We start from the raw sequence: 67,803 nt of genomic DNA on the forward strand, positions 1-67,803 counted from the left end.
TAGAACTTTCTCGGCTCACCCATCAGTCACAAGTGACATTGTTGGTATTTATACTCGAACTGCGCATGCATTAAGAAAACATTCTGTGCTTTCAATTCCGCCTTCTGGCAGTTATTTGGAATTCATATAACCATAATTACATTTGTAACTTTTGTTTGATGTTATATTTTGTTCTTTATGATTGTCATCTTGCTGACGCAACAATGGAAATATCCCAATTGTCAGACAAATAAATGATGATCAATTTAATCTAAGGAATGGCATAAATGAGGATGGGCTGGAATTCTTAGAACAAAACCATTGTATTGCAGATTAAAATGTTCCACCTGTGCTACTGCACCCCAGTATTGGGGTCAACATTTTCGTTGAGTGTCAATTTACATAACAACGGTGCTCGGAGTTTATGAAAAACCAACTTTTTAAAACAGTTTCTGCACATGCTCAGTAGATGTCATAACTCCCAGTCCAGATTCTCCTGGACCTTGTAGTTTCAGAGTTTGACGGTGACAGTAATAAAAATCCAACTTGGTCATCTGTCTATTTCATTGGCTTCATTACAAAAACAAACAACAGCACACACTTGCGGCCCAACTTGAAAACTACATTCTTTTCAGTGTTTCTGCCATTTCTGTGTGAATGGATGTCATTTCAACAACATTGCTGTGCAATTGCTAAACTTTTCTGATAGCAAAACTTAAAAAAAGTGTGAAGCGTGGCGTGCAATGTGTTTTAACTTGAAAGGTTGTGGTGCAGACGGCGTCAGATTGACAGCACTACTCCACCTCAGATTAAGTTCTCTTTGTCACACTATAATAAATAAATCTTTCATTCCAGGGGAATATGAATGTCTGATGAGAAATGAAAACGGTTCATTTTTTCGTCAGAAAAAAGTGATTTTGGAAGTTCTCGATAAGCCTGTGATTCACGTAACGCCACTCACACAAACAGTCAGTTGCGACGCTGAGACTGTAGAACTGAGGTGCTCTGTCGAAGGCAACTTCACAGTTTTGTTCACAGGATTGGAAAATCAAGGTAAGCTGTATATTTTTAAATTCAGTTGTAAAATACGAAATGTTCAAACAACTTCCACGTTATGTGTATAATACAATGACATGTGTGAATTGAAATTTGTTATTCATACTTTTCTTTGTGTAGAAGCTGCTCAGAGCATCACGAGTGAAATTGATGTCCCTGAGGATTGTACAGCAGGAAGCCAAACATTTACCTGTTCATTAGCTCCCCATCGACAATTCAGTCAAACCGTAACATTAAGATTTACCAGAAGTGGTGAGTACTGATCAACTCCAAGAAAATTCTATTAAATGACAGATAATTTTTTTTTTTTTTGATAGATTTAAGATTAAAGCGACTGTGTTTTCCTTCTAGAGATTGTCTGTGACGACAGAGATGATGACAACGAGTTTGGAACGGCAGCTTTAAACGATATGGTCGCAGCAAGCTGCAACAACGGCAGCGTGGGAGAAATAACAGCAGTGTGTCGACAGAATGGTAATTTTGAAGACCGACAAGATAACTGTGTCCTGGCACCCATTCAGAGACTGCTCGATTGGTCAGAGGTGAGTTGACCAAACACTGACGAAATGAAATGAAATGAAATGAAATGATTGACGTGGAATACTGATCCCTCCTCCCTTCCTCCCGTCCTCATTGCAGTTGCTGACTAACCTGACACTGCCAGTGTTCTTGGAAGAACTCAGCAATGTCACCGTTGGACTTCAGATTTTTGTGGCTCAATCCCCTGCAACCATCATTGCCATTGTTAAAATCCTCAACAATGTTGCCGCTGTAGCACGAACGACTGTCTTAAATGAAACATTAATGGAGGTATGTCAGTTGAAAAATTTTGGACAGAAAGAATATTTAGGTAGAAGAAGATTGCTGTTTTTCCTTTTTGGATTATAAACCTTGGATTGGTATATTCTTTTATGGCAGAAGTTTCCCTGTATTTGGCTTCAATCATAATTGACCATGCTTCAACACTTGGACAAAAGAAAAAAAGGAAGATTTGAGGGACATCTATTATCAAGTCAAAACACTCCTTTTCATATATCCATGCTGTGTCGAGCTCAAACGCATGTCAGAGATTGGTTTCTCCCAATGTACTGCCACTGAATACACAATAAGCCAACCATGTTGTGTTTCCCCTCAATTACAGACAGAGCATCTGAGAAACGTTCTACTCCGGGAGCTTTTTTCAAAAAGTAGTTTTTTTCAGTGATTCCCAGCACCGTTCTCATGTTGACAGAAATGCAACGAGGTCTAAGAGAGTTCCTTCAACGTTTCACTATGTCCACACAATTATTCTTCTGAATTTTGCATATTCTAAATGAATATATTCTTTTTACTGATGTTCATTGTTTCTGTTATTTCAGGATGTCCTTTTAACCGCTGGCGTTCTCACCATAGACGAAGCGAGGGAATCATGGAGATCGTTGTCTGAAGTCACCGTCAACTCCACAGAAACTAATTTCCCTGGAAGAAGCTCCTTTGAAAGAAGATTGTCAAAGACCATCAGCTTCATTCAAAAGTTCTTTGCAACAAGGATGTCAGAAATCGTCAGCGTTAGCTCTTTGCTTCTGCAGTCTCTTGAGACGATAACAACCCGTGTAGTTAATGAGACTTTGAATTTTCCCACACCTCTGATTCTCTTCAACAAAACTGAGGAGAGCGGCTCTTTTAACCTTGAAACTAACCTCACAGAGATCGACATTCCAGAAGTAAATGGATTCGTCACTGCGATTACATTCATCTCCATGGATAATGTGCTTCCTGCGAGAGACGAGGCTAATTCATCATCAAAGTTTATCAACGGCAGGGTCGTGCTCATACAGTCCACTGACACCGTCGACAATATTTCGTTCGCCTATGAACGTCTGAATCAGTCACTGGAGAACCCTGAGTGTGTCTTCTGGAACTTCAGCCTGTTTGATGGTCTGGGCGGATGGGACGACGAAGGCTGCCAGTTCGTAATGAGAGAGAACAACACTTTCACCTGTGTCTGCGACCATCTCACCTCCTTCTCCATGCTGATGTCAATCGGGACTATAGATGATGAAAGTCTGGCATTCATAACCTACATTGGACTTGGTATTTCCCTGGCATCTTTGATCATATGTCTCATTATTGAAGCTGTTGTTTGGAGAAAGATCAGGACCAGCCGCCTTTCCTACTTGCGCCATGTTGGCATTGTTAACATCGCTGTGTCTCTGCTCATAGCAGACATTTGGTTGATCGTTGCGTTGACCATTCCAGATCGGATTAACATTCCTGTCTGCATTGCAGCAACATTTTTTGTCCATCTTTTCTACCTCGCCCTGTTTTTCTGGATGCTTGTCTCGGCTCTGCTGCTGCTTTATGGGACAGTTTATGTTTTTGGAGACATATCCAAATCGTCCTGGTTGGCTGTTGGATTCTGTCTTGGCTACGGAGCTCCCATCATCATTGCAACAATAACGATAGCAGTGACTGCACCTGAAGACGAATACATCCGACGAACGGGGGGCTGCTGGCTGAACTTTGATGAGTCCAGGGCTCTGCTGGCGTTTGTGATTCCGGCGCTGCTCATTGTGCTGATAAACCTCATCATTTTGGTCATTGTCATCTACAAAATATTGAGGAGCAGAACATCAGGGCAGAGTGCAGCACAGCCCAACGAAAAGCATGTTATATGGGTCATCATCAGGAGCCTGGCCGTCCTCACACCACTTTTTGGAATAACTTGGGCTCTGGGAGTTGGGACCTTGGTCGATCCAAACAACCGAGGAATTCATATCACGTTTTCACTCTTCAATTCCCTTCAGGTACAAATTCAATCATTTTGCCAATCTTTATAGCATATTTTCACACTTTATTGCCTCTTTTGAACACTTTACAGTGACCCGATAAAGCCAACTGTTACATTTTTAGAGTTTACAACAGTCCACTCACTGATACAGTCGTATTGTTTTTACACCTCAATGGTTACAACTCACATCTTGCCGCATAACAGAATCAAAAGAGTAACTCACTGCTAAAACATTTTTGGGCCAGACCAGTGGATAAACTTAATTAATATTATCGATAAAGGACTGTCTTTGTGTTAGTCTGACTCGGCCATTGGTTGGGAGAGGCTTTAGCTCCATTTAACTCCAAGTATGAGAAAGTGGATAGAGGTAGTCCAATTGGTTAGTCATTTACATGAAAATGGTGGTCAGAGCCATTAAAAACACAAGCTTTGAAACAGGCGTTAAAGGCAGCTGGCACAAGTGGTTGGATGCAGTGAAAGACTTTTATACTCCACGGTTCTTGGCTCCAAATGGGCGCAGAGACTCGGACTAGAGATGTGACATTCGCAAATGAGTTGGTCCAGTTCGTATGGGCCAGTTGCCCACGCTTTCCTCACCTGTATGCCCGATGTGGCCGAAATGTCAACTGCCTTCACATGAATGGCTGCCGGTGTCTCTGTGTCTCAGTTGTCCACAGGACGCTCCACTCATGTGAAAGCTTAGAGGACGAATGACTGGAGACTGGAGTGGAGAGGGTGTTTTGGATTCACTGATTTCCCTGTTGACTGTTCGTGGGGGCAAGACTGGGTTCAGGGGGGCTCGGGCCTAGTTGGCGGTATGACTGAGGTGTGAGTGTGTATGTGTGTGTGGTTTGGAGGGGGGGGGGGATTGGATAGGTATGTATGTGGGGATAGAGTGTGATGCCCTGTGGTGGAAGGGGGGCTTCTCAGTGGGTCTGGGGGTGATGAGTCTGGGTTCTTCTGCTGCCCCCTGCTTGTCCTTGCCTTCACTCCTCCTGGTGCATGATGGGTGGTGGTTCTTGTGTCAGTTCCTCTCTGGCTATGGCCGCCGTCCGGCCTGGTACTGGGGGGAGTTGAGGTTGAAGACTGGCTGTTTGATTTGGGGGAGGAGGTGGGTTGGATGGGAGGGTAGAGATTGGTGTTGGGAGAGGAGGAGGGAGCCCGGCGGGTTCAGGGATGAGGGGGGGGGGGGGGTTGGGGGAGTAGAGCGGGGGGGTGTCAGCGCTTGGATCCTTGGGGCCCTGGGTTCTCAGCTCTTACCACCCTGGGCATCCGGTGCCAGGTAAATGGTAAATGGACTACACTTATATAGCGCTTTTACACTGCATTGACAGAGCCCAAAGCGCTTTACACTGCATTATCACATTCACCCATTCGCACACACATTCACACACCAGTGGAGGCAGCTGCCATGCAAGGCGCTCAGTCCATCCACTGGGGGGAATTTGGGGTTCAGTGTCTTGCCCAAGGACTCTTTGACATGCCGACAGGGATCGAACTAACAACCTCCTGATTGCAAGACGACTGCTCTCCCCACTGAACCACAGCCGCCCGGTGGGGCCCTTGCCTGCCAGTCTTGGTCCCCGTGGGGCCCGGGTCCCGTGGCCGGGGGTCCCGGCTGGGACTTCCCTCTTCCCCCTTCTGGACCAGTGTTTAGACATCTGCCTGGGGGGGGGTGGTGGCTGGTATCTGGGCTCCAGGATGGCCACCGGTTGTCTGGGCCCTGACGGCCTCTCTGGTCCGCTACTGGTCCTCTAAGGGGTCAGAGGTCACATATGCATGATCACTGTCACATTTACATGATCACGCTGATCTTTAATCACGCTCACATTTTTTTTTCTGAAATGAAGATACTTTACTTTGAAATAAGTTCATCTGATTATAATCTGAAAATTTGAATCTAATCTGATAATAGAAGAAATGAAAATAGTTTTGATTTATATAGAACCTCTTTACAATCAAGGGTTTTTATCTTGATTAAATATGATTTTCCAGTGAACTTATCTTAAATTAAGTAAAATGAGACCTTTTACACCCAAAACAAGTTTAAAAAACTTGCTCAGATTCTGACTTTTTGCAGTGAAAGAGTTTAAAAAAAAGTCAAAATGATGGATTGATAGCAGTTTGCATGATCTTTCCTCCTACAGGGTTTCTTCGTATTGGTGTTTGGAACGTTGCTGGATAAAAAGGTATGTATCTTTCAAATGATTTCACATCCTTCAAGTTCATTTTTACATAGAGGTCAATACCAAGCAATGCATCAACAAGTTTAACAATTTTATTCCATATTAGTGTTCTGTCAAACAGATGAGGTGCTCTGAGCAGCAAAATTCCTACTGGAGTTAGACTTGAAGTTAAATCCGTGGGCTACAGCCTTACCCCAGTCACAACCCGTGGGTTTGTCTGTGTTAGGTGGAAGGACTGCTTTGGAATCGAAATTGACTCCTTAAACTAACAAAACTGAAAAATATCATTTAGAAGCCATTTAAGAAAATCTTTCAGGGATTTAAAATGTCTGTCCATGCCCACTCTGCTGCCCTTTTCATCCTTTACTGGCCTATTTTGGCCCACGAGCCTTATGTTTGACACCACTGCTGTAAACCCCAGCACAACTCTGTTTGGTCCAGAGGCTTCATTTTCATTGCAATTTGTTAATTTCAGGTGCGATCAGAAATGACCTTGATATCCACCAGCGGAACTGGAACGCGGGTAAGAACTGTTTAATGCTCCTGCTGTTTCCTTTCTCAGCACTTCATTTGTTTTGTTTTGTTTTTTCTTACAATGTTTTTGCTTTCCATGTTCAGACCACCAGTGGCGGCATCTCAAGTGGAATACTAGGGAGATTTAGACGAAACAGAGGTATGTCACAATGTCAGTTCAGCCTTGAGACCTGAAAATAAAAATGTATTGAATCTGGTGTCATCGTGTTATACCGACCACTAATAACTCCATGACTTGACAAATCTTTCAAAATATTCATCCATGTAGTGAACAAAAACATGAACGTGAATAGTGCATGGATTTATTGATCCACCTCTGCTGTTCAGCGACACAGCCCACTGGTTCTCATGGTTTGTTGTCTGACTGGTTGTTCTCCTGGTTTTCAGATGGCCAACACACCTCAGCTAGTTCACCTCTTAACTCTTCCAACACCTGATCTCTTCTGGGAACCACTCTTCGTATTGCGGCTACAGCAACTTAAATGCATGAAAGTTAAATTTATATTTGAAGGATTCAGATAAGAGGAGTCAGATTTCTCTGGACACAATTATTCTGTTCACAAAGTGCGTTTTAAGGCTATTTCAGTATTTATGTATTATGGGACAAGCTTTTTTGCCCAGTCTACTGTATTAAAGCGGTTTGTGGACAAAGTAGCACACTTATCTGAAAGACTTTGTAAAAAGTAAATATTTTATACCTGAAGAAAGACGTAAAGTTCACTTATGTAACAATTATAGACACATGAATGTATTTGACAAATAAGAATGGCTTGGTATGGATCAGTACTCATGACTGCATAAATATCACTTTTTATTTTTATGAGGCTTTCATCTTTGAAAGACCCAGAATGAATGAGACAGAAGGATCATGGGACGGAGACAGAGGCCAAAGAGAGAAGACAGCGCCACCTCCAGCAGGCAGAGAGAATACGGAGTGAGGGCTCCATTCAGGTTTCACTCGTCTCCTTTTGGATGGCACACACTCATGGCAATTTATTCACTGCATTCTGCACACAGCAAACTTCATGTCCTGCAAAAAAGGACTGTTAGATCCATGCAGTACAGAGCAGCTGGCTGTGAACCGATACGACTGTTAAAGTTAAAGAGTACAACGGTGCTTGAGTGAAACAAACGGCTGTCAGTGGAAAGACGCTCCATGTCTACAAAGTGCCGTCCAGGCAAACACGAAGTCATCAGATTATTTCAGCTCACAGCGTGAATGCAAAGTTTCCCGTCTTTTGGTTTATTTTGCAAAGCAAATCAAGCGGGCCGGGCCGGGCTGTCGTGAGCGGATCAGTGACCTTGTGTACTCCTCAAGAGGGAACGTCTCCTGTTATTCTCACACATGAAGCTTACGAGGAAAAACGGCAGCTTTCTGGTCTCATTCTGATGCCTCAGTGTCTGTAGAGCCGCTGATCTGATCGGAGTACTCACGATGTCTGACACGACACAAATCAGTGCTTTTTCGTGTTTGTATTTCAGGACAGTTTGTATTTCAAGCCTCGCAGGAACCTCAAGTCTCAGTCTGAATAGGACACAGGAAATATGTGTTTCTATGTTTTATGCACTTTTTAACCTCATCGCTTTGTTCTAATCATCACATCCCTGTGTTTTATTTCTGAATGTGTTGTAATTGTTCATAAAATATAGAGGACGTCGGCTGTTTCAGTGACTTTGTTATAAAAAGGGATGAACAGCTATGAATAAAGATTTTATGGATTTCTATCTACGCGTGAACATTTGTCATGAAATCTAAATCTGTGGCAGCCTGTGGTCTACATTATCATTGTTTTTCACACTAAATTGAAAATACAGAATAACAGAATGAAAGCTGGTTGAGCACATCCCACCTGAGCGTCGAACAGTCTCCATCCTGAATACATTTCTTTTAGAATATGAAACATCCAGCCGTCGGAAGAGTTTTATTAACTGTTCCCTCAAATTCAGAATATGGTCAAAATATAATTCTTTTCTTCAGATAATAAGTATTTAATTTGAGCTGGATAAATCTGATAAACCAAATGTCATAATGGCTGACATGAAGAGGGAGAATTTTCTCTCCTGCATGTTGGATGTTGAGACTCTTACCTGATCCGTCCAGCAGATGGCGCTGTGTGAGCTGGAAAAGCCTGTTGGTGCTTTGCTGTGTTTCCACTGAGGGCTTCAGTTTCTACTGAAGGTATAAATGTTGCAGGACAGATTAATTCATTCTGGAAGACAGTACTGTTGTGTTGGAGGCAGTAAAAGTACAAAAGAACGAGGCAGAGAGCGGCAATGTAGGGCTTAACTTCACTGTATTCAGAACACTCTTCTTCACTCATCACACAAGAACAATCAAGACAATCACGCCCTCTGGTGACATAAACCGGGAATGCATTCAGTGACTATACCACAAGTACCTTATTGTATATGTTTGGCAAATGGATATCACTTTAGATATCTCAATGTTTTTCAACTGATTTAGCAGTTTGAAATACTTCTGTGCCACATAAAGTTTATCACATGCACTGAAAAATCTGCTGGGGGTCCACGACGGAAAAGAACTGCAGTAAATTATTGCATGATCATCCTTAAATATTTAGAACTGTAAATCTATGTCTTTGTTTTACTGCAACAAACTACAAATACGAGTTCCCATTAAATTAACTATCCTTTTACTCACAACAAGCCTGAAATTTGAATAAAATAGCTGCGATCCCAGCTATATGATGCCTCAGTTCACTGTCGTTTACAACTTACAGATCACCCTGGATTTTTATGGCGCTGTTCATGATGCACCGGTACCGAGACTGAGAACAAAGTTCTGCCAGAACATGAGGGGGAGAAGAAGAACAGTTAGAGCAGGATACTTCCTGATATGGACACAATAATACGTTAAAATCTGGAAGTTACCTTTAATGTAGACATATTCCCACATCTGCGGATTAAAGGTGCTGTAGGCAGGATTTTGCTAGTCAATGCTAATTTTTCTGTTTTTTCTTTGGATTAGAGTATCCATTGATAATCCTTCAGGAGTGTAGCATAATTGCACTTCCGCGAGGCCGCAGCATTTCCATCTGTCTCTGTTCTGAGCTGAAAAGGAATCTCGACAGCTCCAGGTATCTTTGACCAATCAGAAGAGCCCCTGAGGCTCTAACCGTGATTGGTCGAGGCGCATTCGTCGCACGTTCTTGTGGGAGGGGCTTAACTTGATGTCAGAGAAAACAGGACAGGATTGGCTGTGCTGAGTTTCAAATTGCCATCTTAGATGGGTCAAATCGCCATCTTGCTTAGGTAACTCTAAGCAAGATGGCGGAGATGCGGAATCCTGCCTACAGCACCTTTAATCTGTAATCACCACGTTTCAACCGGGAATGGAAAGGAAAATAAATTCCACCCTTGAGCGCCACCAGTGGTCAAATCAATGTAATGCAGTTCATGTCATAACTTCTCACAGCTGACCAAGGTCCTGATCAGGGCTGCCTTAACCAAGGTGTAGGCCCCTGGACTAACTGAGGCTTGGAGGGCCCCCCCCCCCCACCCCCCCCCCCCCCCCCCACCCCCACTCAGCCGCCCGTCCAAAGGAAAAAACAAATACAGAGGGAAAAAAAACAGATACCGAAACATGTGCATGTACCAAAACTTTAAATGCTGAGCAGCCAATTTACTCATGAGAACTCATACGTAGGAAGTCACAGTTTCAGCACCATGAAGAAAAAAAAGAAGAGCCTTCAGTTCCAGCATGAAGGAGGGAGATGATCAAATTGTCCTGAAAAAAAAAAATTAGGATAGGTTGCATAAGCTGATAACTATCACACAATAAACTGTTGTTTGTTACCTTAGAAAGGCCTTCTTCTGGTCTTTTTAGTTGAGAAGCCTTCTATGATGTCCTTAAAATCCAGGCCTCAGAAGGTCTGAGGCTGATGTGCTGCTGTCTGAGAGTGTTTGCACAAACTGTTGAAAATGTGCCACTTCTTCAACAAAGTCTTCTGACAGATCAGTTTTATACTTATTGTAAAGACTGGTAGCTGCTGTGTTGAGGTTTTCAGAGGAAACTGATTTCAAATTATTCAGGAATCCACAGGTTTCACACAGGCCTTTGTAAGATTCATATCTCCGATCCAGTTCGGACACAAGGCGGTCAATAATGGAGACGTAAACAGATATGAGGAACCGCTGTTGTCCAGGGAGCTGCACCTCAGCTTCTGCTGTATCATCAGCTCTGCGCTTTTTTTTTGCGTTGGCGTTGTGTATCTGCTCTGTACTCAGAGGACACAGTGGGGGACATATTTTTTCCAGCTGCCTCAAACTGATCAAATTGATCTCGCGGTCCGAATACATATCCTCTCAAAGATTTGACCAGATCTACAGCATTGCAGAGGTCCAAGTTGACAGCCTGAAGAGCAACACTCACATTATTAAATCTCTGCAAAATGTTGTCCCAAAAATTGCACAAAATTGCCATCTCCAGTCCGTCCATCTTCTTGCACAAAGTCCTCGCCTCTCCTCTGGTGTTTATGTTGACAGTATCATCCTCTGCGATTTGTTGAAAGCTTCTTTGAATACTGCCATACTTGCGGCATCGTGCTTTGGTGGCATCAGCATGTGCAGACCATCTTGTGTCAGACAGTGCTTTCAAAGTGTCAATTCGATTGCTCTCATTAGGTTGCAACCCCGCCTTGATTGTTTGCCGTCTTGATGTACTTTTGGATGCAAAGTTAAAAATAGTTTGTAAAAAAGTAAAAAAACTCTTCAGTTTCTTCGCAACAGTTTACACTGTCTACACTCACTAGATTCCGTGTATGCGCTGCACATGGCACCCACTCAGCAAGAGGGGGGGTTTCCCTCAAGCGCGCTTGCACGCCTTTGCAGATGCCAGACATGTTGCTTGTGTTGTCAGAGCATTGTCCTCTACAGTTACTGATGTGAATTCCCATCTCCTCCAAAACGCTTGTCAAACACTGGAAAAGGTTTTCACCGGTGTGACTCAATATAGGTAAAAACTTTACAAATCGCTCCTCAATAGCTCCGTCTGGTGACACATGTCTCAATATAACGATCAGTATGTGAAATATCGGGTGGAGTCAACACTAATGGAAAAATATTTTGCCATTTTGACTTTTCCAGTAATTTCAGTGAGAACTTGTTTTCCCATTGGTTCAATAAATTCTTCGCAAATGTTTCAAAAGAGATAAGAGGGAGTTCCTCTTCCTGCATTGCCATACTTGTCCATATGGGACTTCAAAAAGGGATCAAACTCGCTGATGAGCTCCATACAACCCAAATAGTTCCCATTGTTTGCTTCTCCAAATCTGTGGCTGCTCCCTCTGAAAGCCAGTCCTCGCTCAGACAGAAACTTGACAACAGGCACAACTCTTTGAAGCACATCAGTCCAGTACTGGCATTCCTGATTAAACTGCCTTTTCAGCTCTGAATCCACCACTCCGTGTTCAGCTGACGAATTAATATAAGCAATCATGGCCGATCTGTGCATTTCACTATTTTCATGCTCGCTGATTCTTGTTTTTGCATGTTGCCAGTCTGAAAATCCTGTACTTGAAAAGGATGACCTGCCTCTGTTTTGGCCCCCAAATAGTTTGCATGCAAAGCAAAATATATTTCCACTTTGTAGAGAGTAGCACAACCATTCTCTAAGTACATTTTCCCCGTTGACAAGTTTCCGCTGGAAAAACGCTTTATTAAAAAAACGCTTCTGTTGTTTATGCTGGCGAGCTGAAGCCGACAGATCACAGTCCTTATTTTGGCCTCGTGCTGGTCCTATTTTAGCCCAATTCGCACAAACCTTTCCCCATCGAGCTGGGTCTGTGTTGTCGGGATCATCCAGCGGCGGCGGCGGCTGCGGGTCTCCTCAGGATGCAGCAGAAGGAGCGGTTCCTACAATGGCGGCAACGCTGCAGCTACAGCTACAGCTGGTAAAAAGCTGAGGCTGCCCGGGCTGGGACTGAGAGGTGGACGGTACTGAAGCGTCCTCCCACAGGTTCTCCTCTGGGTCGCCCCCCTCGGTGTCGCTGTCAACTTTGTCCGCGGCGGCTTCAGCTGCTGGCGCGGAGGCCGGGGCCTGTTCGGCGATGCTTTGCGCGGCTTCACTTTCCACATCTCCGCCTTCCTGTTCGTCAGTTTTCTTCTTAAAAAAATCCCGTGAGCTTTGGTATTGTGGTTAATAATCGTTTGTCACAAATCTCTTTCTCCCTTTGGGCTTTTCTCTTCTGTGCTCCGCTCTCAAACTTTTTCTTTCCTGATATTTTTGTCTCCAGATCGCCGTTCAGTATAAACATCGACATACACAGCAACAACAACACGTGGGCCTAAATCCTTGGATTGTGATTGGCTACAATTGATTGACTGACAGAAATACAAACAAACTGCTGATGTAGGATATTCTCTGTGTGATGGATTAGCCTTTTGGTCAGTAGGTAGGCTCCTGAGTTTGGGGGCCTGGGTTGATATATGACTGACAGAAATTGTAACAAGTCAAAGAATAATATGAAACTAATGTGAATTCTGATTGGCCCTTTCTTCGACTTGCCGTTACAGCTGGCTACGGGTGTGCCATGCTGGAAAAAGCAATGTTTGGTGATTGACAGCGACATCCACAAATAGCCTTTTTCAGAAATTATATTTGGCCCATCTAATTGGCCCCTGACAGACCGAGGCCCCTGGACTTGAGTCCCTCCTAGTCCAATGGTTAAGGCGGCCCTGGTCCTGATGTGGGCTGGACCGGATGGATTTAGGGCCGTCGGCCACACATCATTTCAGGGCTTCAGTGGAAAAGTGAATCATTTTTCATCACCTCTGCATCGTTCAACGCCGCATCATCATCCTGCAAATTACTTTTTGTTTTGTCTGAACGCAGCATTGACTCAAGCAGACCTTCGTAATATTAAAGATACCCAGGATAACTTCATTAAAAAGTTTTGCTGTTTGCCTGGTCATGATCATTGTATTTAGTTATTTTAATAAAAAAAAAAAAAATAAAATAAAAATCTAAATGTACACTGTACCTCAATGCCGAAGCTTCACCACTCTGCAGGCCTGATAGCTATATATTTATAAAAGAATGAATATAAAAGAATGAAAAGGTCCTGGAAGGAGATGCAAAGCCTCTTATTCTTTGGTTTACTTTTGCAAAGCAAATCAGTTAGCCCGGGCAAGGCTGTCCTCCACAGGTCAGCGGATTTGTTTACTGAAGGAAAGGCATCGCGATGACAAAGTGACATGGAGACGTCGTTCAGTCAAATCAAGTCCGACGCAAGGTCTTCTGCTATGTTTTGCTTCTTTTGAATGTGTTGAAGACAGCAGGTGCCTGGAGTTCTCATGGTTCTATGCCGACCAGAGCAGAAACTAAGACGGAACTTTGTATTCTGTCTCTCCTGTCTGTTCTGAAAGCTTCTTTTGACATAAACCCATGCCTCCTTGGATATAAATAGTAAGAGCAAAGTCCTCGACCCCCACCAGCTTTCCCCTCAAACAGCCTCCAAAGTTAATATAATAAAATTATAGTTTTTAAATAAAGTTACTCTGAGCTGCGTTACTTAAACAGAGTAACAACATGACTGAAGTAGCATTAAAAATGTCTTTAAAATGTAATAACTGCAGCCAATCATGACACCCAAAGGACTGGTAATAAAGCAGTCAATGGCATTATTCAGGGAACCTTTAATATATCTTATGAATTATCTTATAAATGATGGTGACATTCCGCTGGACAATTTTAGGAAATATGTCAGAAGAATTGAGTGATTATTTTATGGGTGTCTCTCCTGCGCTGGACTGTTTTGAACCCATCTGATTTAAATTCATTGTTTATTCACAGAGTAAATAAAACAAATGTGGTTGAAATTTGTAAGAAATGTAAAAAAATAACAATTAAATTCAAGTGAAATGTTCATTACTAAAGAAGTGGTCCATTATATTTCTAGACCAATTGCTCATATATTTAATTTGTCTTGTCAAAAGAGTGTTTTTCCTCATAATAAGAAGCCAGCTAAGGTCATTTAAACACTCGCACTCCCTGATAGTCAGGAAGGTGAAAAAAAGCTAGGAATGTAAACCCTTTAAATCCCTATTAAATCACCTTTTTTTTTCAGATATGACTGGATTACTGATCATGACAGTTATATCAAACAGTTGCACTACAAGGCACTGCTGTTGGCTTTTGGACTTTCTGATTCGATTAAATCAGATAAAACCTGATTGATCCCTTTGGTCGGGTTCCTGGGGGATATTTTGGTTCCAAAAGCAGCAAAGCACTGTTTTTTCTCACTGTGGTTGTCGTCTCTGTTTTCTCTGTGGAAGTCTTCCTGGATTTGGCCTCAGGATGTGTTTCTGGAGGGGGAAGTTTCATCTGCCACTAATACATGTGTTACTGACCCCACTGTCCTCTGCGCCTCTGAGTTGGGTGTCTTCTGTTTGGTCCTCAGACGTTTCTCAAGTCGAGACGCTGACAGAATGCCCCATCGCTGTTCCTCCTGTAGCCTCACTTCCACGACCCCGAACATGTCGCCAGCATCAACTGCTGCTCAAACGACAACAAAATTTGTAGTAAAAATATTATTTTATTTTGAACTTACAGTACTCAAGTAGCATTTCTCAAAGAACCTTTTACTCAACAATAACAAAAAACAAACAAGGAATTATTATTAGTAGTATTATTGCCAGCAAGGTATATTATTTACAGAGTTTAAGCGATGTGTAAGAATGAGATGTGAATTAGAATCAGAGAAGGTTGTAAACAAACAGAGGGAACATTGAAAGAGCCGGTTTATGTCCTGATGCTTGAGACGCCCTGTATACTTCATCAGGTGCTTTGTTCACGCGCTACATGCTACATGCTACATGCTGCATGCTGCATGCTGCATGCAATACACTACATGCTGTACGCTAGATGTTACATGCTAAATGCTACATGCCACACGCCACAGGCTGAATGCTACAGGCTACATGCTACACACTATATGCTACATGCTTAACGCTACATGCCACAGGCTCAATACTATACACTACATGCTACATGCTTGAATAAGAGACTGAACAGTTTTATGCAGCCTATTCATTGAGTGGACACTCAGCTAAAGTCACAGATTGAGTCTTTTTTAAAAAAAACTTCTCTGTAGTTAGACTATTTTTAATTCATGTTTGTGAATTAAAATGCTGTTGCGTCAGTTCAGTTATTTTTTTAAGTTACTCAACTTAAGCATTTTGCTTCATTTAATTGAAGTGCCACTCATTGCCGCTTGCTAGTTGTTTCGGTTTATCTCGAATCGTGTTTTTAACATTGCCGTACTGTGATCTCTTTTCGTTCTATTGTCTCAGGTTCACCCGGGAATTGTTCCTGTCCATAAGGAAACTTGAGGATTTAAAAATTTGCGTAGTCACAGACGTGCTGGTTTATTTTTGCGGATATCACTAATTTGGTTTGCTGTTCGAGAAATCCAAATGAGCTTTTTAGAATCTGGAAGGGAATTGGAAATCCTCAAATTGTGGTTTGATATTATTAAATTGTCTCTGAATATAAGGAGAACAAAATGCATGATTTTAGATAAACAAAAAAGAAATAAATTGTAATATTAAGTTGAAAAATTATCAATCTAAACCTGAACAAGTGTTTGAGCTTTTCTTTTTTTGTTTTGTTGGTTATTTTTCTTTTTTCTCTGGACTAGTAACCAGGAAATGTTCCCAGTTCACCTCACTTATTTTATGTTTTAGCTGAGATTGAGACATATCTCATCCAGATCTATCATTTTGGTTCATTTTACTCATTAAACTGAGCGATGCAGTGGGAATCTGAAGCGCTGTCGATAGAAAAGAAGGATAGATAACAATCTAAACTTTCTGATTCTGCCTCATCCCGATCGGTCACATTTATACAGATGACTTTAAACACTGTCTCATCGCTTCCTCCAATAGGCCGCTGCTTTGAGTTCACTTTGACTGTCGGTGACATAAGTTTGTGTGTGCGTGAGTGTGTGTGTCTGAGGAGGGGGGCTGCAGCGCGTCCTCCTCAAGGAAAATGTTTGATTTGCTATACAAATGCTCATGGAAAGCTGAGCGCCTGTGCTGGTGGTTGGACCAATGGCCAGCTGGGCCGGCTCACATGGAAACATGCCACCAATGCAAATGGACCTCAGTACACAGAGCTGGAACACTCCGCCGAGCCTCGAGACGGGGACAGGGACAAGGACCTGGTCTAGACTCCCCCGGTCTGTGCTCATCCTGAACGCCCACACATCCGTCACTCGCATGGGTTAATTTGATTTCTCCTGTCCAGAACAAGGTAAGACATTTATTTCACTGAGGACGGAAACAGATGTGACGTTACGACGGTAGAGGCTCGGAGGTTATTATACTGGTCAAATGGTTTAAAAATGTAAGAAATCAAAGCTGTCTTCCTACATTTCCTGCAGTCAGCATTAGAAAGAAGAGTTCTTTCCCTCCTTTTTGACTTGGTTAAACTAACATTTTAAAAACGGCTCTGCATGTTACGTCAGCAGTGATTCTGTGTTTTTGCTGTCGGGGTTCATAGAGACGATCCAGCTGCATTGAACACAAAATGAAATCATCTGAAGAGATTATATCTGGTTCTGTCATGACTTTTCGATTCCTCCATTCGTGTGGGTCGGTGATTCCCAGCCTGAGGGGTCGGACGCCCACCAGGTGATTAAAAGCTGACTCATCAATATTTGAGAGGTTGTTCTAGTCGAGGGACGTAGAGAGCTGGAGTCCGCCGGTTCATTCCCCACAACCGTGAGTCCCTGAGCCGGAGCCTGGACCCCCGCCAGCCGGGTGGATCGCCCTGTCCAGAGTGTCCAGAGCAGCTGCTGCACCGTGCGGTTCGGGTTGTTTTACCACAGCGTGTAAACGGGGAAGAGGAAGCCGTCTGACAACACATAAAGAAAATAAAGCTGGTTTGTGGTCAGCTGTTCAGTGGAGCAGAGGAATCCAGCTCGTCCTTTCACCACAATGCAAACTCATGCAAACAGGCTGCATCAGCAGCGCCTGTTGTTGTGTCTGATAAGAGCTTCTGATAAACTCTGTGGTCAGCGTGGTTTATTGAAGTACAGAGCTCCTCTTCAAACAGCCACCAGGAAGGGATCTTATCTCATTCTTTCTGGTGTTTTAAATAGACTGAGCTCCAGGTTTATGGGCAAGTCGCCTGAGGGCCTGTGTCTGTTACAGCTTTTCCAATTCCTCTTTTGTTTTTGTGTTTTTTTGGTTCAGAAATAAAAACAGGAGTCCGTCTGATCGTTTGATTTCAGACCACACAGCACCGCCGAGAGCCGGGCGACCTGTGAGAGGTAGGAGGACGGAATCCGTGTCACTCATCAGGGGTTGGGCTTAAGTGTTCCTGAACGCCTCTCAGCTCTGCGCTCCTCAGCCTGACCCGCAGCGCAGCAGACTGCTTCAGCTGGGGAACAATTATATTTTTGCCAACTGTTGGCACCCAGAAGCACCCGGTTCATCATGGCGTGCATACTGTCATTCTTGTTTAACCTTTCCTGCTTGAAGCCATGAATTATGTCTTCTGTCCCGACAGTGACGATGTTTTCCAGAGCGCTCCCCCTGCTGGCCGGAGCTCTTTACATCCTCTACCAGGTAGAAGTCCTTCTCAATCAGAGAATCGTGCCCAGCCACCCATATGAGGCCAGATTATGTCTAACAGAAAAGATGAACAGTAAAGCTTTAAAAATAATAATTTTATTAAAACTGAGGGCCTCCAAAGACAAAGCTCCGCCTCAAACAACACTAAATAGAGCGTGTAGTAACTAGTTCTCCTGCACACGCCCGCTAGATGGACAACAATGATGTTTTCCTGCAGAGTCATGACTCCCAGTCCAGATTCTCTCGGGACTTGGTCACAAAACCGGCGCCCACTACTGGCCCAGCTGGTCAACTACATCATTTTCAGTCTTTCTGTGCTTTCAGTGTAAAGTAACAAACATCACTGCAGTGCAAATTAATATGAAATAGTTTTGGTTTAAAATGGTTTACAACAGACGTCCAAAGTTTCCTTTTTTATTTTAACTCACTTCTGAGTGGAGGTTTCACAGATTATTGCCGGGTGTGTGTGTGTGTGTGTGTGTGTGTGTGTGTGTGTGTGTGTGTGTGTGTGTGTGTGTGTGTTTGTCCCTTACTAACTCTATTTTCCTGTTTTCTTTGAACCTTTGCAGGTTTATGCACAAGGTGAGTCTGAGCTCCAGATCAAGCGCTGAAGCTTTTTGTCTGCTTTTATTCATTTCATATCAATCTGCACTCAACTATAAAATACAAATTAATGGAATTAAATGTCTTTCCGATGAAGAAGATTCAAAAAGTTGAATTTTTAATATCAAATATTTTGTTTCTTTTTATTTTGAAAGCAGTCAATGAAGAAAAATGAGTGATTATAATAAGCTCAATATAAAGAAATTACAACTACTGGCCAACAGCAATATAATGCTACAATATAATGCTATTTCAAATGTGATGAAGTGAAAATAGGAAAAACGTGCACAATGCAACATGCAAAAGCGCAAAATGAACGACTTTCCTTTCAGATTCCTTCACGGCTGAGCTGATGATCGAGAGCAACATCTCCCTGGAGGTCAGCAAGATAATGGCCGCCTTCACGTCCACCAATCTGGAAGTGACCGACGGCGCCGGGAAGTCCCACACCGTGACCCTGGAGCAAAGCGAGCTGGTGGCAGGTGTGATTCTGTCTTCAACCTCAAACAGCCGAAGCGTCGCTCTCACTGCAACGCCGCCTCCGTCAGCCCAGTCGGAGCTGCAGCTGGTCGTCAGTGGAGCTGCAGAAACAACAACAACAACAACGACACTTTTACAGAGAAAAACCAACAATTCCACATGAGCAAGAGGAGATGATGAAAACTCCTTTTAAACAGGAACAAACCTGCAGAACCAGACTCAGAGGAGACTCTGTGATTGTGAAACATGAAGAGTGAGAAAGGAAAGAAGCTCGGAGCAGTAAAGGTCTCCCAGCAGCCTGAACCTGAAGCAGCTTCAGTAGAAAATGGTCCAGTGTGCTGTGAACCAGGTCTTTCTGTTAACTTTACCAACTGGAGAAGTCTTAAGCCGAACCTCAACAGTGAGAGACCAGTGTCTCCATAACTGTAAACAAAATCCATTTAAAAATAATAAATAAACAACAAATAATTAGGTAGAGAGGTTATAGCACTTTGAGGACACCAGGGATGTTAGAATAAAGAATCAGTTGTCTCTTTTGTGATCAATAATTTAATCAATACAAATTTAACACCAATCGAAGTATAGGACCTGGAGCAATAGAAGTGTAACACCTGAAAAATTCTCATTTTTTTTCTTTTGAGAGTGCATATTGATCGGAGAAGACACGACTTGCAACTGTTCAGAGGGATACATCTGGAGCGACCCGGTCTGCTACAACTTCAACTGCTGCAGAGAGGTGGACTGCATGCAGAACGTCTCCTACACCTTTCCACTCTGCGTTCCCAAAGACAAAGGTCTCTATGCGGCAGTCTCTTCCACACTGCCTGCCGTCACTGTATTATTATCTCCACTCTTTCCTGACATGTCTGTCGGGAGGAAGCTAACCGTAGTGTGTTTGCAATCGCCACAGTTCTGGTGACTGGATCAATAACCATGGGATCAAACTGGGAAGAAGCACAGTTTCAAGTGGTACTTCTCAGTTTTCTTAAATATATTTTTCCACTGTGAAGGTGCAATTATTAGTCTCGCAATTTCTGTCTTTTTTTTTATAGGTGAAAGACGAAATGAATCGACTGAACGCCCTGGAGCAGTTCAACATCAGTGAAGGGTAACGTGAGATCTGACTGTATTTTAGTTTCACTGAAATGAAAAAAATCACTTGACTCTTGTAGCGTAGAAGATTCTGTTAGTCTAACATGTAGCTTGAAATCCCAAACTGGGAATTCGTGAAAAATGCTGCAGATGGACAAGATGATATTTGTAAAATGTGATCTTGCTGTTTTATAGAAGGATGTATTGTTTGAAGAAAAAAAAAAAACATTGTTGAAATTGCACTTTTTGTAATTTAAGATTGAAGTTAATTTGAAAGACAAGATCGTAAACATGAGTTTATGCACAACGTCTTCATATGTTTTCACACAAACAAATGCCATGCTCTTGATCGAGCTGAAAGTGACACAATGTGGAAGAATGTACTCAGATTTATTGATGGAATTTAAAACTTTAATATAATACACAGTAATTCCTTGTACCAGTTTACAGCTAGTCAATTCTAATCAAATGATAAGTGCACTTTAAAAAAAAGTTAAATGATTGGTAAGTTGAAATTTGAGGAATAAATTAGTATAATTATACAGTCTATAAAAACATACAATATAGACACAAGAGTTAATATTCAAAAAGAAATACTTATAAATATGCTGCTGCTGGACCTTGTGGATTAGCTCTAAGAGGAGTGTCGCTCCTCTTAGAGCTAATCATTGTTCTTGGTCCAATATTGAGCTGAAATAAAATTTGGATGCACCGATACATCTATTTTATGAGATGAGCACGAGCGCTTACCTTTAGCTACCTGAAGGCATTTAAAGCTTAAGTCATACTCCTTGTGCAGGCGAAGTACGAAGGCTTTGTGTTGCTGAGAACGCTTTAGCATGAAGCAGACCTGTAAGATGCTGTGACAGGGCTAAACTGACTTATTATTCCATGATCCCTGTCCTCACGCCACTCTCACCGGGTTGATGTCTGAATCCTAGCCAGACTGTCATGAGGGTAAAATGTTTATTCCCTCTCCTCTGTCTGATCTTCAGCTCGGAAGCCACCATTGCAGACTTTCAAGTGGCTCTCAGTATCAAACCGGACTTCGGCATGTTTGAAAAAATAATGGAAAGTCTGAAGGTGAAGCTGAGTGAAGATGTGATGGTCATAGTCGAAGGTCAGTACAAGGGATTCCGCTGTCGGATCATTCTCATCCTCGGTAACCTGGTTACCCACTTACCCGGCCGTGCACGGCAGGCCTGGTGGAGATGGACGCCCCCACCGAGCCGGTGTGCTACATGTCCGACCCGGAGCTGACCTGCACTCTGATGGTGGACACCGAGGAAGCGTCCTGGAGGATGAACTCCACGGAGCGGGAGGTGGACCTCGACGACGGCACCGTGGTCAAAGTCAACCACGAGTGTGCCACGGCGGAGCACACCTCGTGTGTGGCAGTTCGACTGGTCGCCGTGACGAGCATCTGGGCAGGCGAGTAAATGGCTTCGGCTCAGAGTCCAGCTGCGCAGAAATGACTTTAATCTGGTAGTTTCACCATTCAAGTGCTATGTAGAGCTTTAAATATATTAGTTAGAGCCTAGATTGAGCTGAAGTTAATAACGTATGATTAATTTCCGCTGTTGTGCTGGCCAGCTCATTTCTGATCTATCAAATTGGAGGAGAGCTCATCAGGTGTGCCATGAGAAAATAAGCAACTGTCTGAAAACTTTTGTATCGTTTGACTGTCAGTTTACTTCGCAATTATTTCAACCACTGTCTGCAACTATTTTAGAATTTAATCTACTTAGCGGGACTCTTGCAGCTAATTCAACTATGGCATTTGTTTTAATTTGTAGACAGTAATTCCCAAAAAGCATCAGTTAAATTTCTCCCCTCACTACTTGGTCTTTAGATAATCCTAAGTTTCTCGTCATTTCCCTTCCTGCTCCTCACAGGGACCTACACCTGTGAATTCATTAAGGGGATGATCACATATAAAGCCAAGACTTTCCTGGACATGGCCCAGCTGCCCGATCAGATTTCCATGAGTCTGGCGCCGCTCAGTGCAGAATGCCCGGCGGCGAGCGGCGGCACGACGGAGGTCACCGTCACCGCTGTCATCCCGCCCAGCCCCGAGGACTACGAAGTGTGGTACAGCTACAATGGTGAAAAGAAATCCAATCTACAAAACACGAGTGAGAAAATAACCCTCCACTTCACTTTCCAGCAGCATATCCTACCTGCACGAACTAACGCCAAGCTTTCGTCGCAGCTTTAAAAGACCGACTTGTCTACAAATTCAAAGTTCCCATCCGCTGCCAGAAGACCATCGAATCACAATACGTGGAAATCACCTTCAAAAACCACAAGAATCAAACCAGAACTTCTAAACTGGAAATCCCAGTTATTTATGGTACTTTTTAGTTTAGAACTTTCAATCAAAATTTAAATCTGATTATTAGTGATTATTTGAAAAACAAAAGAAAGCGGTACTTTGGTATACATTAATTTGCAGTGTTTGTTTTTTTTTTTCCCCAGCCGGTGAAAAATTTTGTGAAGAAGATGTTGTTGACGGAGATTTTTGGCCAAAAACTCCATTCAAAGCTACTGTGATTAATCAAACGTGTCCAGAGGGCAGAACTGGCTACAAGTCGCGCACTTGTGAAGGACCAAAATGGATGGATGTCTTCAACCACTGCGTGAACGAACAGCTGAACAACCTCCTCGATGAGGCCGAGGCCGGTGGAAACACACCCACCAGAGAGAGACTCGAAAACTCCACCTACTGACACCTTTCCTTTTTCTTTTTTTTTTTTTTAGAAGTTCCTGAAGGGACAAGGACCGACCTCGAATATAGCCAAGAGAATATTCCAGCAGCTTAAGAACAGCTCTACATTCACTTCTGATACCAATGAAAACACGGCGGACGTCGATGTTTCCATCAACATCTTGGACAGGATGGCTCTGGCATCAGAAAGGACTGTTCTTGCGGAGGACGTCCTTCCTGTAAGATCATTCGTTTCTATTTTTAATGTTTCAGTGCATCAGGAGAAACAATACTTCTTCAAACAGATGCTCCTTCAATGCAAAGACATGGAGGACAGCTGTTGTTCGGTTTGTACCTAAGGCCATCGATCACTTCCTAGGGGAGAATTGTCCATAATCTAAATGATTCCGAGTGAAGGTTGAGCACTTGGCATGATAGCCATCAATACTGGTGTGTGTTCTTGTGCTTGGATGAATGACACTAACAGCTTGAAGTGCTTTAGGCCTTCTGAACTGGACAAGAACAACCAGTCCATCTTTAGAGGTTTGCTGTGATGTGTGGAAACGTGTGGATGTCCCTCCTGGGGTTCAGTGCAGTTAAACTTCTTTAAAATTTGTCAAGTCCAGAAAAATTGATTCTGACGAAATGAGAAAAAACAGGGCCATTTTACCAACAATATTCATGTTATAGACTTTATAAAATATAATTTTCCACAATCCCATCTTGATTCTGTTTCAGGAAATGGTGGACGCAGCCAGCCAGATTCTGAACACCACCTGGACGGGGGTGAACGACACAGTTCGTCATGACATGTCAGCAGAATATCTTGAAGCTGTGGAGATGCTGGTGGAGAATATCCACATCAACCGTAGCCGCTCATTCAAAACTGACAACTTAGAGCTGAAAGTCTGCCCAAACACTGACTGTAACGTGACCGTGTTTGACATCGAGGTGAGTCTGAACAGGACCACCGGAAGACCGAAAATCATGGCCGTGAGAAACCTAACACCCAAACTGGACAACAACTATCCCAGGACGGAGAAAACAGAGTTTTTGTTGTCTGCCACACTGGGTCTGGACCGAGACGAAAATGGCACGACGGAGAGACGCAGTTCAGACGTAGAGATTTACCTGGAGTTTCCCCTCCAGGGGGACGTACAGAGTCCGGTCTGTGTTTTCTGGAATGTCACAACGAAGAGCTGGTCCGACGAAGGATGCAATATGTTCTCTCGCGACGCAAACGGCACGTCGTGTTACTGCAACCACCTGACTTCATTCTCTGTCCTCATGGCGAAGGGGGACATCTCCACTCCCGAATTGGACGTCATCACCAGCATCGGACTTGGTGTGTCCCTTTGCTGCTTGCTGATCTTCCTCGTCATTGAGTTTCTGGTGTGGTCAGCTGTAGTCAAAACCAACCTTTCACACTTCCGCCACACCGCCATCGTCAACATCGCCACGTTCCGCTTGCTCGCCGACTGCAGCTTCCTGGCTTCCAGCTCTCCCGAGATTCTGAGCGACGGCATGTGCTTGGCGTTCACCGTGTCCAAGCACCTGTTTTACACGGCCATGTTCTGCTGGATGCTGTGCCTGAGCGTCATGCTCGTCCACCAGCTCATCTTCGTCTTCAGCCCGCTACGGAAACGGGTTTTCATGTTCCTCTCCAGCGTCGTCGGGTATCTCGTCCCAATCATCATCGTGGGATCCAGCTATGTGTATTACAGATACACGTACAAGCCTTACTATGACAACAAAACCTGCTGGCTGAACTTTGAGCGGCTCTTGGAGGGCTCCATCCACGCTTTCCTCATCCCTGTAGGGATCGTCATTATGATAAATATCTTCTCCATGGTGGTCGTGATTGTCACTCTGGTCAAAACTCAGACGCCAGACAGCGGCAAAGCAGACGACAAGGAGACGGCCAAGAGCATCATCAAGGTGCTGGTGGTGCTGGCGCCCGTCTTCGGAGTAACGTGGGTCATCGGCTTCTTCCTGCTCATCCTGGACCACGACAATCCCGTTTTCCCGGCTGCCAACTACACCTTCACCATCCTCAATTCCTTCCAGGTAACTTCCAAGCAGAATTACAGACAGTAATAATCCACTGACCCAATGTGTGAATTTAACTGAGAGGACTTGCTAAGGGAGGAGCTTAACCAGGCGGAATCACCTGGGGTTGGTTTGAGGCTAGTTCGAAAACCTTTCCATTTTTTTCTTTTGCAGGGTGTTTTCATTTTGTTCGCCGGATGTATTGCAGAGCAGAAGGTAGGTGCTAAATCTCACAAACACTCAGCTATTATGAGGAGGGAAATACACTAAAGCAGTCCAGAGATGTGTTTTAATCTTTACCATATATCCAGTTGGTGATGGGATGCATTATTGTCTTTTTCAGGTCAGAGAGGAAGTGCTGAAGATCATAACGGTGAGTAAGCGAAGAGAATCTGTTCTGCTTTTAACAGTAAAATCGAGGAAAATTTAAACCGATTTCTGTTTGTATCCACTTTCAGGGTAAAGGAAAGGACGACGCCTCGAAGAGTTTGACATCAACTGCATACACTAAAGATAAATGAAGCCCAAGTCAATCCCGCATGACGTCTTCTATTCAGTTCTGACCCATGCTGCTGCATCATTGCTGCAATTGGCCCGATTTCACCAACACCCTGTGTGAAGTGTGCAGTTCAACCGGGTTCCAATTACTCTGTCGGTTATTTTTAGTCATAATCCTTTAGAAAGCTATGTGCACTCACAGCTGAGTACATGCTGATTATGAGGACAGATTGGATAAGTGCTAAAAGGTGAGATTTGTTTCACTGTGTTTCTTGACAGAAGCAGATTTGGATGCATTTCAGGTCTTAAATAAAATGAAAAAAAAGACTTTAACAAATGAATCCCTGATTTGCTGCATGTTTAACATGAGGGTTGATACTGAAGAGGACGAACAACGGCTTTCTGTCCCAGGTGAAAGGAAGGACTCCAAATGTCCGTCGGCATTACATATTCACAAACTAAAACAACTCTGGTCTCTCCAACAAAAGCTGCTTGAGCTGCTTGCTGTGCTTTGATTGCTGGACAAGCAATTATGGAAAATAGATGTAAACCTTCCGACTTGAAAGTTGCAAATGAAAACCAAATGCTTGTTGGCTGAAGTTGCTCAAGCAGCTCACAATCAAAGCATGCCCTTTGGTTGGCACCATAATGATGATCCCAGCCAGCTTGGCTCAGACTGCTGGCATCTTTAGATTATTGAACTGACTGTTGTTCCCATCCATGCAGTCAAGGCTCATTCTACTATAACCTCTAACTTGTGTTTTCAGTAGCTTTTCTTTTCTTTTATGTTGCATGAGATTGATTTTGTTTAATTTCAAAGCCACCACATTAGTTTTTGTCCACCAGTTTGTGAAATATCCCCTCTGTAACCTCATGACAGAAACCTCAGAAACGTAACCAGCCCTGTTTTTCAGATTATCCTCAGAGCAGGAGTGTCAAACATAAGGCTCATGGGCTCAAACTGGCTCCAATCAGGCCTGAAAAACCACCAAACTAATTAACTGGTTTAACTGGTCCCTGGGACTCGAGAAGAAATTTCACTGCATGAGGAGATTGAACTGTTTGACAAACCAGATCGAGAGTTTACATTTTTTTGGAATATAGTTCCAGCTTCAACTCAAGCTCTTTCGTAGATAATTGATGATGATGATGATGATGATGATGATTAGCTTTAGATTTTAATCATTATCTGGCATATGAACAGGTTATGCTTTGCAGAACTGATTTAGATTACCCCTGCCTTTAGCTGAGAAGTGAAAATCCAGGTGTTTCTTAGAGATTCATCAATTGTCTTTGTTTATTTGCTGAATGCACGTAGTCTATAAATGAATCCAGACATCAAACCTAGCTAATGAAAAGTTAGATTGTGTGTACAATATCATCTGCTTATTAATTTCCATGAGTCTGGCTTTGTCTCATTACATTTCAAATAAAGAGCCTGTGAATTTATATAGTTTGATATGATTCGTCTTGTATATACTCTTAAAGTGTGTATGACCACTGTATGTACCTCAAATATTTAATGTTAATAAAGAGCAAATAAACACAACATTTATGATTGCAGTCTTTTGTTTAGGTAAATGTAAACTAGACAGTTTAGAAACTAAGTTCTGTTTTTTAAAGAGTTGTATTCAGTTTTACGCGTCATTTAAAGAGTCCAGGCATTTTAGTTTGAAGAGTAAAAAGTCCACAGAATTTTGAAAAACAGATCAAGTAGTTTTGATGTTATTTTAAAGAAATCAGGTGTGGATTTAGACTCTTGTTCAAAGAGTCCAGGGATTGGCTGTTGAGTCTCTGTTGGTTTGGCTCTAAATCGCCTCTGTTTGGGCTCGTTGGTAGAGTGTGTCGTCTCCACAGAGAGGCTTTCATGGAATCTCAGTGCTTCAAATGGTTTCAAGACCAGTGAACATGAAAACATGTCAGTATAGTCATGTTCCTTTTATTGGCAAAATATTTCTTGAACAGTCGTGTCAGACAATCTGAGACTGCAGCACGTCATCTGCTGATGGGCCGATTGTGTTTTTTATAATTTGGCCTTCCTGAAGCGTCTGCATGATGGCAGGACCACCCTGAAGTGAGGAGAAGAGATGATGGCTGACCACTCCCACCCTGGAGCCAGGATCCTCATCCTCACAGCACAAAAACCTCATCTAACAGTCATGTAAATACACAATCCCATCACCTTATATACCTGTTTATTCTGTAACAGTGTCATTTTACTGTAACCAGTGTTGTTTCACTGTAGCCTTAGTACACAAATTTACCTGGACAGACAAAACTCTTACGAATTCACCTTGATCTGAAAATACAAAATCACCTCTCTGTTACCTTGAATCACCTTGTGTTTTCTGTTTTTGAGGGACCGAGCCCCGTAGGGCGAGGACCCTAATGTATTTCTAGATTTTCTTCTCATTTGACAGATGTGGTTATGAACTCTGATTAGAGTTAATATGCTCTAGAGTTAATATGCTCCGAAAATCACCAAATTTGGCATGATGCATGATGACCGGTGAAACACTGAATAAAATGTAAAAATTTAGTCCATCACTGCCAAAATGTTTTCTCTGGCGCCGCCTAGACACACGAAAATGGCCGCCACGACCCGGAGGGATGTCGTAAAGACATCAAACCAACTCTCTCTCGTTTCTCATCAAGACTCAAAAATGACATGCTGACACCCCGGACCTAAATCCAACAGGAAGTCTGTAATCTGCCTTTCAAAGTAAAATTTCGCTCAAATTCATATCTTGTTAAAAAAATGACCTTCTCTGAGCGCGTTTGTCACAGAGACTTCCAAACACCACCAGATGACAGAGGAGAAGTCGCTGAACAAAAGTTATGAACAGTCTTTTTAGTAAGTCACACGGTGTGGATTTTATTTGCCATTAAAGTTTGAGTTTGAAATCCTGTTGCGTTGCATCTCATATCCAGTTCGTCTTGGTGAAGAGGGATCTGAGTTCTGGACATGTCCTGCTGGGAGGAGGCCCCGGGGAAAACCTCGGACACGCCTAGGAACGCCTCGGGATCCTCCATGAAGCGCTGGAGGAGGTGTCTGAGGACAGGGAAGTCTGGGCATCCCTGCTTCCGAGACCCAGTCCTGGATCTGGACCAGGTGGATGGACGGACGGACGGACAACACCCATCCTCCAAGGACTGGCTGCCCATATCTACTCCAATTGACTACAAGGTCTGATTCCTCACTCATCAGTGGGTTTACAGAAACGCCCCCTCCTACCCTCACACCTCGACACACTCACGCTGTTCCTGCAACTGAAACCTTCGCCACCCCTCCATGGTGATGGTGGTGTTTTTCATGATCATGAGTGCCATGCCGTGCCTCCCTAATGTAAGTGTCTAATTGCAGTGTGAAGCGCTTTGGGCTCTGTCAAGCAGGGTAAAAAGCGCTATACAAGTGTAGTCCATTTACCATTTACCAAAAGTGTGTGTGTGTGTGTGTGTGTGTGTGTGTGTGTGTGTGTGTGTGTGTGTGTGTGTGTGTGTGTGTGTGTGTGTGTTCTTGTATTTCTATCCTTGTCGGGGCCAAATGTCCCCACAAGGATAGCAAAACGTGGAACGACGTGCCTTGTGGGGACCTTTTTCCGGTCCTAAGTAGGAGAAACAGTGTTTTCTTGACCATGTTGTTGTTACTGAAAAAAGTAAAAGTGCAAAAACATTTCTTTAGGGTTAGGCTTTATTGTGGTGTGGGTTAGGGTTAGGGTAAGGGTCAGGGTTAGGGGCTAGACATGAATGGGAGTCAATGGACGGTCCCCACAAGGATAGAAATACAAGACTGAGCGTGTGTGTGTGTGTGTGTGTGTGTGTGTGTGTGTGTGTGTCACTGTGAGGTCTGAGCTGAGATTTGAGCAGTTTTTCATCCAGTTTGTAAGGTTGCAGAAATGTCATGTTTCAGTAACTGAGAGGTGAAATTGAAAAAGATTGGGTTTTTTTTTACTGTGAGCATCAGAAGCCTTTCATAGAAATAAACTGAAACTGTCAAGTCTGTAGGATCATCCATGTAGCAGGAATAAGTTTATTAAAATGCGTAAACTTTTGGATGTCAGCCAGAAAATCTCTCTCCAGAATGCATTGGAGCGGATGGGAGAAAAATCTGCACTCTCCTCAAACAAACGCATCTGGGGAGAGAAATTTTTGAGATAGAGAGAAAATGAAAGCATTGTGAGAATCACAAGGACTGTAGCTACGATTTGATGTATAATATGTTCAGATTGAGCCAGAAATGTGGGGGTGAGAGAACTCTACTGCATTAATACTGTCGTCAACATAATGTCCCCAACTGGTTTCCATAGCAACAGCGTGTGCAGATCACTATGGGGAATTTGATGACATCTACGTTGGAATGTTGAACCAAAGTGAAGCTGTGATGACATCACCAGAGCTGATGTACTGGACCTCCAGACTCAGCTCTCCATTCTGAACTATTCAGAGCTCCGGATCGGCACAGCGGCCTACTGAGGAGAGACATCACCCACCAGCGAGTTAGACACTTCTGACTGAGCTTCTGTTAGCGAGATCTTTCTGGATTTCAGTTTTAGAGCACATTTTGGACATAAGAGAATCTTCTGACAGTGTTTCATGAGTACATTTGGGCAGAAGAGAGAACCTTTAGAGCAGCGTTCACTGAGAGATGTAAGAAAACTTGTTTTTAAATGAGAGTTTCTATAAGTTTCCACTAAAACTGGGAATAGTATTTGTCATTGCTGTGATATTAGACACTTATGTAAATAATGACGTTCTGAACCAATGTCTTTTCAGTTGTCAGGTTCCAGGAAGAGAAAGACAATGATTATGGACCAGTTTGCGCCCATAAACCCTTCGGCTTCTCTCTATGTGGGAGACCTGCACCCCAGCACCACTGAGATGATGGTGTATGAGGCCTTCAGCCAGGTGGGGCCCGTCATCTCCGTGAGGATCTGCAGACACCGCCTGACCCGCCGCTCCCTTGGTTATGGTTTTGTGAACTTCCAGAACCGCCAAGATGGTGAGTTTTATCTTAACAAGCTCTAAAGGAGGCGCTGTGCCTCCAGAGTGTCTTTCTTCATGTTTTCAATCTTAGTCCTGTGTGATGCTGCATCTTGAGGGCGACCCTGTTAACAAGCTGTTGTTTTTTTTGTCTTTTCTTGTGGTCTGTGTGTAGCTGAGCAAGCCCTGGATGAATTGGCATTCACTTTGATCAACGGCCGGCCGGTCCGGATCATGTGGTGCCAACATAACCCCTCCCAGAGAGCCAGCGGAGCGGCCAACATCCTCATCAAGAACCTCGACAAGTCCATCGACAGCCTGGCCCTCCTGGACACCTTTTCAGCCTTCGGGACAGTGCTGTCCTGTAAAGTGAGTTCGGGGGCCTTGCTCTGTTGACATGTAGAGCGTTTACTTTGCATAACAGTCTTGAATCTTGTGGAGTTGATTGTTTTTGTGGAAATGCATGATGCTTGTGAATGTTTCTGACTCCTGACTCTTCCTCTTTCCAGGTGGCCTGTGACGACAACAACATCTCCAGGGGTTACGGCTACGTGCAGTTTGAAACTGCAGAGGCCGCTGAGCAGGCCACGAAGAGGCTGAACGGAATGCTCTTTAACGACCAGCAAGTGTAAGTGTGATTCTGTTCCTCAAACTGCTCCATCCTGCTACTGCAAGTTATGAAGGCAGGTTTATGTTTCATGATATTTTCTTCAACAGAACCATCGAACCGTTCCAGCCCTATGAGGACAGGGAGGCTGAGCTGGCCATACAGTCCAGGGAGTTTACCAACGTCTATGTCAAGAACTTTGGAGAGGACATGGATGATGGGAAGCTAAAAGAGCTCTTCAGCAGATACGGTAAGAGAGTCAGATTTAATCTCCACTCAGCATTCACAGCTGAGGATGTGAACCAATATTAATCATCTGCTGTTTATGACAGGACCAACATCCAGTGTCTGTGTGATGAGGGACGAGAACGGAGGGTCGAAGGGATTTGGATTTGCCCGGTTCGAGACACATGAGGACGCACAGAAGGTAAGAACCACTTCTGAGGACGACTGATGGATAGATGACACATTCTGCTTCAAATCACGATAACCATGTTTATTTCCTCCCAGGCGGTGGACGACCTTAACGGGAAATATTTAAACGGCCGGCAGCTGTTCGTGAGCCGAGCCCAGAGGAGAGGAGAGCGGCAGATCGAGCTCAGGCGCCGGTTTGAGCCCGAGACCCTGGATCGTGGGGCCAGGTATCAGGTCAGTATAGGTCACTGAACTCATGTGTCCGATCACTTTTTGAGGAGCAGATCCTTCACCCTCAGAATGAAAGTGGCAGAGCACCTTTGAGTCCAGGCTGTACTGTTTACAGAGAGTGAATGACTGTTATTCGGTTTGGCACTAACTTCTCCTTTGTCCTTGAATTAACTAGGGGGTCAACCTGTACATCCACAACTTGGACTCGGGCATGGACGAGGAGCGTCTGTACAGAGCTTTTAGTCCATTTGGAAACATCGTAAGCGTCAAGGTGAGCAGTCAAGTAGCAGTGAATTACAAACTTTAATGGAATTCTAACTCCTAATTCCTGTCGTATGTCAATACGTCTTGTGTAAACTAAGGTGACAGGCATTTTGAATGAGTAGGAACTCTGAGAAAGACGATGTTCAATTGAATTTTTTCATACCTGAACTGAAAGAGTTAAACTTGTGTCTCTTCCACAGGTGGTGAGAGAGGGGGAACGGTGCAAAGGATTTGGATTTGTATGTTTTTCGTCCCCAGAGGAGGCCAGCAAGGCCATGAAGGAGATGAACGGCCGTGTGTTGGGCACCAGGGCCCTCTATGTGGTGCTGGCCTGGGCTCGCCCCGGTGTCAGTCTCCAGCAGGGGCCCTGTATGCGACCCCGACGTGAGGTCTACATGGGACCCCGGTATAAGCCCTACATGAGACCCCGGCGGGAGCCACAGGTACACCCCCAGCAGCAGCCTCACCCAGACCTGCAGCAGCAGCCTCACCCAGACCTCCACCAGCCTCACCCACTGCTCCAGCAGCAGCCTCACCCAGACCCCCAGCAGCAGCCTCACCCAGACCGCCAGCAGCAGCCTCACCCAGACCCCCAGCAGCGGCCTCACCCAGACCGCCAGCAGCAGCCTCACCCAGACCTGCAGCAGCAGCCTCACCCACTGCTCCAGCAGCAGCCTCACCCAGACCTGCAGCAGCAGCCTCACCCACTGCTCCAGCAGCAGTCTCACCCAGACCTGCAGCAGCCTCACCCAGACCTCCAGCAGCAGCCTCACCCAGACCTGCAGCAGCCTCACCCACTGCTCCAGCAGCAGCCTCACCCAGACCTGCAGCAGCCTCACCCAGACCTCCAGCAGCAGCCTCACCCAGACCTGCAGCAGCAGTCTCACCCACACCTGCAGCAGCAGTCTCACCCAGACCTGCAGCAGCCTCACCCAGACCTCCAGCAGCAGCCTCACCCAGACCTGCAGCAGCCTCACCCAGACCTGCAGCAGCCTCACCCACTGCTCCAGCAGCAGCCTCACCCAGACCTGCAGCAGCAGCCTCACCCAGACCTCCAGTGCAAGGTGCTCCCACGTCCCCAGAATGGAGACCACCGACACCCCCAGCAGCAGCCTCACCCACACCAACAGTGGCGGCCCCGTGCACGTGCCCGACGTGAGCCCCACCAGCGTCCACAACATGGGCCCTACTTGCGCCCTCAGCGAGAGCGTAGCGCACGTTTCCAACGTGGGCCCCACACGCTCCCCCAGCAGGAGGCCCACTCATCCACCCAGTGGGAGCCTTGGGATTGCCCCAATTGTGGGTACAACATTCGGCCCCTTGATGAGCCCTGTGTGCAGCCCCAGCAAGATTCAAACGTGCACCCCCGGTATTGACCCTACATTCGGCCCCGGTTTGGACCCTGTCTACGAAGAGATGAAACTGTGTGTGAAACTGGAAAGATGAAGAAAGGGGAAAAAGACGACAAAAAGAAAGAAAGAAGCATCGAAGAAGCAAAACTGCCAACAAAAATGATTGATATCATTACAAACATAGGGAAGGAAGGAAAGAAAGAAAAAGAAATCAAGCATTGAAGAAGAAAAACCTCTGAAAACATTGATAAAACCTTCATTACAACCACAAAAGGAAGGGAAAAAAGAAAGAAGCATTGAAAAAGAAAAAAAATTACTATTTCTCTTGAAAACATTGAAAAAAAATAAACATTTGAATGCATCAAACAGCTGTTGAAGAATCTGTCTTTGATAAATGTAGTTTACATGATGGAAAAGGAGGAAGAAGAACTTCAGTCTGACTCCTGCAATACTTTAGCATCATTCCTCATTGAAACTTTAAAGGGGACATATTACGCTTTTTTCACTTTGTGAGGAGTTTCTTATAGCAGTATGTGTTGCCGTAGCCTAATTATGACGTTCAAATTTGAAAACTGTCTGTTCCCTCCCTGTCTTGCTGTTCTGAGGAGGGCTCGTCAGAGCCACTTTTTAGAGTGCTGAAACTCTGAACAAAGGATAAATTTGGGGTGAACGAACTTAAATCTTATGTTTTTGGGCTTCTGAGACCTACATGACATGACTGAAAAATAGCATAATATGTCCCCTTTAAGTTTTAGCAAATTTAAAATCAACCTACATCTGACACATAAAGCAGTCACTGAATTACAGACGGCAGTGTTTTCATGTGTCACAACAGTCATGCAGACATCAGGAGTCCTACCATCTTCTGCACTCGTTACAGAATCAATTCACTATTATCCACAAAGTAAAGAACCCTCATTGTCATTATTAAACACAATAAAGTGTTTTAAAGTCAAAAGTGAAAAACAAGCAGAAGTAGTCGACGGTGGTTGAGAAACACTTTTTTCAATAAAAACTCTGAGAGAACTAACAGAGCAAGCAGATTTCCAGCAGATAAAAACACACTGCTTGGCGCTGAGGCCTGCTGGCTGCAAAGTTATAGATCAGAACCTAAAAAAAATCAGTGAGAGACTTTGTGCGAATGTCACGGATGTCGTCCATTTGGGAGGACGCCATATAATCAACGTCACCTGGGGCCCTTGTATACGAGGATTGAACGTGGATCGCTTTGTCTGCCATCCATTTATACAAATGGATTTAATACGATTGTTTGTAATCGGATTGAAAAAACCACCCATGTAAACTGGACCAATGCTGCAGCAAGAGTTCTGACCAGAACCAGCAGGAGAAATATCAGCCCAATATTAGCTTCTCTTTACTGGCTTCCTGTTCCTTGAACAGGATTTAAAATCCTGCTTTTCACCGATAAAGCTCTTAATAACCAGGCCCCAACATAACTTAGGGTCTGTTCAGTATAGCCCTGTAAAATCCAGATTTTCCAGGGTGTGAAAGCTCCCCTGAACTCAGATCCAGATCTTTCAGGTAAGCTCTGGATCCCTCGAACTGCCCTGGTCTCAGAGAGACTATTGGTCCATTCACCAGCTGCAGAGGGAGGACGTCATGTGGACCTCATTGCATTTGAACAGCAGGATGAACAAAGCCAACAGTGCGAAGAAGCAAATAAAGAGTCAAACTGCCTGGTGGGCAGACGAGGAGTGATGAGTGGTGAGCGCTTTCGGTCCACACCAATCGAATGAGCTGTATTTCTTCTTCTGCCTGTCTGGTCAGTGATCATTTTGGCTGACGGCCCCCACAAATGAGCAGCTGCATGAAGTTGTCATGGCGTTTTGTCCAAGGTGTTAAAATTCTCATCCTCTCCCTTCCCAAGAGAACCGGGTGCCGGTGAAAGCAACCTTAGACAGGAACACTTAGTTCTCAGAGTGCTGCTTGCTGGAGATTCCTCGGTTCTCTTAAAGTAGAAAATGCAGTGGAATGCTGCCAAGCACTTCTGCCAGTGGGGGGACGTGGGATAATGACTCCCGATTAAAAAAACAAATGGATGACCGATTACCTTAACTCCAATCCCAATTTACACGCATGCACACTCTTTCTGTGTTTAATCTTCTCAGGCGATCGGCACCAGGCTCAGTGAACTGTGCCGCTCGGACAGTGAGAGTCCCGCCAACATCCTGGGATACGCTTATGATGAAGAGACCAAGCGAAGAATGCGAAAGGAAGATGAGGAAGAGGAATATTTGGATGACGGTGAATGAGAGCATTGAAAGATGTTCTATTTCATCCCTACAAACTGCCAGAAGACAGTGCAGAAAGCGCTGAATGTCCCTTCATGCGTGTGCAGTTTGGGTCTGTATATCAACAGCAACACCTGTGACCTCTCAGTGACCCTGAGAGGTATTAAATTCCAGTGTCACCTCAGGTTTCTTCTTTTGTTCTCGCGTGCAGTTTGCATACAATTGAAGATTACGGGATGAGCCTATATGGTTTTATACTGTGTTGCTGGGAGTCTTGTAAACGTGGGTCGGAGCAGCAAAATTCACCCTACAAAGGCTGCGATGGCGGTTACCCCCTTACTTCGCTCAACTCCTCCGCCTGGGGTGGATTGAGCCTCCCACCAGCCACTGCTCCCTCATAGAAAGAACAACTTCTTCTGCAGAGAGTCTGAATTTCCTTTATACACTGTCCATAAAAAAATCCAAAGCTTGAAATAATCAGTTCAACAATCTTCCTTAAACTTTGATATTTATTGAAAATTAAGCCAAAACCATGGTGACTGACAGTCAGTGTTGTCAGGTTATATTTAATATCAGCAAATAGTCTTTTATCACATGAATAAATTATCAACAAATAGTCTTTTGTCACATGAATAAATGAAGCAATAGGTATTATATTCCTTGGGCGTAATGTGGCCCCTGGACTGAAATGAGTAAATATGTTTCATTGAGCTCTCCTGATAACACTGAAGATGGCCAGAGTCAGGACGACCATCCCTACAGCGCCGCCGACCAGCGCTCCAAGGACGCTGCGGTCTATCATCTGGATTTCACACCTGGGACCGGCGTAGAAGGTGGCCTGGCTCGTCGCACATCTGCAAAACCAGCAGACCAGAACTTTACTGAGTCCGATTTAAATCACATAGAAGTCTGTGCACTTCAAAGCACTGAGCAGCATTAGTATCTCATGATCTTATCACAGTAGAAGTCGCTTGTGGTATCAGAAAAAGGATTAAATTGTGTATACAAAAGGTACATTTTTGGAATTAATTTCTAATATTATGTTTAAAAATTATATCCACGTTATAAAAATGTTTCTGAATGAAGAAAAAAAATCTTAGAAATGTGTCTACATTAAAGGTCATTTCTGGTTTGTTCATAGTGGAATGAAAATCTACTCTGATCTATCAGCACAGGGTGAATTGAGGCATACTGGTGAAATGACTGTTCCTTTATTCAATGTTCATGTTTGCTATGGGTTTTTGGGAGGATTGTTCATTCACAGGCGCCACCTTCACTGGTGAAAAATGAAGTCAATGTGCAAGTGCAGAAGAACTGTAATTCCGGGGAAATTCCAGCAGGGGGCGACAATGTTGGTTTCAAAAAGTGCCCGATTCTCATTAGAGCCCATTCAAAAATTCAGAAATTTCATAATGCAAATAAAGATATGAGGGTTCAGAGCACAGTTTGCTCTCTAAGGCTATTTATACAACCATACCGGCTCCACCAGTAATCTGTTGATTTTATCTTATGACTTAAAATTTTTAAAGGGATTTCAGACGCCATGAGTAACGTCACGTAAGCTCCATCCATCTTTGGTATAACGTCAATGTGAATTCATTGTTAATGTCTCAATGATATGCTATTACTTTGTTACCCGGAAACAAAGACAGAGATTTAGAGTTGGAGTTATTTATATAGCATAATACTATTATTTACTGGTCCAACCCAGCTGCAGTATGCAGCTGAAATACCAACATTAAACATTGGTAGTTTAAAAATTACAAATCTGACACTCTCTCAATTTCTGGCAAACAAAAAGAGTTCTGACTTCCACAGCTTGAGATTGTGTTAAATGATTTAAAACTGTGATCCGGATATCTGTAAATGTTCCACACCTGCAGTAGGCTTTCCCCTCGATCTCCACACACACGCCGCCGTTCAGACACAGGTTCGCATGGCAGGGGTTGACAGACCGTGCTTCCCTGTGTTTCGGGGCCTCCACTCTCACTTCCTGTTCATCCACTGCTTCCTCGAGTGAGATTTCACTCCCTGTTTCACTCCCTGTTGCAGCTGGTGTGGCTGGGATGACTGGGACCTCAGTCTCAATCAAATGTGTCAGATCTGTGAAAACATCAGATGTTAAAGATAAACAGATAAACTTAAAGAAAGCCCAACGACCGGGTTTGGTTTCTGTCGTCACCATTGAAGTCAGCTGTGATAATCAGGTCGTTGTTCTTGAGGAAGCTCCTTCTCTGGAGTTGCTGATGAGAGATGAAGGTGCTCCAGCCGTAGTCTCTACTGCGGTAACATTTACAGGCTTCATCGAACACTGCTCCCGATGCCGCTGTTGGTTTGTTCCAGCGGGAATGAGAGTCTAACAGAGACAGGAAACATAAAGGTTTCAAGTCTGAAGTCGAACCATGAGAGTGACAACAATAATTAAAGGAATGAGGAGGGGGAGGGTCAAAGTTAGTGTTGTATTTTCTTCACTTGTTCTGTGATAGTGCAAACAATCACAACATTCAACCTGTCAGTTGCTCAACAAGATCTCTGACACAATGACAGCTGTGCTTTGCTGTCGGCAGAGAAAACTGCTAGACCCTGGACCTCTCTGGTCTGGGGGGGATTTTGCTCCTCAAACTTCAAAGCTGTAAAATCAATGAAAGGAAGAAAATAAAGGAAAGGAGTGTTTGCTTATCTTCAGGTCTCACCTGTAGTGAAAGTTCTTGTAGAAGACATTCTATTTTTAACATCTGGAACTTGGTCCATAACAACAAACGTTGCCTGTCTGTTTTGTACGGGCCACTCCAGCACCGCATCGTCTTCCCCGCTGCAAAGGTGAAAAGTCACACCAACGTAGTCGGGGTACTCGGCACTTCGTCCATTTGGATAAATGCTGATACCGAATGAGTAGCCTTCAGAGTTCTGGAAACATCTGCTCTTTATTGCCGTGCCAAGAGCAGTCTTGGCGAGGACATCACTGAAGTTGTGGATTTGCCAAACTGCGCTGGGGCAAACAGTCTCGGTGAGGGTGATGTCGTCAATCAGGATTGCCCCCGAGGAGCTGGAAGACCCTCTGATGCCCTGGAAGAAGTATCGGAACTTCTCTGTGACTTTAAGACTCACGTGGGCAATTTTCCAGGCATCGTCTCCGTCGCCTGAGACAAAAGACAGAAACCATTCATCAGCTTCCTCCGTGAAGGATTGTGCACCATGAAGGTAATCCCAAGAGAAGTCAACCAAGACATTCAAAAAGTGACTTTCCTTCCAAGCGTCCAGCTGTGAAATACCTGTAATGGTGTGGATCTTGCGGGTACTCCGAACCGTCCCTGTGCCGTCGTCAGTCCTGACCCATATCACCAGTTTGTCCCCGGCTGCTCCGCTCATCTTATAGAAGAACTGCAGGCACTGCTCCTCTCTGGTGGGGTAGAGGATCCGGGACTCCAGGATGGCGCTTCTGCCAACTGGCCCGGAAGACGTATCGAACTTCATGAAATAGCCAGAATCTAAAAATAAAATTTAAAAAGCAAAGCGTACAATGTAACTGAAGCAGTTTTCCTGGAAATACCTGTTATGATCAAAGCCCCATTGAAACGATATTTTCAAGTGAAAATGTAGCATTTCGGACTGACATGGTTTAATAACTTGGGTCCAGTACCTCTGCAGAGTCCGACCAGCGTGTGATCTTCATCGCCTGCACGGCTCAGAGTCTGAACCCAGTCGGCGGCGTCGCCGTCGTTCTGGATCATCCCGCAGATGTTGATCAGCTCGAACGAACACTGGTCCAGCAGAGTATGTGTGTTGGCTGCAACAGGATGGGCGTGAATGCTTAAAACCTAAAGCGCTGCGCGGCCACAATCATCATGGTAACCTCCATTCTAACAAGGAAAGTACCATCCTATGCACACATAAGCAGCTATTCTCATCAATAACAGGCGATTTCTGCCTTCCATCAAGTTGTCGGACAACAGCAAAACTCACCACAGCTGTACATGCGGTTGAGCCTGGTGATATCCACTTCACTGAAGTCGAACCTCTGGCCGATCACCTCGTTGAAGTAGGGAATGGTGGTGGTGATGGTGGGGATGCTGTCGTTCTTGTTGAAGGAAAACGGTCTGTAGTGCATGACGGACTCGTAGTCGTACGGTGTGTTCAAGTCAGTGATGAAGTTGTCCTCGTACTTGTTGAAATTGTGTTCCTTCCCTGCGTGCACAGAAACACATCAAATACACAACATACATTGGGCCTTATGTTTGCTCAGAGCATCAGAGAGCCTGGACGGAGTTGGTTATTGCTCTATTGCTAACAGATACTTTTGAGATAGCCTGGTAAATGATTCTGGACACATTGCCTATAACTGTGGTGAAGGTCAGCCTAATCTGCAAGTCACTGGAGACTCACCTTCTTCAATCTGATCCCACCAGATTTGGACGTAGTCGTCCCTGTCTGAGCGGGACTGCTCGTGGTAGAAGCCCAGAGCGTGGAGGAGCTCGTGCTCCACCACGGCCTTGGTGTCACATCCGGCCCCGATGGACAGTTCCTGTCCCGTTTTATCATCTCCGACATACGACCAGCATCTGATTGGTTGGGATTGAAAGCAAACTGCGTGGTTATTGTTGATCGCACAGTGACTTTACAGCCATTGCATCAGCTCTTTCTAATCTTTAATCCTTGATGACACCTTAATTTGAAGTTGAGCTCTGTCCTGAGGGAATCTGACGCTCACCCTGACAGCTTCTTGAAGGTGATGTAGGTGCTCTCTCCCTCGTAGGGTTTGAAATCCACGCAGGATCTCAAGCGGTACTCCTCGAAAGCCTGGAGAATCACCCCCTTGGCGTTCAGGTCTAAGACGACAGGAATCAGTTTCCAAATCAGTACACTTTAATCAAGACACAGGAGTAGAAAGGTTTCCCATCATGCACGTGTACCTAGTGAGTCCGTTAAGATGTAGGGGATGGGAAACTGCCATCTCCTCGTTTCATCTAAGATTGCATTTCTGCTGTGCTGCAGGAGACAACGGAGGAGTTCAGACACCGAGACGTTCTCAATAAAACCACCCGACACTCTGTAGACTTACATCACCAGCAATGTCTCCTTGGAACAAGTGTCCCAGCTCTAGAGAAACGCGAGAGACACGGTAGAATTAGAGTTTTTACAAAAATGCAACAACTCTGATCATCTGAGAAGGAATACCTCTGTTGATCTCTGGTATGTCGTCTCTCAGTTCACCTGCATCTGCTTCGTCTCCTGGAGGGCAAACGAGTTGTTTGAGGTAGAAAGACTACAAATATTTTATTTATATAAAATTTTTTAAAAAAAGTTGACAAACCACTTGTTGGTGCTGGAATAGCTTGCACCTATAAAAACAAGAGCAGATATGCTTAATTTAGTGTATTTAATATGCTTATTTAACCATCTTTCCTTGTAATTTGAGATGATTTCTGTTCCCTACCTTCAAAACCATCAGTACTCCGATCAGCACGGCGGCTTTCCTCAAGCTGCCTCCGATCCCCATGGCGTTCCTCGGGTGGAAATGTGCTTCTCAGATTCCAGTGTGAACAGAAAAAGAGGAACTTTGATCAGTGTGATGATCGATCAATGAGTAACGGACACTTCACACGTGTTCTCGAGGTTAATGTCTTGTTTCTGCAGATGATTACAGCAGTCAAGTGTTAAAGAGCAGAGTTTGTTTCTGCTTTCACCATGAACCGGTGTGTGTGAGTGTGTGTGTGTGTGTGTGTGTGTGTGTGTGTGTGTGTGTGTGTGTGTGTGTTCTCGTATTTCTATCCTTGTTGGGGCCAAATGTCCCCACAAGGATAGCAAAACGTGGAACGACGTGCCTTGTGGGGACCTTTTTCCGGTCCTAAGTAGGAGAAACAGTGTTTTCTTGACCATGTTGTTGTTACTGAAAAAAGTAAAAGTGCAAAAACATTTCTTTAGGGTTAGGCTTTGTTGTGGTGTGGGTTAGGGTTAGGGTAAGGGTCAGGGTTAGGGGCGAGACATGAATGGGAGTCAATGGACGGTCCCCACAAGGATAGAAATACAAGACCGTGCGTGTGTGTGTGTGTGTGTGTGTGTGTGTGTGTGTGTGTGTGTGTGTGTGTGTGTGTGTGTGTTTTCCATCAGCATCACTTTTGGAAAACAGCTCAGTCTGATTTTGGATCCTGCCAGGGTCAAGTTTTGAAAATATGTCTTGAATCCTCCAGATTTCACTGGTAACTCCACTGAATTTGTTTTTAATATTCGAATCACGTCATTATGAAATCACAGGACCGCTGAGCTGATAAAATCACCCCCACCTGCGTCACATCCACCTGGACTTTTCACGCATTGCACCCTGCTTATAAAACAGATATAAACAGAGTGCTGATCAGTCATTCTGCTGTGCCATTACTCCTGTGTTATCTGATAAGGATCTTGACAATGCTTCTCGCTATCTTTCTTCTCGCTGTCATTGTGCTGTGATCCCAGTTCAATAAAAAAGAAACTGCACAGTTTAACAGATTGTTGTTGCAGTTTAATCATCTCCAAAGATCAATCCTTTTCTTCTTCCTCTGGTCTGAAAATGACTAGTTTTGAGATATTTTTAAAAATATACAGTATATATACAGAGAAGAAGGTGATGCAAATCCCTGAGAGTCTCAGTGGCCTCCAGGATGTCTGTTTGTGTAAATCAGACCTTATAAATAGATGAGAACATTAAGATTTAACGTGGAACTCTCCATTTCAGTGATGTTGCTTTAGTTTAAATGGCTCTTATCAAAAAGTGTGTGATCAAAGAAGGAACATGAAAGAAAAAAATGTTCTGAAAGCATGAACAGGGTAAACTGAACATGGATAAAGTCGCTATTGATTCCCTGGGATGGATGAGTTTGTTTATATATTTGGACTGGGACAAGAGGAAGAAATGAGGAAGAGAAAGTTTCATTCTTCCATCCATCCATACATCCATCCACCCATCTTCAACCACTTATCCGGGGCCGGGTCACGGGGGCAGCAGTCTCAGCAGAGATGCCCAGACTTCCCTGTCCCCAGACACTTCCTCCAGCTCCTCTGGGAGGATCCCAAGGTGTTCCCAGGCCAGCCGAGAGACATAGTCTCTCCAGGGTGTCCTGGGTCTTCCCCGGGGTCGCCTCCCAGTGGGACATGCCCGGAACACCTCCCTAGGGAGGCGTCCAGGAGGCATCCTAACCAGATGCCCGAGCCACCTCAGCTGGCCCCTCTCGACTGAGCTCCTCACCCTATCTCTAAGGGAGCGCCCAGCCACCCTACGGAGGAAACTCATTTCGGCCACTTGTATCCGGGATCTTGTCCTTTCGGTCATGACCCAAAGCTCATGACCATAGATGAGGGTGGGAACGTAGATTGACCGGTAAATCGAGAGCTTCGCCTTTTGGCTCAGCTCTCTCTTCACCACAACGGACCGATACAACGACTGCATCACTGCAGCCGCTGCACCGATCCGCCTGTCAATCTCACGCTCCATCTGTCCCTCACTCATGAACAAGACCCCAAGATATTTAAACTCCTCCACCTGGGCCAGAGTCTCTCCACCGACCTGGAGAGGGCAAGCCACCTTGTTCCGGTCGAGGACCATGGCCTCAGATTTGGAGGTGCTGATCCTCATTCCTGTCGCTTCACACTCGGCTGCGAACCGCCCCAGTGCATGCTGTAGGTCCGGGTTCGATGAAGCCAACAGGACAACATCATCTGCAAAAAGCAGAGATGAAATCCTGTGGTTCCCGGACCGGAGCCCCTCCGGCTCCTGGCTGCACCTTGAAATTCTGTCCATAAAAATGATGAACAGAACCGGTGACAAAGGGCAGCCCTGCCGGAGTCCAACATGCACCGGGAACAGGTCCAACTTACTGCCGGCAATGCGGACCAGACTCCTACTCCGGTCATACAAAGACCGGACGGTCCTTAACAAGGGGCCCCGGACTCCGTATTCCCGGAGCACCCCCTACAAGACACCATGAGGGACGTGGTTGAACACCTTCTCCAAGTCCACAAAACACGTGTAGACTGGTTGGGCAAACTCCCACGAGCCCTCGAGCACCCTATGGAGGGTAGAGATGGTCCACTGTTCCACGACCAGGACGAAAACCGCATTGTTCCTCCTGAATCCGAGGTTCAGCTATCGGTTGGATCCTCCTCTCCAGTACACTGGAATAAACTTTCCCGGGGAGGCTGAGGAGTGTGATCCCCGTATAGTTGGAGCACATCCTCCGGTCCACCTTTTTAAATAGGGGGACCACCACCCCGGTCTGCCAATCCAGAGGCACCGTCCCCGACCGCCACGCGATGTTGCAGAGACGTGTCAACCAAGACAGTCCCTGCACATCCAGAGACTTGAGGCACTCAGGGCGAATCTCGTCCACCCCCGGTGCCTTGCCACCGAGGAGCTTACCAACCACCTCAATGACTTCGGCTTGGGTGATGGACGAGTCCACCTCTGAGACCTCAGCCTCTGCTTCCTCCACGGAAGACGTGGCGACGGGATTAAGGAGGTCCTCAAAGTATTCCTTCCACCGTCCTATGATATCCCCAGTTGAGGTCAGCAACTCCCCACTTCCACTGTAAACAGTGTTGGCGGAGACCTGCTTTCCCCTCCTGAGGCGCCGACCGATAGTCCTCCTCCATGGCCTCCCCAAACTCCTCCCAGATCCGAGTTTTTGCCTCCACAACCATGCGGGCTGCAGTTCACTTGGCCTGCTGGTACCTGTCAGCTGCTTCTGGAGTCCCATGAGCCAACAAGGCTCGACAGAACTCCTTCTTCAGTTTGATGGCAGCCGTCACTTCCGGTGTCCACCACCGGGTTCGGGGGTTGCCGCCATGACAGGCACCAGAGACGTTACGACCACAGCTCCGGGCAGCCGCTTCGACAATGGAGGTGGAGAACATGGTCCACTCGGACTCAATGTCCCCAGCCTCCCTCGGGACATGAGAGAAGCTCTCCCGGAGGTGGGAGTTGAAAGCCATGCTGACAGAGGGTTCCACCAGACGTTCCCAACAGACCCTCACAACACGTTTGGGTCTGCCAAGTCTGTCCGGTTTCCTCCTCCGCCAGCGAATCCAACTCACCACCAGGTGGTGATCGGTCGACAGCTCTGCTCCTCTCTTCACCGAGTGTCCAAAACACGTGGCCGGAGGTCAGATGACACGACAACAAAGTTGATCATCGACCTCCGAACTAGGGTGTCTTGGTGCCAAGTGTACTTATGGACACTCCTGTGCTTGAACATGGTGTTTGTTATGGACAAACTGTGACTAGCACAGAAGTCCAATAACAGAACACCACTCGGGTTTGGTCAGAGAGGCCGTGTGATCCAATCACCCCCTTCCAGGTCTTACTGGTCTCACCCCCCTCCCAGGGATTCCAAGAAGGCCGGGTACTCTGCACTGCTGTTCGGCCCATAAGCCGAAACAACAGTGAGGCACCTATCCCCGACCTGAAGGCGCAGGGATGCGACCTTCTCGTTCACTGGGGTGAACTCCAACACATGGCGGCTGAGCTGTGGGGCTATAAGCAAACCCACACCAGCCCGCCGCCTCTCACTGTGGGCAACGCCAGAGAAGTGGAGAGTCCAACCCTTCTCGAGAGGTTAGGTTCCAGAGCCCAGGCTGTGTGTGGAGGTGAGCCCGACTATATCTAGCCGATACCTCTCAACCTCCCTTACAAGCTCGGGTTCCTTCCCCCCCAACGAGGTGACATTCCATGTCCCGAGAGCTAGTCTCTGTGACTGAGGATCGGATCGCCGGGCACCCTACCGTCGGCTGCCACCCAATCCACTTTTCACGTTTCATTCTTTTATCCTTTAATTTCAATCTGCCCCTCTTCTCTCCTCCTCTTCAGCCTCCTTCCTTCTCTGATGCCTCTCCTCTTTCTCTCCCTTGCTCCTCCTCAGGTCTCCTGGAGGATCTGCTCCACGAGGACTCTGAGCTCCCCTCCTCCTCTCCGGCTTGTCGGAGCAGCTCCTCTGGTTGAAGATCTCCTCCTCCTCCTCCTCCTCCTCTTGAAGCCTCCAGCGCTGCTCCCGCTCTACCAGGGCCTCCTCGCCGTCCCGGGATGGTCGGAGGTTTCTCCCTTTCTGCTCTCAGCTGGACGACTTGCTGCTGCTGGTTTTTGAAATGTTTTCAGCCACCTGCTTCTCCATTGTGTTCGAGTGAACCCTCATTCAGTCTCTCAGGACTTTCAGAGTATTTGGTGTTGCAGGACATTTCATTTATATTCCTGTATCAGCAGTCAGTGTGCTCATTCCTTCAGTTAAAACTACTGATCTGTTTGAAGTTTTTTTAGAACCAGTTTGTCATGAAGGAACTGCTCAGCTTTTGTTAAGTCATAAATATTTTATTAGATTTTTGTTTTACTCTATATCTTTATTTTATTTTATTTCCAGTGGATATGACAAGTTGTGTCGTGTTTGAGCTGAATAAAGAAAAAGATGGACCACAGAACTGATGATCTGAACACAGTTTGCATCTTCTACGTCCTGAAAGGTCCTAAATACTATATAAACTAACTTTTCAATAAAACAACTAGTGTTGGATTGGATTTCTAACTTTTTGTCCTTTTTTGTTATTCAATTTTCTCAAATTAAATTTGAAATGAATGACTTTTTCACTTTTAGACGCTAAGATTTCGAAAAGGATATTTTCACTTTCAGCAAAATAAAGATAATTTTACCTAATTACTATCTTTCAGTCCTTTCTCCAGCTCTGCTCAGTAATGATGTGAAAAATGCTTCAAAGAAAAAAACAACAATTGAAAAAGTATTTATTGACAAACGCACCACATTCTGTTTCTTTGATACATTTAATAAAGATAGATATAAAGACACAAAATCAATACCAGTGTTTTGACAGATCTGTGTGCCTCCATTCATTCGCACAAATTCCATTATTTTTGTTTCTAAAGGTGAAACAGTCACACTTTCCAACCGTCCATCAACGTTTCATCTTCAGGTTATTTTTCCACATCCTGATTTTTCCATTCCTGCAACAGATGAAATTAATTAGAACAATTAACAATTCATTTTTATAGATAATCACTGAAAAGCTGTGAAACAAAGAGAGGATCTCACCTCTCTGAGGCGACGTCACTCCTCCGACTGGATGGGAACTTCTGTTTTGATCAGTGACGTCAAATCTGTCGACCAAATCATCCCCACGTTAACACACCGCACCACACACACACACACACACACACACACACACACACACACACACACACACACACACACACACACACACACACACACACACACACCTTCACGGCGTCGCCACGGAAACCACTCACCATCAAAGTCCACCGTGATGATCAGGTCGTCGTTTTTCAGGTAATTTCGCCGCCTGAGGTCGAAGTGCTTCACAAAGTTCCTCCAGCCCCACGACTCACCTCTGTAGCAGCCGCAGGAGGCGTCATACGTCCCCACCTTGGACGGATCGTCCCAGATAAATTCCCCATCTGATGTTGCCAGGGACAAAACAACAGGATAATCAGGCAAAGTTGGAAATGACTCTTTTAAAATCATCTGAAGAGTGGCACAAAAAGCAGCTAAATGTCTATATGGAGATGGTGATTTCATCCTGAGACCTTCCTGCATCCCGTTTGTTTCCCCATTGTCAGATTCAGAAAAAAATTGGCTTAAAATGATATTAAATTTCATTTGTAAAGCACTTTTCATTTTGGCAAAATCTCAACATCCTGCAAAAAAGGATAAAAATGAACAAACAAACAAAATGAAATAACTTTGATTTCTAAAGTTAAAAAAAAATGGGGGTGCAAATTGGTTAAAATAGTTAAAGTTGTGTAATTAAAAAGTTAATTAAGTTAAATTAAATTAAAAGTAGATTAAAAAGTGTAATGTGGTCTTCATTTTCCTGAATTGTACGACGTTCGGCTCATTTCACAGGTTAAATTCACTCCGAGGCTCCAGTGAAACATCATTTGGTAGAAATGAAGTTGCAAAAATGTCTGTTTTAGTTGTAAAGGCAATAAAATCAATTACTAAAATGAAGAACACTTCTGGAAAATGAAGAACTGGGAACAATGTTCTGAATTACGGAGCACATCCAGAGGAGGAGGAGAGATATGACAAACACCTGTGTGATTTCTGGAATGCTTTTTTTTTCCTGTTAAATCCACTGTATTATCACTTTTACCTCCGTACTAACTGAAGATGTGCCTCCTCCTGGACTTGATGAGACACAAACGACCACTCTAGTCTCTTCATTGATCACACTGAGCCAGATTTGGGGTTGTTACCGTTTTATGCAGGCACACTGTGAAAATGTGTGGATTAAATTTAAACTTTAATATGTTCATGGTTATAATAATAAAAAAAAAATAATCATCTTGATAGAATCAGTATCTTCTATGAGTTGGTGTAAGAGTTCAGTGGCTGTTTTCCAAGCTAAATAATAATAAAAGATCTTTACACAGCTTAAAACAGCTGATCACATCAAGATAAGAGGATTTTAAAACACTGCGAACGGGTTAATTGCTGTGTTTATCTGACTGTAACTGTGTGTGGCGAGATATGAGCTGCTTTATCTGTGGTAAACACTTCAGCGGTGCATTTATAAACTTCGCCCTGTGGGGAATAATAAAGGATACAAAAGGATTGTCAACAAAGAAACTCAACAGTAGGGGTGTCAAACATGAGGCCAGTGGGCCAAAAACTGGCAGTCAAGAGGCTCCAATCTGGTCAAACCACCAGGCAAATTGTAAAAAATTCAAAGAAAACTGATTGCATGAGCCAGACCCCGTCAGGATGAAACACACTCACGGGTCAGGGCGGTGGTGAGGCTGCGAGCCGTGGACATCCTCAGTGTGACGTCGGGGTCTTGGTCCATCACCACCAGCGCAGCCTGCCTGTTGACCGCCGGCCACTGCAGCACGGCGTCGTTCTCCCCGCTGGCCAGGTGGAAGTACAGCGCGGTGTACTTCCCCGTGAAGTCGGTGTAGGTGGACACAGGCCGGACCAGGATCCCGTAGCCGTACCCCTCGGGGCTGTAGAAGCGGGGGCTCCAGAGGGATGTGGTGTTGTCGGCCGTTTCCAGGATCTTAGAGAAGTTCTGGATCCTCCACACGGCGTTGGGGCAGCGCGTCTCCGTCAGGCTCACGTCGTCCACGTAAATCCCGCCACCGGACGCCGAGGGCTCGCCTCGCATTGCCTGGAAGCCGTAGCGAAACTTCACTCCCACCTCCAGCGGGACGTGGGCGATCTTCCACGTGTGGTCAGAATCCGCTGGGAAGCCAGGAAACTGTCTGTTAGCCAAGATCTTCAGCAAAAGGTTGATCTCAGGAGACAAATCGACAGAGAAAAAGTACCTGGAAGTAGGACTGTTAATGTAGAACTTATACTTTTACGTTTAATTAAATATATATTACGCTGCTGTTCTGTGCTTCTCCTTTCGTGCTGAGGTTCTGAACTTCCTCCTCCACTGATTACAGTCGTGCTGCACAGCAGCAGCCTTTCAGCTTTCAACTAGAGGACTGGCCTTGAACTCTCCCAGAAGGTCTTCAGTCTGGCTGTTTTCCAAAACTTCCTCCATGGGAGCTTGTGTGTGTTGCGTTGTCAGCAGCTCTGAGCACCGCGGTCGTATAAAGAAACACCGAAAACACAATGAAGGTTTGGAGTTCTCACTTGAAATCACTGCGAGCCCTAAGACTGTAACCGGGCCATAAAACTGTTATTTAAGTTGTTAATATGGGATCAAACTATCCCAGTGAACGACATGTTATTTAACCTTTCACTGCATGTTGTTACATTTGGGTTGTAAATCAAAGACACCAGTCTGTACCTGTAGGTGAAATATAAATACAGCAAACAGAAATATCTGGGAAGACAATGCAAATCAGTGAAGGTCTGAGCTCCACACAGACCTTATCATCACTTTGGGCACATAAACAGACTGATTTGTTGTGTTTGGTACATAACTTAGTGGGCCTGATGAGCTACATTTACAGATATTTACATACAGTACAAACATCCCAAACAGGACTTGATAAATGAAATGACAATGCTGATGATATCAAAATCATTAATTTGAAAAAAAAAAAAGGGATTTGGTTCCAGTATTACGAAACAATAAGAATGTATTCATGAATATAGTCTGTGGTCCCTTTATGTGTCCAATCAGTATGAATCTGAGGCTGAAGAAGGGGTTGTACCTCTCTGTCAATAATCTCTGGTAGAATATTTCATCAATGGAAGAATCGTAGGAAGCTGCCTTCTGTCTTTGTTAAACTAATACGGTGACAGATGCAGCTTTATGATATAAAGTTGAATCTATAACTATTTATCATGCAGCATCTAATGTAGGAAAGCCTCCAAAAGAAACCTCAAACACAACATAACAGAAGGATTTTATGTTGTTTCGGGATGTTCTGAGATAACTTCATTTGAATTTCATGTCTTAGTTACCAAGCAGCTGAAGAAATAACCAAATTAACTTTTGCCACCATGCAAATCTCTGTTTTTGGACTGCTGATGGATGAATCCATGTTGCCGTAGTACGAGCTAGATCGTTACCGTAAAACGTTTGTATCTTCCTCATTCTGCGAACGGCGCCCGTGCCGTCGTCCGTCTTCACCCAGATCACCAGTTTGTCTTTGGGGCTTCCGTTCATCTTGTAGAAGAACTCCAGGCACTGCAGCTTCCTCTTGGGGTACAGGATGCGGGACTCCAGCAGGGCGGACTCCTGAGGATTCCCCGACTTGGTGTCGAAGTGCATGAAGTACCCGGCATCTGAAAAACAAACCAACAGTCAACTCCTCCAGCAGTTTGGAGAAACCTCCTTCTGAATCGCCCTTCACACCTCTGCACCGTCCCAGCAGCGTGTGGTCCTCCGAGGCCTCGCTGCTCTTGGTGTGGACCCAGTCGCCGTCGTCGGTGGAGGGCTGGATCATCCCGCAGATGTTCTCAAGCTCAAAGGCGCACTGGTCCAGCAGCGTGAGCGGGGCGGCTGGGGTAGAAGACGGCCAGGACCTTAGCTTTAACTTGACCCACGGATTTGACGACAGCGAGTCAGACCGGCGACGCGATACGTACTGCAGTTGTACATGCGGTTGAGCCTGAACGTGTCCATCTCACTGAAGTCCAGGTACTGGCCTATGATGTTCTGGAATGCGGGAATCTTGGTGGTGATGGTGGGGATGGAGTCGTTCTTGTTGAAGGAGAAGGGCCTGTAGTGCATGACGGACTCGTAGTCGTACGCCGTGTTCTGATCGGTGATGAAGTCGTCTTCGTATTTATTGAAGTTGTGTTCCTTTCCTGGAGAGAATGCAGCGGTTTCAAACGACATGCCGCAAAAATGTCCCAATAAGAAACATCAGTACAGCTCCAGTGAAATCACTAAGAGGCCTTATGGTTATCCTACAATACCGTTTTGTTGAGAAGACTCTTCAATGAATCTCTGTTCCTGGACTCACCTTCCTCCACCTGGTCCAGCCAGATGTTGACGTAGTCGTCCCGGTCTGTGCGGGACTGCTCGTGGTAAAACCCCAGTGCGTGGAGGAGCTCGTGCTCAATGACGGCCTTGTGGTCACAGCCGGTTCCCAAAGACAAGATCTGACCGACCTGCTGGTCTCCAACGTAGGAGTAGCACCTGTGGCGACGGGAAGAGCTCATTCAGGTCGTTGATCACAAACGTTGGCCATTTCTTAGCAGCTTCCAGCATCCAGGGACATTTTATTAGACTCCGGCTTACATAAAAGGATTCCTCCTTTACTGGAGGACATGAACTTTAATGTGTAATTAAAGGTAATCATTAACACGGCCATCACTTTACAGTACCCTCCTCGCTTCTCGAACTTGATGAAGGTCTTTTCTCCCTCGTATGGCTTGAAGTCGATGCAGGACTTGAGTCGATACATCTCAAACGCCTGATGGACGCAGCCTTTGGCGTTCAGGTCTGAGGGAGGCAGTCAGGAGAAAATGTTATATACCTTTGGTCTCGTGCAGACTTCCCCATCAGTCTGTCCAGTTTATTCAAACTGGTGGGTCTTTCTTCAATCTTGGACAGTGTTTTTGTTTTCTTTTAAAACCCTACATCAGTCTGTTATTCTCCAGTCAGCAGCTGTTAAGGTGCGAGGACTGCAGGAATATTGCGAACTTGTGAAGCTTAGCTGAATTTCCATGCAATATTCTTATTGCAGAATATTGTAGTGCAGAGTGTTTGTTGGGATTTTTTACCATTTGCTTTTTGGGGTGGCAGGCTGCATTGGAGCCTTGCGCAGGCCCATGGGCCTTATGTTTAACCCCTCGGCTCAAGAGTGATTGCCAGGTGTGGTTGTGGCTCAGCTGGTTGAGGGTACAAGCCTCCACATTGCCCCGTCTGTGTTGCTATCATGATCATTGTATAAATGCGGTAGGTCATGTAAAGACTGCTGAAGGGGTATATTGTGTAGGACTGGTGTTGTAGACTCATCTAAATCTTTTCAAGATGATGGGTCTTCCTACTTGAAGTGTTCGTTTAGCTGGTTTCATACATTTATAGTTACGGCGGTTTTATCACGTCAGAGAAACTCACCCAGATCATCACCCAGAATGTACGGAATGGGAAACTTCCACCTGTATCTCTGGTCCAGCAGAGCATTCCTCCCCCCCTGCTGTAAAAACATTTTTTAAGACCGACTTTATCTGCCATCATAAACCTAATCATTTGACAACAATGCGCGTAGTGCCGGGTGCAAAGAGACCAATCCGAGCAATAAAATAATAACGCTTGCCAACACGACAATAACAAGATGATTCCATATTTTCAAGGAAACTGCTCGTTAAATTACAACAAATAGCTTCAAATATAAACTCACTGGGATTAAAATGTCGCCTTCCATGAGGTTTTCCTTCGACCCTGTAGCAAGAAGTAAAAGCAGACCTGTCAGGAAAGAGTCTCTCTGGTAATGAAGCAATTAAACGCTGAGTCTCACCCTTGTTTAAGATGGGGCTCTCATCCTCCCCGTTCTCATAGACCTCTGTAAAACACAGATTTCACTTAGAGCGTCTCATCATCTCCATAAGCTTTCAAGCCTTTCCTGAATAAAGATGATACTCGTCACGTACCGTGCACTACAGGAAGAGCTGGTATCTGTACAAAGCAAAACCGGCAAGAGTCAGCATGGAGACCATGTAACGAGCGCTGGAGACACACGATGAATCCATACTTACAGCGACGGAGCAGGCCAGGACCAGCAGTCCACACAGCAGCAGGAGTCTCTCCATCACCATGTTGAGCAGCAGCAGGGAAACCGTCCCGCGGTAGAGGTGTGGTGAGACCTTAAGACGTGGATGGGCCAGCTGTAAAGACCGACTGCAGGACTTTGACTGATTGATGTCGCGTTTTACACCTGCCTGTGTTCGTTGGTCACACCCGAGTCTCCTCTGCTCTGCAACAGCTCAGCAGTGATGTGTTAATGTTTGAAGATTTTGTGTGGTCAGCATTTAGAACTGCTGCCACGCACAGTGCCTGCAGGCTGATGGGGCGACGCGAGGTTCGACTGAACCTCATGTTACCAGGTTCAGCCTGTTCTGTCGACTCAAGCTCCCTTTACATGACGTTTCAAATGAAAACACTTAATTTTTGTGTCAGAAAAGTTTCGCATTTTCACAGAAAAGCCCTGAAAAAGAGATGTTTGTTTACACTGGCATGCAGTTAGCATGTACAGCGGCTAGTGGGTGCTGTTGGATGTTGGACATTCGTTATTCCAGGTGACCCCAGGAGAATATTGCCTGGAGGTCACGACACCATCGTCCATCTATACACACACACACACACACACACACACACACACACGCACACGCGTGCAGGAGAACTATTTACTATGGCAGTGGTGCTCATTCGCAGCAGCAGTGTTTCCACCACCAGCAGGAAGGCGGGCCTGAGCGTTTCCACAAAATTCCACTTCCAGAGCCATTCTGAAAAAGTTCCATCATCAGCAGCTCCATCCACTGTTGTTGCATAAAAAGGATGAAGGTAAAGTGTTTTCAAATATGCCTTTGAATTGATTTGTGACAAATAACAAAAAGTATTAGTGACACTGATGAGTACTTCCAACTGTAAATGTAAATCCACACACAGTTCACGTTTGATCTGGTTTCTTTTAGCTGTCCAAAAATAAGCATGTGAGGTTAATGACCTGAATATGAGTGATTGTGAATCAACATTCTAATTCTCTCTACTTGTTTTTTTTTATATAACAGAAACAAATTAATTTCACACTTGACCTTCAGTTTTATGAGTTTAGGATACATTATGTCTTAATGCAAAAAAAAAGTTCACCCGATCACGTCTTTTCTGGCGCCCTCTGGAGGTCAGCAGGAGTATTGCTGAGTTTCTTATTGTTACAGTACCTGACTCTTACCAATAGGTGGAGACAGATGCTAACATACAGACAGCATTTAACTGTCAGAAAGTGACTTCTTTAAAAAGAAAAATGACCCATATATATATCTATCTATCTATCTATCTATGGTAAAAGGTAAATGGACTACACTTATATAGTGCTTTTTCATCTGCATTAGCAGAGACCAACGCTCTTTACACTGCAGGATCACATTCACCCATTCACACACACATTCATACACCGGTGGAGGCGGCTGCCATGCAAGGCACTCAGTCCATCCACCGGGGGCAACTCAGGGTTCAGTGTCTTGCCCAAGGACACTTCGACATGCAGACAGGGGGAGACGAGAATCAAACTTACAACCTCCCGATTGTCAGACGACTGCTCTCCCCACTGAACCACAGCCGCCCTATCTATCTATCGATCTATATATATATATATATATATATATATATATATATATATATATATATATATATATATATATATATATATATATATATATGTATATATATAATCTGTGGTTGTATTACTAAAAGAAAACAATGTCACCCAGTAAAGCGGAGTGATTGTGATTTTCCTTCAAAAAAAAGCCCTTCAAATCTTGTAATATCATTAATTTAAGATCACTTTGATGCTGATCTTATTTGATAATTCTCTGCTGCCACAGACTGATTCCAGTTGTGTTGGATCAGATACCTCTCAGTGAAGATCAAGGGAATTATTGGTCCTGGTTCCTTAGATATTTGTTTCAGTTGAATTTAGAATGAATCCCTGACAAAACTGTCAACAAGTGGACAAAATAAAAAAGAAGGCTGTAAGTATTCAAATAGATAATAAAGGCATAAAGAAAGTAAGAGTAGTTCCCTAAAGGTCCCTGATAGACCAGCGTAGGACTAAAGAAAACACAGAAAGAGTTCAAGTCAATGGGATGGAGAACTTTTAGGCCTGATGGAGCTCAGACAGGATGATGCTGGGGAGGTCCCTCCAAGACTCAGGTCACCTGACATACAGATCATTATTATCCTTGCAACCTGTGATCTGATTCATGAAAACAGCTAAATAATTCAGAATTAACAGTTAATTGACTGTTAATTGTACACTGGCATGTTTTCATGCTGTTCAAGGAGAGACCATGAATGATGCCTTCAGAGATTTAAACCTGAACTCTGAACTTTCTGCCAGTATCTGTGCTACCACGCAGCCCAGAGCCCAGGTATCGATGGAATGGTCCGAGCAGTCCAAGAGAATGACTTTTCATGAAATGGACAAGACTGACGTCCAGCCTCTCCAGCACCAGGCAGTAAAGATCATACCATGAAGAAGTGAATCCATTGGACCATGTTGAAGTTCACTGAGCCCAAATCGGTCATCATCTTCAGAAAGTTGGCCTGGAAACAGAGCAGATCGCAGCAAATCTCATGTTAGAGAAAGTGTTTTTGGATGTGCTGCGAAATGTGAGACTTTTCTGTTACTGCACCTCGTTCTTTAGGTCAGCAATGGATTTAGTTTCTTTAACAGTTTTCAAAGCAACCATCTTCCCGCAGAGGGTGACCTTGCAGAAGCTCCACCTGCCCAGGACCTTCTCCTTCCCATACTCCAAGGTGGAGGAGGAGATTATCTCTCCAATCAGGGAAATCGTGCTGTTTATCAGATCATATTGAGACATCTATAATGTCAAATAAATTGTAGATGAAGACAATCTAAGATAAATTTGAAAAGATTTTTTTACATAAACATGAAACATGCATTCAAACATCAATTTAAATTCTAAATTCTTACAAATTTTTTCACTCATACCTACACTGCTGTTTTTCAGTAAAGAAATTATCACAGTAGTTATAATTTTGGTATATAAACAATTCAAATAGTTTAAATTTGAGAAATTTCATGCACCATTCGGCCACACACAATCATCCAATCATCATCACCACTTTAGATGCAGAAAAAGCCTTCGATAGAGTAAACTGGTCATTCTTCATCCATACCCTCAACAGATTTGGCTTTGGGGAGTCATTTATTAACTGGGTCAGAACACTATACACTTCCCCTACAGCCACAGTTATTACTTACGGACAAACTTCACAACAATTCACTCTTCACAGGGGGACCAGGCAAGGATGACCACTCACCCCCTCTCTGTTTACCATTTTTATTGAACCCCTAGCAGCAGCCATTCGTCAGAACCCCCTCATTACTGGAATCCAAACGCCCAACATGCACCATAAAATCAGCCTCTATGCAGACGATATTTTACTCTTCATTCAGAACCCACAATCGTCACTATCAGAAGTAATAAAAGTTATCAACTCTTTTTCCTCTCTCTCTGACTGCTCCATAAATTGGAACAAATCATCCACATTACCATTAAACACCAGCAGTTTGGATGTGGCAGCCCTCACCACACCCATCCCCTTCTGCGCAAGTCACATCACTTACTTAGGAATCCATATTTCTCCCAGGCTGTCAGAGTTGATTACTTTAAATTTCACTCCATTACTCAAAACAATAAACGATGATCTCCAACGATGGATGAACATACCACTATCACTATTAGGCAGAATAGCAACAATAAAGATGACAATCCTCCCCAAAATTAACTATCTCCTTTCAATGATTCCCTCTCACCCACCTCTCATCTGGTTTAACTCTCTTGATTCATCCATCAATAAATTCTATTGGAAAAATAAACCCCCAAGAATAAAACTGACCACACTTCAGAAAACAAAAACATTAGGCGGACTCAATGCACCAAATTTTCACCACTATTCACTAGCAAATCAACTTCAGTATATCTACAAATGGACCCACCCCACTCAGTCAGACAACACTTGGTTAGACATAGAACAGACAGTTAGTAATGAAATACATTTAGCAGATTTACCATTCCTCACTCAGTCTATCAAAAAACACCCCTGTTTCAAAAACCCCACAATATCATCAGCTCTGACAGCCTGGTGGAAATTTCATGGCATCACTGACTCCACTCTGGCACCCTCACTCTTCACCCCCATCTGGCACAACCCGGACTTCACCAGCAATAAACAACCGTTACACTTAAGCACCTGGGCAGATAAAGGGATCACTCACCTCAAACACATCTTCAACAATAACACCCTGGTCCCATTCCCGCTCCTGGTCCAGAAGTTTGGCATCAGGAGCCAACAGTTTTTACAATACCTGCAGGTTTCATCACCCATCCAATCAGCAATGAAAAACAGAAACATAAACCTCGACCTCCCCCCTTCAGCTTTTACCCTCATTAATATCTCCTCTTCAAAAAAACTCTGATCTAAAATATCCAAGTTAATTTCACAGACCGATACAATATCATCTATACCTTCAGAAAAATGGCAAACAGATCTCACAATTGCTCCTGATGCCGACTTCTGGCCCCAAATCTGCAAGAACATTTTCTTCATGACAACAAATGCCAACCTACAACTCATCCAATACAAAATCATTCATAGAACACATCTGACTGGACAAAAAATGCAAAAAACGGGCTTCTCATCATTCGATAACTGTTCACACTGCACAGAAAACTGCACAGATGCCTACATTCATGCAACCTGGCACTGCACACCTGTCCACCACTTCTGGAAAAACATTACAGACATCCTGTCACAAATCATGGGCTGCCACATCCCGCTTTCCCCCACCCTCTGTTTATTAGGAGACCTATCCACATCAAAACTTGATCATACACAAAACCGTTTACTTCTCGTGGCGCGAGCTGTTGCCAAGAAAACTATCCTCATGAACTGGAAATCACGGAACTCCATACATATTACACCCTGGAAAAACCTCCTCATCGACTACATCTCTCTAGAAAATACAAACTCCTCTGATACCCCCCACAACCCCATCTGGCAAACATTCATTAACTCTCTGTAATCATGACCCACAGGAAGCCACTCTCACATAACATACTTATTGTTGTTTTTGTTATTGTTATTGTTGTTTTTGTTGTTGTTGTCATCATTATTATTGGGGGTGGCAGAGCGTGCAGTGGTGTCGGTGTTGTGGTAGCAGTGACGGTGATTGATTGTTGTTGTCATTATTGTTGTTACTGTTATTGTTGTTCCTATTGTTGCTATCATTGTTGTTATTGTTGTTGTTATATTGAGGTTTAGTTATTTATTTATTTATTTTTTATTTTATTTTTTTTTTTTTTGCTGCAGCTGTCACTGATGGTCATGATGCTTGAGTTTGTTGCCTCAAACCGCCACTGTTGATATCCCTGCGTTTGCTATTCATTTGTTTTTGCTTTGTATAATTTACTTGTTGATTTACTTTTTGTATTGTTATTATTTATTTATTATTTTTTTGTTTTTGTTTGTTGGTTTCCTTGGTGGCAGAGTTCTGTTGCTGTTATTATTGTTTTGATTATTTGGCTGTTGTTTTCCTTACGATTGTTTGTATATGTATGTATTGTGCACATGTGTGAATGTATGTATGTATGCGGGTATGAATGTGTGTGTATATCTTTATGTATATTTATATGTGAAAAAAAAAAAGGGGTGGACCGTATATTTTTCAGGTTATGCACACACACACACACACACACACACACACACACACACACACACACACACACACACACACACACACACACACACACACACCATACACACCAAATAGCTTACTCATTAGTTGTTTAGTTTCTTTTTGTTTTTTTTTGTTTGTTTTTTTGTTTGTTTTTCTCGTCTTTTTGTTTTTTGTTTTGTTTTGTCTTGCTTCCACTCTGTTTTCTGTTGTGTGGCTTGTCGTGTTGCATGTCTCTGTCTGTCTGTATTGTTTGTTCGTGATTGCAATAAAAAAAAAAAGATATTTACACAAATAAAGCTAGATATTAAATAATAAAACTGAATTATAAAAAAAAAAAATTTGAGAAATCTTTCTTCCTCTGTTGACTGCACTGAATTATAATCTCTAATATATCTGTTCTATTCTAATATCTGATATGTGTTCTGTTGAACTCTATAAGTTTCAAAGTCGTAGCAGGACCAGATTAAATGCTCAATACTTCTCATTCCAGGTTTGACACGAAAAGTAACTACACTATTTAGATTAAATGAACAACAAGAACACAACCAAACACAACTATCAATAACACTGTTAACATCAGAACATTAAAATAAATCATGAAATCAATGTTTAAATCTCGAATATCTCATCCCAAACTCCCATGATTCATTGCGACACTACCATCATTGTTAAACTCTTCAAAGAGCCTGTTTCCTTTATGCTGTGACCAACACTAACCATGGTGAAGTGGTGTCCTTACCCTACCAGAACTATGAGAAATAAATTTTACTCCCCATGAAATGTTGCTTGTATCGAGGTTTTTCATCCTGCTAACCCACTGTCCAACTTGTCCAGGCGTGCTGTGTGGCGAGAGGGTACTTAAAATTGTGAAGTCAGCGTTGACAAAATTAAATTATCCAGCCAAGTTTGTTAAGTTATAACAACTGGAATTTTGTTTTAAACCCATCAACAAAGAATTTTGAGTTCAAATTGCAGGCAAAATTAAGTTGATGTAATTAGGAACATTTTTATTTATTCATAACTTGAAAAGAATAAGTTTGAAACTTAGAAAGCTTTTCAAAATCAACTAATTACAATTTTTTACTTGGATCCATGTATGAAATCAAGTGGTGTTAAAAGCTCCTCTGAGTTACTTTTTAGAGTGCACTATTGACTCACTGGGAAGGATGAGTTTATTTACACATTTGGACTGAGACATGAGGAGGAAATGAGGAAGAGAATGTTTCATTTTTTTGTCTCGCGCTCCTCTGGTTGAAGATCTCCTCCTCCTCCTCCTCCTCCTGAAGCCTCCAGCGCTGCTCCCGCTCTACCAGGGCCTCCTCGCCGTCCCGGGATGGTCGGAGGTTTCTCCCTCTCTGCTCTCAGCTGGACGACTTGCTGCTGCTGGTTTTGAAATGTTTTCAGCCACCTGCTTCTCCATTGTGTTCGAGTGAACCCTCATTCAGTCTCTCAGGACTTTCAGAGTATTTGGTGTTGCAGGACATTTCATTTATATTCCTGTATCAGCAGTCAGTGTGCTCATTCCTTCAGTTAAAACTACTGATCTGTTTGAAGTTTCTATAGAAACAGTTTGTCATGAAGGAACTGCTCAGTTTTTGTTAAGTCATAAATATTTTATTAGATTTTTGTTTTACTCTATATCTTTATTTTATTTTGTTTCCAGTGGATATGACAAGTTAGGATACATTAAGTACGTGGAAGTAGGACTGTTAATGTAGAACTTATACTTTTACTTTTAGTTAAGTATATATTTTGCTGCTGTTCTGTACTTTTCCTGAAGTGCTGAGGTTCTGAACTTCCTCCTCCACTGATTACAGTCGTGCTGCACAGCAGCAGCCTTTCAGCTTTCAACTAGAAGACTGGCCTTGAGCTCTCCCAGAAGGTCTTCAGTCTGGCTGTTTTCCAAAACTTCCTCCATGGGAGCTTGTGTGTTTCTAAAAAGCTGCGTTTCCAGCAGCTCCGAGCACCGCGGTCGTGTAAAGAAACACCGAAAACACAATGAAGGTTTGGAGTTCTCACTTGAAATCACTGCGAGCCCTAAGACTGTAAACGGGCCCTAACACTGTTATTTCCGTTTTTAATATGGGATCAAACTATCCCACTGAACAACATGTTAATTAACCTTTGACTGCATGTTGTTACATTTGGGTTGTAAATCAAAGACAGCAGGTGTCTTGTAGGTGAAATGTAAATCCAGAAAACGCAGAAATATCTGGGAAGACAATGCAAATCAGTGAAGGTCTGAGCTCCACACAGACCTTATCACCACTTTGGGCACATGAACAGACTGATCTCTTGTGTTTGGTACATAACTTAGTGGGCCTGATGAGCTACATTCACATATATTTACATACAGTACAAACTAATACGGCGACAGATGTAGCTTTATGATGTAAAGTTGCATCTATAACTATTTAGCGTGCAGCATCTAATGTAGGAAAGCCTCTAAAAGAAACCTCAAACACAACATAACAGAAGGATTTTATGTTGTTTCGGGATGTTCTGAGATAACTTCATTTGAATTTCATGTCTTAGTTACCGAGCAGCTGAAGAAATATCCAAATTAACTTTTGCCACCATGCAAATCTCTGTTTTCGGCCTGCTGATGGATGAATTCATGTTGCCTCAGCACGAGCTGGATCGTTACCGTGAAACGTTTGTGTCTTCCTCATTCTGCGAACAGCGCCCATGCCGTCATCCGTGTTCACCCAGATCACCAGTTTGTCTTTGGGGCTTCCGTTCATCTTGTAGAAGAACTCCAGGCACTGCAGCTTCCTCTTGGGGTACAGGATGCGGGACTCCAGCAGGGCGGACTCCTGAGGATTCCCCGACTTGGTGTCGAAGTGCATGAAGTACCCGGCATCTGAAAAACAAACCAACAGTCAACTCCTCCAGTAGTTTGGAGAAACCTCCTTCTGAATCGCCCTTCACACCTCTGCACCGTCCCAGCAGCGTGTGGTCCTCCGAGGCCTCGCTGCTCTTGGTGTGGACCCAGTCGCCGTCGTCGGTGGAGGGCTGGATCATCCCGCAGATGTTCTCAAGCTCAAAGGCGCACTGATCCAGCAGCGTGAGCGGGGCGGCTGGGGTAGAAGACGGCCAGGACCTTAGCTTTAAAGCTAGGGTTGGCGATCTTGGAAAACTAGCATGTACCACGAATGTAGCATCTCCCCAAGGCTCCGCCCAGCTCCCACCCCATTGGAGGAGCTCCGTTGGGAGCGGAGACGCAGAGACGTTCCGCGCGCGCGGTGCGCGCAGCACTTCCGCGTCCAGTGCGTTCCTGGCGTAACCTGTCCTCAGCGCTTCGTTTCTTCGTTTTTCTTTATTTGCACTATGCCAAGTATGGCGCACTCACCGGTAAGTAAAGCCCCAAACATTCTTCTCCGCCGTTCTGCAACGACGCTCCGTCCTTCTACGCGCGCACTGAATCAGGGTCAGTGCACGCCACTGACATGTACGCGCAGGGGGCAGGTCGAACGGCGAAGGGATTTGATTGGTTTAAAAAAAGTTGTCCCGTCAAGACGATTGGTTGCTGTTTTTCCCGTTTTACTCCTTCTGTAGATAGCAGATATTTTCCAAACTACTTTAAGAACACGCTATGAATTGTTTCCCATCGGGTCATAAAGATCATTTTAACCAGTATTTAAAAAAATGTATCTCATTCAAATCGCCAACCCCAGCTTTAACTGGACCCACGGATTTGACGACAGCGAGTCAGACCGGCGACGTGATACGTACTGCAGTTGTACATGCGGTTGAGCCTGAGCGTGTCCATCTCACTGAAGTCCAGGTACTGGCCTATGATGTTCTGGAATGTGGGGATCTTGGTGGTGATGGTGGGGATGGAGTCGTTCTTGTTGAAGGAGAAGGGCCTGTAGTGCATGACGGATTCGTAGTCGTACGCCGTGTTCTGATCGGTGATGAAGTTATCTTCGTATTTATTGAAGTTGTGTTCCTTTCCTGGAGAGAATGCAGCGGTTTCAAACGACATGCCGCAAAAATGTCTCAATAAGAAACATCAGTACAGCTCCAGTGAAATCACTAAGAATCCCAAAGGTCATCTTAGAATAACGTTTTGTTGAGAAGACTCTTCAATGAATCTCTGTTCCTGGACTCACCTTCCTCCACCTGGTCCAGCCAGATGTTGACGTAGTCGTCCCGGTCTGTGCGGGACTGCTCGTGGTAAAACCCCAGTGCGTGGAGGAGCTCGTGCTCAATGACGGCCTTGTGGTCACAGCCGGTTCCCAAAGACAAGATCTGACCGACCTGCTGGTCTCCAACGGAGGAGAAGCACCTGTGGCGACGGGAAGAGCTCACTCAGGTCGTTGATCACAAACGGTGGCCATTTTTTAGCAGCTTCCAGCATCCAGGGATATTTTATTAGGCTTCGGCTTACATAAAAGGCTTCTTCCTTTACTCAAGGATATGAACTTTAATGTGTAATTAAAGGTAATCATTAACACGGCCATCACTTTACAGTACCCTCCTCGCTTCTCGAACTTGATGAAGGTCTTTTCTCCCTCGTATGGCTTGAAGTCGACGCAGGACTTGAGTCGATACATCTCAAACGCCTGATGGATGCAGCCTTTGGCGTTCAGGTCTGAGGGTTGAAGGAAGCAGTCGGGAGAAAATATTACATACCTTTGGCCTCGTGCAGACTTCCCCATCAGTCTGTCCAGTTTATTCAAACTGGTGGGCCTTTCTTCAATCTTGGACAGTGTTGTTGTGTTCTTTTAAAACCATTTAGGTCAAAGTTCGATGTTGTATGTTTTCTAATAGAAAAGGGTCTCCAGAGAGGACTTCATCTTAGACCCTACATCTGTCTGTTATCCAGTCAGCGGCCGTTAAATAGTTGAATTTCCATGCAATATTCGTAGTGCAGAATATTCTGGTGCGGTGTGTTTGTTTGGGCTTTGTACCATTTGCTTTGTGGGGTGGCAGGCTGCATTGGAGCCTTGCGCAGGCCCATGGGCCTTATGTTTAACCCCTCGGCTCAAGAGTGATTGCCAGGTGTGGTTGTGGCTCAGCTGGTTGAGGGTACAAGCCTCCACCTTGCCCCGTCTGTGTTGCTATCATGATTATTGTGCAGATGCGGTAGGTCATGTAAAGACTGCTGAAGGGGTATATTGTGTAGGACTGGTGTTGTAGACTCATCTAAATCTTTTCAAGATGATGGGTCTTCCTCCTTGAAGTGTTCGTTCAGCTGGTTTCATACATTTATAGTTACGGCGGTTTTACCACGTCAGAGAAACTCACCCAGATCATCACCCAGAATGTACGGAATGGGAAACTTCCACCTTTATCTCTGGTCCAGCAGAGCATTCCTCCCCCCCTGCTGTAAAAACATTTTTTTAAGACCGACTTTATCTGCCATCATAAACCTAATCATTTGACAACAATGCGCGGAGTGCCGGGTGCAAAGAGACCAATCCGAGCAATAAAACAATAACGCTACTAATACGACATAAAGGAAACTGCTCTTTAAATCAAAACAAATAGCTTCAAATATAAACTCACTGGGATTAAAATGTCGCCTTCCATGAGGTTTTCCTTCGACCCTGTAGCAAGAAGTAAAAGCAGACCTGTCAGGAAAGAGTCTCTCTGGTAATGAAGCAATCAAACGCTGAGTCTCACCTTTGTTTAAGATGGGGTTCTCATCCTCCCCGATCTCATAGACCTCTGTAAAACACAGAATTCACTTAGAGCGTCTCATCATCTCCATAAGCTTTCAAGCCTTTCCTGAATAAAGATGATACTCGTCACGTACCGTGCACTACAGGAGGAGCCGGTATCTGTACAAAGCAAAACCGGCAAGAGTCAGCATGGAGACCATGTAACGAGCGCTGGAGACACACGATGAATCCATACTTACAGCGACGGAGCAGGCCAGGACCAGCAGTCCACACAGCAGCAGGAGTCTCTCCATCACCATGTTGAGCAGCAGCAGGGAAACCGTCCCGCGGTAGAGGTGTGGTGAGACCTTAAGACGCGGATGGGCCAGCTGTAAAGACCGACTGCAGGACTTTGACTGATTGGTGTCGCGTTTTACACCTGCCTGTGTTCGTTGGTCACACCCGAGTCTCCTCTGCTCTGCAACAGCTCAGCAGTGATGTGTTAATGTTTGAAGATTTTGTGTGGTCAGCATTCAGAACTGCTGCCACGCACAGTGCCTGCAGGCTGATGGGGCGACGCGAGGTTCGACTGAACCTCATGTTACCAGGTTCAGCCTGTTCTGTCGACTCAAGCTCCCTTTACATGACGTTTCAAATGAAAACGCTTAATTTTTGTGTCAGAAAAGTTTCGCATTTTCACAGAAAAGCCCTGAAAAAGAGATGTTTGTTTACACTGGCATGTAGTTAGCATGTACAGCGGCTAGTGGGTGCTGTTGGATGTTGGACATTCGTTATTCCAGGTGACCCCAGGAGAATATTGCCTGGAGGTCACGACACCATCGTCTATCTACACACACACACACACACACACACACACACACACACACACACACACACACACACACACACACACACACACACACAGTCTTGTATTTCTATCCTTGTGGGGACCGTCCATTGACTCCCATTCATGCCGAGCCCCTAACCCTGACCCTTACCCTAACCCTAACCCACACCACAACAAAGTCTAACCCTAAAGAAATGTTTTTGCACTTTTACTTTTTTCAGTAACAACAACATGTTCAAGAAAACACTGTTTCTCCTACTTAGGACCGGAAAAAGGTCCCCACAAGGCACGTCGTTCCACGTTTTGCTATCCTTCTGGGGACATTTGGCCCCGACAAGGATAGAAATACAAGAACACACACACACACACACACACACACACACACACACACACACACACACACGCACGCACACACGTGCACAGGAGAACTATTTACTATGGCAGTGGTGCTCATTCGCAGCAGCAGTGTTTCCACCACCAGCAGGAAGGCGGGCCTGAGCGTTTCCACAAAATTCCACTTCCAGAGCCATTCTGAAAAAGTTCCATCATCAGCAGCTCCATCCACTGTTGTTGCATAAAAAGGATGAAGGTAAAGTGTTTTCAAATATGCCTTTGAATTGATTTGTGACAAATAACAAAAAGTATTAGTGACACTGATGAGTACTTCCAACTGTAAATGTAAATCCACACACAGTTCACGTTTGATCTGGTTTCTTTTAGCTGTCCAAAAATAAGCATGTGAGGTTAATGGCCTGAATATGGGTGACTGTGAATCAACATTCTAATTCTCTCTACTTGTTTTTTTTTATATAACAGAAACAAATTAATTTCACACTTGACCTTCAGTTTTATGAGTTTGGGATACATTATGTCATAATGCAAAAAAAAAAAGTTCACCCGATCACGTCTTTTCTGGCGCCCTCTGGAGGTCAGCAGGAGTATTGCTGAGTTTCTTATTGTTACAGTACCTGACTCTTACCAGTAGGTGGAGACAGATGCTAACATACAGACAGCATTTAACTGTCAGAAAGTCCTTCTTTAAAAAGAAAATTGACCCATATATCTATATATATATATATATATATATATATATATATATATATATATATATATATATATATATATATATGTATGTATATATATAATCTGTGGTTGTATTACTAAAAGAAAACAATGTCACCCAGTAAAGCGGAGTGATTGTGATTTTCCTTCAAAAAAAGCCCATCAAATCTTGTAATATCATTAATTTAAGATCACTTTGATGCTGATCTTATTTGATAATTCTCTGCTGCCACAGACTGATTCCAGTTGTGTTGGATCAGATACCTCTCAGTGAAGATCAAGGGAATTATTGGTCCTGGTTCCTTAGATATTTGTTTCAGTTGAATTTAGAATGAATCCCTGACAAAACTGTCAACAAGTGGACAAAATAAAAAAGAAGGCTGTAAGTATTCAAATAGATAATAAAGGCATAAAGAAAGTAAGAGTAGTTCCCTAAGGTCCCTGATAGACCAGCGTAGGACTAAAGAAAACACAGAAAGAGTTCAAGTCAATGGGATGGAGAACTTTTAGGCCTGATGGAGCTCAGACAGGATGATGCTGGGGAGGTCCCTCCAAGACTCAGATCACCTGACATACAGATCATTATTATCCTTGCAACCTGTGATCTGATTCATGAAAACAGCTAAATAATTCAGAATTAAACAGTTAATTGACTGTTAATTGTCCACTGGTGTGTTTTAATGCTGTTCAAGGAGAGACCATGAATGATGCCTTCAGAGATTTAAACCTGAACTCTGAACTTTCTGCCAGTATCTTTGCTCCGACGCAGCCCAGAGCCCAGGTATCGATGGAATGGTCCGAGCAGTCCAAGAGAATGACTTTTCATGAAATGGACAAGACTGACGTCCAGCCTCTCCAGCACCAGGCAGTAAAGATCATACCATGAAGAAGTGAATCCATTGGACCATGCTGAAGTTCACTGAGCCCAAATCGGTCATCATCTTCAGAAAGCTGGCCTGGAAACAGAGCAGATAGCAGCAAATCTCATGTTAGAGAAAGTGTTTTTGGATGTGCTGCGAAATGTGAGACTTTTCTGTTACTGCACCTCGTTCTTTAGGTCAGCAATGGATTTAGTTTCTTTAACAGTTTTCAAAGCAACCATCTTCCCGCAGAGGGTGACCTTGCAGAAGCTCCACCTGCCCAGGACCTTCTCCTTCCCATACTCCAAGGTGGAGGAGGAGATTATCTCTCCAATCAGGGAAATGGTGCTGTTTATCAGATCATATTGAAACATCTATAATGTCAAATAAATTGTAGATGAAGACAATCTAAGATAAATTTGAAAAGATTTTTTACATAAACATGAAACATGCATTCAAACATCAATTTAAATTCTAAATTCTCACAATTTTTTTTTTACTCATACCTTCACTGCTGTTTTTCAGTAAAGAAATTATCACAGTAGTTATAATTTTGGTATATAAATCATTCAAATAGTTTAAATTTGAGAAATTTTTCTTCCTCTGTTGACTGCAGTGAATTATAATCTCTAATATATCTGTTCTATTCTAATATCTGATATGTGTTCTGTTGAACTCTATAAGTTTCTAAGTCGTAGCAGGACCAGATTAAATGCTCAATACTTCTCATTCCAGGTTTGACACGAAAAGTAACTACACTATTTAGATTAAATGAACAACAAGAACACAACCAAACACAACTATCAATAACACTTTTAACATCAGAACATTAAAATGAATCATGAAATCAATGTTTAAATCTCGAATATCTCATCCCAAACTCCCATG

At 44.2% G+C, this 67,803-nt stretch overlaps 5 protein-coding genes across 7 annotated transcripts; 2 read left to right on the plus strand and 3 right to left on the minus strand.

Annotated features, from left to right (window-relative positions):
• Window positions 1-16,669: 16,669 nt before the first annotated feature.
• Window positions 16,670-27,093, plus strand: adgrf3b (adhesion G protein-coupled receptor F3b). 3 transcript variants are annotated; one of them, XM_030111074.1, is made up of 18 exons: window positions 16,670-16,798; window positions 17,743-17,819; window positions 18,059-18,117; window positions 18,693-18,705; window positions 19,059-19,208; window positions 19,848-20,000; window positions 20,117-20,175; window positions 20,259-20,314; window positions 21,294-21,418; window positions 21,499-21,729; window positions 22,194-22,433; window positions 22,511-22,651; window positions 22,777-22,976; window positions 23,059-23,244; window positions 23,744-25,072; window positions 25,229-25,270; window positions 25,398-25,427; window positions 25,513-27,093. In XM_030111074.1, the coding sequence occupies exons 3-18, from the start codon at window positions 18,064-18,066 to the stop codon at window positions 25,573-25,575; spliced, it is 3,072 nt and encodes a 1,023-aa protein (XP_029966934.1). In that variant the 5' UTR covers window positions 16,670-16,798; window positions 17,743-17,819; window positions 18,059-18,063; the 3' UTR covers window positions 25,576-27,093. The 3 variants fall into 3 exon arrangements, with proteins under 3 accessions (XP_029966934.1, XP_029966935.1, XP_029966936.1); XM_030111075.1 differs by having other exon boundaries at window positions 17,781-17,819; XM_030111076.1 differs by lacking the exon at window positions 17,743-17,819.
• Window positions 27,094-30,358: 3,265 nt separating this feature from the next.
• Window positions 30,359-33,494, plus strand: LOC115401492 (polyadenylate-binding protein 1-like). Its single transcript, XM_030109745.1, has 9 exons — window positions 30,359-30,551; window positions 30,708-30,901; window positions 31,042-31,160; window positions 31,250-31,389; window positions 31,472-31,566; window positions 31,650-31,787; window positions 31,960-32,055; window positions 32,249-32,454; window positions 33,131-33,494. Exons 1-9 carry the CDS (start codon window positions 30,359-30,361, stop codon window positions 33,492-33,494), a joined length of 1,545 nt encoding a protein of 514 aa, XP_029965605.1.
• A 2,861-nt stretch (window positions 33,495-36,355) lies between these two features.
• On the minus strand, window positions 36,356-41,149 carry mep1a.2 (meprin A, alpha (PABA peptide hydrolase), tandem duplicate 2). The gene is made up of 14 exons (XM_030109746.1): window positions 41,087-41,149; window positions 40,964-40,991; window positions 40,828-40,878; window positions 40,712-40,749; window positions 40,563-40,638; window positions 40,361-40,478; window positions 40,036-40,211; window positions 39,616-39,837; window positions 39,293-39,439; window positions 38,925-39,140; window positions 38,346-38,792; window positions 37,835-38,008; window positions 37,530-37,755; window positions 36,356-36,506 (listed from the first exon to the last, which is right to left on the minus strand). Exons 1-14 carry the CDS (start codon window positions 41,147-41,149, stop codon window positions 36,356-36,358), a joined length of 2,133 nt encoding a protein of 710 aa, XP_029965606.1.
• Window positions 41,150-46,733: 5,584 nt separating this feature from the next.
• Window positions 46,734-55,655, minus strand: LOC115401494 (meprin A subunit alpha-like). The gene is made up of 15 exons (XM_030109748.1): window positions 55,467-55,655; window positions 55,303-55,377; window positions 52,812-52,919; window positions 52,707-52,731; window positions 52,574-52,618; window positions 52,457-52,497; window positions 52,174-52,249; window positions 51,438-51,555; window positions 51,074-51,249; window positions 50,694-50,915; window positions 50,461-50,607; window positions 50,175-50,390; window positions 48,434-48,887; window positions 46,934-47,118; window positions 46,734-46,783 (listed from the first exon to the last, which is right to left on the minus strand). Exons 1-15 carry the CDS (start codon window positions 55,653-55,655, stop codon window positions 46,734-46,736), a joined length of 2,127 nt encoding a protein of 708 aa, XP_029965608.1.
• A 5,327-nt stretch (window positions 55,656-60,982) lies between these two features.
• Window positions 60,983-64,466, minus strand: LOC115401495 (meprin A subunit alpha-like). The gene is given in 11 exon segments (XM_030109749.1): window positions 60,983-60,993; window positions 61,185-61,400; window positions 61,471-61,617; window positions 62,273-62,494; window positions 62,653-62,828; window positions 63,017-63,134; window positions 63,791-63,866; window positions 64,052-64,092; window positions 64,169-64,213; window positions 64,302-64,326; window positions 64,407-64,466. Coding segments are annotated over 11 exon segments (1,137 nt in total).
• Between the last annotated feature and the right edge of the window lie 3,337 nt (window positions 64,467-67,803).

Source organism: Salarias fasciatus, chromosome 15 (genome assembly GCF_902148845.1).
Source record: "Salarias fasciatus chromosome 15, fSalaFa1.1, whole genome shotgun sequence".
In the NCBI taxonomy this organism is placed as follows: Eukaryota; Metazoa; Chordata; class Actinopteri; order Blenniiformes; family Blenniidae; genus Salarias; species Salarias fasciatus.

Coding starts and splice junctions, on each gene's coding strand:
- adgrf3b (XM_030111074.1), top strand. CDS start 18,064: ATGTTTTCCAGAGCGCTCCCCCTGCTGGCCGGAGCTCTTTACATCCTC. Junction 25,073..25,228: donor CCATCCTCAATTCCTTCCAG/GTAACTTCCAAG, acceptor TTTCTTTTGCAG/GGTGTTTTCATTTTGTTCGC. Junction 25,271..25,397: donor GATGTATTGCAGAGCAGAAG/GTAGGTGCTAAA, acceptor TGTCTTTTTCAG/GTCAGAGAGGAAGTGCTGAA.
- LOC115401492 (XM_030109745.1), top strand. CDS start 30,359: ATGGACCAGTTTGCGCCCATAAACCCTTCGGCTTCTCTCTATGTGGGA. Junction 31,390..31,471: donor AGAGCTCTTCAGCAGATACG/GTAAGAGAGTCA, acceptor TGTTTATGACAG/GACCAACATCCAGTGTCTGT. Junction 32,455..33,130: donor GAGGTCTACATGGGACCCCG/GTATAAGCCCTA, acceptor CCACGTCCCCAG/AATGGAGACCACCGACACCC.
- mep1a.2 (XM_030109746.1), bottom strand. CDS start 41,149: ATGGGGATCGGAGGCAGCTTGAGGAAAGCCGCCGTGCTGATCGGAGTA. Junction 40,992..41,086: donor GAGTACTGATGGTTTTGAAG/GTAGGGAACAGA, acceptor TTGTTTTTATAG/GTGCAAGCTATTCCAGCACC. Junction 40,639..40,711: donor AAGGAGACATTGCTGGTGAT/GTAAGTCTACAG, acceptor TGTCTCCTGCAG/CACAGCAGAAATGCAATCTT.
- LOC115401494 (XM_030109748.1), bottom strand. CDS start 55,655: ATGTCTCAATATGATCTGATAAACAGCACGATTTCCCTGATTGGAGAG. Junction 55,378..55,466: donor TTGCTGACCTAAAGAACGAG/GTGCAGTAACAG, acceptor CTCTGTTTCCAG/GCCAACTTTCTGAAGATGAT. Junction 47,119..48,433: donor GCTCGCAGCCTCACCACCGC/CCTGACCCGTGA, acceptor TCCTGTTGTTTT/GTCCCTGGCAACATCAGATG.